Source organism: Podarcis bocagei (assembly GCF_964188305.1).
Source record: "Podarcis bocagei genome assembly, chromosome: 9".
Taxonomy (NCBI): Eukaryota; Metazoa; Chordata; class Lepidosauria; order Squamata; family Lacertidae; genus Podarcis; species Podarcis bocagei.
The window spans coordinates 57968458-58040546 of NC_138134.1; the positions used below are offsets into that span (position 1 = coordinate 57968458).

Consider the following 72089-nt stretch of genomic DNA (forward strand, 5'->3'; position numbering starts at 1 on the left):
ACGGAAATACTGTTTACCTTCCCGCTGGAGCGGTACCTATTTATCTACTTTCACTTTTTGGCGAGCTTTCAAACTGCTAGGTTGGCAAGAGCTGGGACCGAGGAACAGGAGCTCACCCCATCACGAGGATTTGAACCACCAACCTTCTGATCGGCAAACCCAAGAGGCTAAGTGGGGGTAATTCCCATTGAAGTCAATGGGGCACGTCTGAGGAGACATGTACAGTGGTACCTCGGGTTACATACGCTTCAGGTTACAGACTCCGCTCACCCAGAAATAGTACCTTGGGTTAAGAACTTTGCTTCAGGATAAGAACAGAAATCGTGCTCCGGCGGCGCAGCAGCAGCAGGAGGCCCCATTAGCTAAAGTGGTGCTTCAGGTTAAGAACAGTTTCAGGTTAACAATGGACCTCTGGAACGAATTAAGTATTTAACCTGAGGTACCACTGTATAGAATTCTTAGTGAGGATTAGGAGAACAAATTGAAGTGACTGGGGTATCTGTCAGGAACGTGAAGCAAAACAGGAAAAAGGTTTTGCAGATCTTGATTACAGACTTCTCAACCCTCCTCTTCCTAATTTCATTCTGCTCCCTAGTATCCTGTTTTACTCAGAGTAAATAACATGGAAAGATAAACATGTTGTTATGCCTTGTAAGTTATAGCACAGATGCGTTATTGACTGGTTTCTTCAAACACTAATTAAGTTGGGGGAAATTAAGTCATTTGTTTTTTGTCAAATGTATAGCCTGCTCTCTCAGGGAGACAAATAATATTTCTGTCTCATATTCCTTTCAACAGAACCACTGCAAAAGATGTCATCAAAAAGGAGGGGGCTTTACTCCTCGACTGACTGACTGACTGACTGACTGACTGACTGCCAGTCTGGGTAGGCCAACTCACTTACCCTCTGTTCCCTCTAACCTCAAATGGAAGGCGAGTTGTGTGGAGGCATAGATCCCATCTGCACTATTTAAAGTGGTGTCATGCCACTTTAAACAGTCCTTACTTCCCCAAAGAATCCTGGGAGATGTTTCTTAAGGGTGCTGAGAATTGTTAGGAGACCCCTATTCCCAGAATGATTTAACACTCAATCCCTCTTCCCAGGGAACTCTGGGAATTGTGGCTCTGTGGAAGAGATACGGATTGCCTAACAACTGTCAGCATCCTTAACGAAGTATAGTTTTTATTTTATTTTTAATTGTATTTTTATACAGATATGTTACTGCCCTGAGCTCTTTTGGGAGGAAGGGTGGGCTATAAATATAACAAATAAATAAAATATGTCATGCAGCTACAGACCTACAGATGGTATTTCTACATCAATAATGAGGTCTTGTAATTGATGAGGTGTGTGTGTGTGTGTGTGTGTGTGTGTGTGCGCGCACACACACACACACACACACACACACACACACAACATAAAATAAGACACTACAGACCTGGCTGGAAGAAGCAGGACATATATTAATAACAAGGTCTCCTGGCCCTCTTTTAAAACCATCCACAAGAGATCACAAGTGACCACTAAAGTTTCTGATGCATAAGTGATTAATTTCACCTAAATCTCACTGTCTTTTGTATGCATGTCCCTCCACCCACACATTGATATCCATCTTATTTATTATTTCAATATTTGAAACGGAACTTGTTCATTCTAATAGGGGTTCTGATTTTTCGATATGGTTTTGCAAGTATCTTTTAAACACCTTCCAGTCCCTATCTATCTTCTCTTTTGAGATCCTTCCAATTTCTCCCATTGTTTTGGATATATTGTAGTACTCCAATAATTTGGCAAGCCACTCTATTTTTGTCGGTACAATACCGCTTTTCCAATTTTTCGCAATCAATAAGCTTGCGGCTACTGTTGCGTATAAATATAAGGTCTTGTCTTCTTCCTTTAGGCTTCCTGGTACTATTCCCAATAGAAAACCTTCTGGTGTTTTCCTAAATGAATATCTAACATTTTTTTCATTTCGTTATAAATTGTTTCCCAAAATTGTTTGATGTTTAAACAATTCCACCATATATGTATCATAGTACCTTTTCCAGTGTTGCATCGCCAGCAGACATCGCTACAATTTTTATTCATTTCTGCTATTCTTTCAGGCGCTAAATACCATCTATGTTGTATTTTGAGGTAATTTTCTTTCAATATATAACACATAGTGAATTTAATATCTTCTTTCCACAATTTTTCTAAGCTACCAAGCTTCACTCTCACATGTCAGCAATTTCCACGACAGTGAAGTGTTACTATGGAAAGTACATTTTATACATACTGCCTAGCTTTCTGTGCTGTTTGTCAAATTGAGCAGAAGGTTCCTGGTTCAATCCTCAGCATCTCCAGGTATGGCTGGGAGAGAACCTTGCCTGAAATTCTGGAGAACCACTGCTGGTGTACACAGCACTGAGCTAGAGGAACCAATGATCTGAATCAGTTCAAGGCAGCTTCCTATCAGAACAAACATCCTCATAGATGGGCAACATAAGACACATGCAGCCATTTCAATGGGCCCAGATGAGCAGATAAAATACGCATCTATTCTGTATGTTCACTCTGAATAAGCTGCTCAGATCTCCTTGATTGGTCCTCGGTCCATGTGACTGACTTGATTGTGATTTGAGCTGTCAAACTACATTGGATTAAGTAAGCTTTAAAATAATTAGCAGTACCTTGCCAACAAAGGTCCGTATAGTAAAAGCTATGGTTTTCCCAGTAGTGATGTATGGAAGTGAAAGCTGGACCATAAAGAAGGCTGGTCGCCAAAGAATTGATGCTTTTGAATTATGGTGCTGGAGGAGACTCTTGAGAGTCCCAGGGACTGCAAGAAGATCAAACCGATCCATTCTGAAGGAAATCAGCCCTGAGTGCTCACTGGAAGGACAGATCCTGAAGCTGAGGCTCCAATACTTTGGCCACCTCATGAGAAGAGACGACTCCCTGGAAAAGACCCTGATGTTGGGAAAGATGGAGGGCACAAGGAGAAGGGGACGACAGAGGACGAGATGGTTGGATAGTGTTCTCGAAGCTACCAGCATGAGTTTGACCAAACTGCGGGAGGCAGTGGAAGACAGGAGTGCCTGGCGTGCTCTGGTCCATGGGGTCACGGAGAGTCGGACATGACTAAACGACTAAACAACAACAAAAGAGCAACTGATTGATGATGAAACAATGCATTGTGCTGAGACTGATGACTTGTCACCCTCTGCTAACTGAGAAAAATTATGCTGCGTAGTGATAGCCCAAGAATGTTAATGGCTCTACCATCTTTCAGATTTCTTACAATAAAACAAATCTCACATTTCATTGCTTAAAACCAGAGAAACCCTGTATTCTCAAAACGCCTAAAATGAATAGTGACAATAGTCTTTTCAGCATCAGTGGGCACTGATGCCTCAATACTTTTTTTACTTAATTTGCCAGAACCAAACTAATAAGATAGTTCTCCTCTCTACTTCTCCTGGAGCAACCATCATGAAATCAGAATGCTGGTATGTGGTGTATGGGAAATTAGATTTTAAAAAATAAATAAATATGAAGTCTTCATTTCATTTCAAAAAAAGGAAACACAATGTCAGGGAACTGCCATCGGAAGGACAGGTGGTGGAAGGGCTCACGGAGGTTGGGAGAGACTCGGCAGCTGAAGAGGGAACCAGCAGGGGGAGAGGAGGGTCTCTGAGGGAAAGTGAGCAGGAGGGATGGCTCAGAGACACTTCCAGCGAGAACAGTGGGGAGGTTTCTGGACCTCCCATAGGGACACCCACTCCTCGCCGGAAACTGTCATGCCGTGAGTCCAGAAGACGTGTTTCCGTTAAGGAGCTTTTATGTTGGAAGCGATTCCGAAAGCAACCACTGTCGGAATCTGCCAGTGACTGACGGAGCCATGTTTAAGGCGCTCCGTCACAGACAGAGGTTTGCGGACTTGAACAAACTCTGAGGGACTAGGATTTTACGCACAAGCAGCTCATCATCCCATCACACACGAGCAACAAATCCCAGATATAAAATATGATGGCCAAGGTGGTATGTATTACTCAGAAGTGCAGAAGAAGTTCACAATGTAATAATGGGTACAGAATTCAGATTCATCGAGAATCTCAACTTGTGTTTTTAAAAAGGTTGCTAGTCCCTGCTGATATAAAGATACACTTGAAGGTGTGTGAGCAATGTCTGTTGAAATCTTAAAAGTCACATGGGTGATTTAATAAGCTTACCAGTTATCAGAAATGAGGTTTCAATGCTGTACAGAAACCTTTTGCCCTTTCCTATAACTTACAGTGAAGAGAATAAATTATACAAAATAAGAAAACAATACGCAGGTTGACACAGTCTACAGTGTTTAGACAGATTGCAAAACCCACCTTTCTTGATGCAAAATTTGACTGCCTGGCATTGACACTGACCTGAATATTTTTCTCTACAGGCAGCAAAGTGCTCAGGGACAGACTCTCTTCCTTCCACTAAAACCTGCAAAGTGATTCATAGCAAATGCACTGAGAAACTGAACTTGGTTCAAGGAAGCTATTCCTGATGGGAAAAGATTATAATAACAGGATCCCTTCCTTTGAGAAAACAGCCTCATTTCTGAACAAAGCCGCATGAAGTAAGGACCCCTTGGTGAAAATAATTTAAAGGTGTTTTTTATACCTCCAGATTCTCTCTAGCAAGAATTTATAGCTGCATGAAGTGATTAAATGCATTCTCCTGGTTGTTGTTTTTTTCTTTAAAAAACCATAGGCTCAGCCATGTGAGAACAAGTTGGTCTGCCTCATCAGAGGCAGCTCTGGTCCTATTGTTAGACAAAGAGAGGCAGCTGCCTCAGGCGGCAGGTGCTGAGGGGTGGCTGCAGTCCTCCACACCATTCCCTCTGTGTACCCTAAGTTAACCTGTTCCTCACCTCCCAAGGTAGCTGCTGCCAGCAGGTATGGTGTGTGATGTTGTAGTGGTCTGGGGTCATAGGGGTGGGGTCAAAAAAAGACCCAATTCTCTTTCTGCAGTGGAGTTCCTGCAGGGCCCCTCTCTCATGTCCTAGAACAGACTGAAAACACAGATGCTTCAATTTCAAGAGAATGGTGTGCGAGTTCCGTTACATACAGTGGAACTTCAGGGAAAGCACCACTTAAGTCACTCTGAAAGAAGGTACTGGAGAACTCCAAATCATCTGGCCAAGTATGTGCACAGAAAAAGGTGGTCCTCTTTGAAAAGCAGCGCATGGAGTGCTACACCGATCATTGCAATGCATCCCTTATCATCATCATCATCATCATCATCATCATTATTATTATTATTATTATTATTATTATTATCATCATCATCATCATCATCATCATCTAATTATAAGATGGCTGCATAATCATATAAAGTTGTGTAATGTTAGAAGGGGCTGTGACTATCATGAAGGGAGCCTGTTCTTCTGAATTTGCCCCTATACTACTGATGATGTCCCATCTCCAGTGTTAAGCAAAGATTGATTTGCCAGTCTGTTCAAATTCTTGGCCCAGAATGGAGGAGAGTGCCGTCCTGCCCTGCAACACAGGGAGCAAAATGTCTTGGCTGGCCTGATCAGTGGCTAATTCAACTCCAGTAACTGATTGGTATGACCAGCGCTATTTTTCTAGAAAAAGAGGTGCTGGAACTCATCATGAACACCTCCCTTGTTCTCTTATGATGACAATGGTGCCCACCTGAGAGGTGCCAGAAATGAGTTCCAGTGAGTTCCAGCTGGGGGGCAAAATCCCGGAGTATGCCAATCAAAAAGTTTGGAACAGAGGCCTCTAACCAACAGCCTGTTGCAAGGAACAAACCTCCTACTGACTAAGTAGCTTTGGAGGAGACATGCAATGTGCTGAACGGCTCCGCTGAGAAATCCAATTGCCTTCTATAAGTAGTATTCAGTAAATGAAGACTAACTCATGGCAGGACAGAAAACGGATGCCTTGAACAGTACTAATGATTCCCCAAACACAACACAAGGATGATGCACAGATGCAATAAGATGGTTTTCCTGACTTCCTGCCTAAGGGATAATGTGCAACATTTCCCTCTCTGCATAGTCAAGAGGACTGAAAGCGGTAATATAGCCAAGGCAGACGAACATAGCCAAAAATATTGTTCTAATCCTCCTTTTTATTATTTCAGAAACCTCCTATTCCCTGTAATAAACCCGGTAGTTACAGCTGTAACCAAAAATCTTTTAATAACAGTTATTGCCGGATTTATATTTTGCCATGAAAGAGCTACACACGCACACACAAATGTGTGCAATTTGTAACCATTACTGCTCTGACAAAGAGAGATCCTCCTCCATCGCTACCCCTCTTGAATGTTAAAGGGCAACGGCTGCAGCATTTGGAAATCTTCATAATTGAAGACCAAGGCTTGCCAAGCTTCTTTCTGACTAGGACAAGCAGAAATTAAGTGGCGGGTTCTGTCGCTGGCGTGTAGATTCCATGATTAAGAATCAACACATGCGACCAGCCATTGCTGAGAAAATGACTCATAATTTAAAAGTGAATTAAAAAAGAGAAAAACTGAATTTTTAAGCAGGGTATGGTGGCCATTTAGTCAATGTACAAATTATACTGGTCTTAAACTCTCCAAGGCATTGTTGCAGATGTGGCTACTATGGACAGTACAATCTGTTCCACATTCTTTTCTGGGAATGCATGTCTGTGACAGATAAGATTTTGTGTGTGTGCTGTGTCCAGGACTTTATATGCTGGACTTTGGGATAATATGTACGGACTGATAAGAAGCCCTCGTGTTAAAGTATAACTTAATATTTGTTATGGTGGGGATACATTAAGGATGTTATGTTATTATACAAAAGCTAATAAACATCTTTTTTTTAAAGAATCACTGCATACTTAAGACTTCTCCTTACTGGAATAATGTTTCATTTCTTCATTTGTATATATAAGATATGTAGATAATCTTTTCTCCTGCCAAAATGTCCATCTAGTTGGTCTTACAGACCAAATATATCTTATTAAGGGATGTCTGGAAGTGACAGAAGAATCATAAGGCATTTTTATTTAGTCATGCCTTTCTACTTAGCGCATTCCTACACTACAAACATATCTGCCTTGCACCAGTTCAGTAATCATAGCTTTCTCCAAAGACACCTGGAAATTAGAGTCTTGTGTGGAGACTGGGGCTGTGAATCTTCAGTTTGCTGCTTCTAGTGCCCCTCTCAGAAATACTGTTCCCTGGGGAGGACATTAAACCAGCGGTGGGAAGGAGAAATTTGCAAAACCTCTGGGGCCAAAGGAACAGCAGCCATCTTGTGATGCAAACCAAAGGGGTTTTATGGTCTCTAGAGCAGCAGTGAGGACCTGTTGTTGGACTCCATCTCCCACCAACCCCATCCAGCAGAACCAATGGTCAGAGGTGATAGATGCTTCATCTGAAGGGACACCGGTCCTTCCCCTCCTCCATCTCACTCACTCATTCACTACAGCAACATCCAAGATTAAAAGAGAATTTGGCTGAGAATCCAAAGCTAACCTCCTCAGTCTCAGGCAAACAGGTCAGATTGTTCCCATTATTAGGCAAGATATTGGCCATATTTCTGATGTGCCCTAAGGAAATAATTCCCACCACTGAGTGGCAGTTCCTCTTCTCTCTCACACAGCTGTTTCAAAAACCCTTTAAATTTGAGACCCTTCCCAGTCTCACCTGTAATGGAATTGTTTTTAAGAAGTGCTTCTTGTTTTATCACTTGCTGTTTGCCACCCTGGACTTCATTGGGAGCCAAGGTGGAATAACAATGTAGTATATAATAGAAAACAATAAATAAATAACATACATCTCAGTTCCCCAGGCTTTATGATGAGGATATATATATATATATATATATATATATATATATATATATATATACATACTCTCACACACAAGAACAAGCAGGCAGAAGCTTCCGCTCTGTGGCTCCAACCAGTTTTGATGAGAACAGCTCCATAAATAAATACAATGAAAATTATCTCGACTCGGAAGCCAGGTAGGGCTGGCAAGCCCAGGAGAATAGCTTAGCACAAATAAGCTGTCACAGCAAACAAGGTATCACCGGGACATTTGTGAATGAAATAGATGAGCAAACTGTGAATCTGGAGCAGGCAGAAAGCACCCCTAGTGTGCAAGAATTTTTTCATCTGTCAAAACACCTGCCAAGAAAGACAGTCCTTCAAGTGCTCTAACCTGCGATTCAGCTGAAGGGTGGGGGTGGGTGGGGGGTGGCAAGGGAATTCAAAGTGCCTATGATAGAAAATTAAACCACAAAGAGCTGGTGCAGTGAGATAAAGCCTCGGGCGATCAAGCGAGGCAGAGCGAGCTCACATTGGCAAGTCAGACGAGGGATTTTAGTTTATGAATGGATCCCCGAAACCAAAGAAGGAATCATCTTGCCATTCACTTCCTGCCAAAGGAAAGGGAGCCCTGCATTAAATGAATGAGCAGCATGTGCGAAGGTCCTTATATCTCCAAACAATGTCTGGTGAAATATAATTCTTACCAGAACTAACGAAGGCCAGCAGTGGGTAGAATAATGGGTTAGCGTCAGAGCACACAGTATTGTTCGTTTGTTTTCTTATACAGCTTATTTTAGATAATCATCTCAGCCTTCGGCACAAAAGATCCCAGAATGGTTGGCATAAACATTTCTATAACAACACAAAATGCAAGTGCCCCCCCCAAAAGAACAAAACAATAATTCAAAGAAAGCAACTCTATTCATCAATATGCTGTCCAAAAGGGTTTTGACTAGGGTGGAATTGCTCATCTGCTAGTTCACCACTGCTGGCAATGATCAAGTGCTGAGAATCCTGGTATACCTGCTAAATCATAGATCTAGTCCCAGCTATTGTGCTGCTGGTGGTAGATCCCAAAATGGTCCTTGGGACTCTACCCAAGCCACAACCCTCACTGGTCCTGCTTTGCATCCTCTTTGAGTGTTTTTGCCTGGCTGGGATTTGACCTTGAACTCTGATAATGCCTCTTGCTTGTCTAGGACAGTGAGGAATGTGTGTAGAAACTAGCCTATTGTACAAAGGCAAAGTTTACATTTGCTGCTCCACCCTCACTGACTTTTGGCCCTGCCCACCACTGGCCCTGCCCCACAATTTAACCGAATGTTGTGAAGTACAACATGCACCCATCTCTTAAGGAACAGCCGTTGCCTTATACTGCACTTTGATCACTGAAAGATTCTGATGGAGCAGAATTCCCCAGGTTCAATTGGGCTTCACTAGAGACTGAGCCTTTGTTGTGGCAGGGCCTGCCCTGTGGAACTCCCAGCCAATAGAGGTTTGTCAGGATTCGTCCCTGCCTTCTTTCAGACATCTTCTGAAAACTATATGGCTTACACAGGCTTTCACAATATATGTTTTGTTTTGACCCACCAGTATCTACCAATGTTTTGATTATGTTTTATAGGTTATAATACAGGGTGAGTCTTTTAAAAGAGGCCCCATGGAACATGTGTACTCTGTATCCATGGGGCCTCTTTTAAAAGAGTCACCCTGTATAACCTTAATTTATTGCATTTTTATATTATAAGCTGCCTTGATAAATATATACTTGAAAATTGTGGATTATGAAGAGTTGAATGAATCAATAAATCCCAGTCACACATTCATATGCACACGATTCTGCGTTCCAGATGACAGGCTTTCTTTGTCAAATGTCTCTCCATTTAGTTACTGATTAGTTGGAAGGTCCTTCTGATTAATGTTCCTCTTCTAATTGATAAACGCCTCGTAAGCAAAAGACCTGATTGTGGCTCTTGTTTTAGCTTCAGATTGTGCTGTCTCTTTGAATTTCTTTAAACCTCTCAGATGCCAACGAAGTCAGCCAGTGTTTCAACCACTTTTAATAGCAGCATGCTATGCAGAGACATCAGCAGGTGTTGACTCAAAATTTTAAGCCGTTCTGCTTGACAACAGGCCTCCAAGGCAGCTGCTGACAAAAGAAAACTAAGACACAAAAAACCCTGTAAAATTTGTCTATTAAAAAATGAAGGCAGAGGTAACTGGTGCTAGATGTTACAGCTTCTACAGCTCCAACTGGTGCTCTTTAAAGGTCAGTGGTGCAGTGGAGTGGAAATGCAGGAAGCACAGCTCTATGGTAGTTGTTTTTTCATGGCAGAAATGATGACATCACCCACTAGAGTGTTGGAGTAGCTGGTGGCCCCTCTTTGCTCTGGTGACTGAGGTGATAAGGAGGCTTTCAAGTTTTTGTGACAGATTAGCCTAGACCAGGGGCAGGCAACCTAAGGCCCGCAGGCCAGATGCAGCCCAATTGCCTTCTCAATCTGGCCCGTGGATAATCCTGGAATCAGTGTGTTTTTACATGAGTTGAATGTGTGCTTTTATTTAAAATGCATCTCTGGGTTATTTGTGGGGCATAGGAATTCCTTCATTTTCCCCCCAAAATATAGTCTGGCCCACCACATGGTCTGAGGGACGGTGGACTGGCCCACAGCTGGAGAAGGTTGCTGACCCCTGGCCTAGAGGAAGCCTAAGAATGAAAAAAAAAAATCAAGCAATGGCTGTGTACTTCTATTCTTTCCTTTGATGCGATTGCTACGTCACACTAGCAGCTTAAACAGTAACCCTTCTTTGCAAGACTGTTTGCATTTCTAATTAAATGCTAAAGGTTGCCGTTCAGGTGGCTTTTGTTAAATCTCAGTATGTTTTCCAAGTTCATCCTATGCAATCAGAAGCAAGCCCCACTGAACTCAATGGGGTTTACCCCCAGGTAACCTGTATAGGATTGCATTCTTGCTTATCCTAATAAATGGGGAATTAGGCTATGTCGCCTTTGTGTGAGAAGGTGAGAGTGAGCTACAGAAAATTTGCTCTGAATCTTCAGAGGATGTGGTTAATGTGGTTTATTACAGTGAGTAACAAAACAGAGATGTTAAATTCTTATAGCAAAACGTTTCAGCTTCCCCATTCCTGAGCTACTCTTCTATGAATCAAAGGATGCTGAGACCCTTTGATTCACATCAGAGCAGCTGAAGAAGGCAAAAGCTGAAACGTTTTGCCATAAGAATTTAATATCTGCTTTGTTAGTTATATTAATATATTATCAACATAGCTCAGCTGCCTGAATTTTTGGATTGTCCTTGGGCTCGGCTCTGGGACCTGTTGTGATGACGTTGTACACTTCAAAATGAATCATGACATCATTGAGCTATTGATGGTAAGGGAAGAAACATCACTCCCCTAGACTGCTGCAGCCAAGTGGCACAAGGTGTTTTCATCCCTGGGGAGCAGATCTTTACTTAACCTGGGCAGGTCAAGGGTCTATGACTCTCTGATCTTCCATGTGACACTGGGGAGAAGGACCCTGATCTATGACATGGTGTCTCTCCTGCAGTCACTGCCCAGAGTGGTTGCCTTGAATTTTTTTGTTACTGCTTGTTGTGGCTGGTGGCATCCTCAGTCCTGGCCACTATGTTTCCTTATGATACTGGGATTGCACATGTGTAAAGCAGTTCAAAAAGACAGGTCATGGGTGTAACGGGGGGCAGGGGGCAGCTGCACCCCCCTAAATCAAGCAAATAAATAAAAATACTTAACTAAAAGTAGAAATTGTAGAAAGCTTTTGACAGATTTTTCTGAGCACTTAGGGTCAAAAGAAATTTAAAACAACCATTGATGAGACATTTCATTCTGAATCTGCTAGACAGAGGGTGATGATGGGAGGGGGGGTGTCCTGCCCTGCCCCCCAACATAAATCCTAGCTACACCCATGAGACAGGTTCTTGCAATCCTCATGCTATCTCCATGCTGTGAAATGCTTTACCTGCTGATTACCTTCACAACAAGCAGCTGCTAAATGCACAGGAGGCGGTCAGGCCAGAACAGAGGGTGGGGGCAGGTGGACCAATTGGCAAGGGCCTACAATTTTGAGGGGGTCAAGATTATTGAAATGGGACCTACATTTCCAGTCTGGCCTGGGCCTATTTACAAAGCCCTGATGCAGGTCATTGGTTAGTTAGCAACCATAGTGCCATCACCTGTCTACCAAAGGTAAGAGGTAAAGGACTCCTGGACAGTTAAGTCCAGTCAAAGGGGACTATGGGGTGCAGCGCTCATCTCGCTTTTCAGACTGAGGGAGCCAGTGTTTGTCCACAGACAGCTTTCTGACACAGTGGGGCACCTTGACAAGTGCCAGAGCACGTGGAAATGTTGTTCACCTTCCCACCACAGCGGTACCTATTTATGATGTGCTTTCGAACTGCTAGGTTGACAGGAACTGGGGCAGAACAACAGAAGCTCAGCCCATTGCGGGGATTCAAACTGCTGACCTTCTGATCGGAAAGCCCAAGAGGCTCAGTGGTTTATACCACAGTCCTACCCAGGTCTCTTTTACCTGTCTACTATGATATGTTCTAACATGCCATCTTTGGGGACAATACAAACCAGATAAAGTCCATGAGCCAAAACTTTACTGCTCTCCAGAATCATGATGTGCGACAAATGGCACACCTTTAAACTATGTGTTGACCGTGTTTGCTTTCTAATAAGGGAGAGCTCAGGTGCCAGACACCCACAACCCTTCTTTTTCTGGAATCATTTTAAAGAAATTAACCTTCCTTTCCAGGGAAGCTGTGGTGGTTGAGGTTGAGAGGCAGCAATGGGAAATGGCAATCTTATTTAATTTGTCTCAGAAGGATGTCACTGCTACCTTCAATTCCCATCCCTAATAACATCACAGTAGGGAGCAAATGAATCCTATTAAAAAAATCAATGGGATTTCCCCCATTGATTTTAGTGGGGTGTTTTTCATTGAGATATAGACTCAAGCAGTGTGGAAGGAGAGAAAAATCTTTAAATCAAGATGAGTAATTCTGTAAGTCTTGTGTCCAGCAAAAACAACCGAAACAAGTAGAGCTGTATGCCATAAACACATATACTTTGGTGTAAAGACCATTGAATTGGCTGCAGGGCTGCAGTCCTATGTACACTTACTTGGGAGTAAAGCACCACCGTACTAATTGGGAACTATACATGTTTACTAGAAACTCAGTAACGTCAGGGTTTTACATAACTTTTACGGTGCAAATTTAAGAACAGAGGGAGAACCCTATTGGAGCAGGCACACAGGGCATTTAGCCCAGCATCCTGTTCTCACAGTGGCCACCCAGATGCTGTGGGAAACCCTCAAGCAGCAGGGCTTGAACACAAGAGCAGTTTCTCCTCTGGCTTTAATCAGACTGAAGACCTTGTTACATGCCACCCCAGTCTCCAAGTGGGGTGAGATTCCAGGGTTCATGTTTCCTTTGGAAATGAGGCACAGTGGAGTCTGTGGTGTCTTTATGATATATGGTTTATTTACACACATATATACAATTTGAGCCTACGACGCAGGGACTTACAGCATTGACCCTCCAAGAGCTTCTTGCTTCTCCTATGGCCACAGCAGCCTTGGATTCAAAAAGACACCAGCCATGACTCGGCCTCTCTCCAATCTGCCATATTTTACAGACTGCAATTATTTCCCTCCAGCCCACACAGTCCCCAACGGCAACCTCAAATTCCCCACTCTGCTTTGTCCCTGCTAATTATCTCAGAGCTCAAGAGTCTTTCCTTTCCTGATGACCCATCTCACTGTCTTCTTTCTCTTTTCATGCCCCATCTCTCAGGCGATCTCTTGAACACAGGAAGCTGAGTCCAGCTCTTAAGAGTCTGGCTTCCAGTTTAACTTTCCAAGCATTGATCAAATTCTAACACTTAGTAAATCCAGAAATTATGAGTGCCTGGCGCCCACAAGCTCTGGTACCTACAAACCACAAACACAATATTGTTCACTATTTTCTGTTCTGTCTTGAGTTCTATTCTTCAGTTGTACTTGGATCAGTCACCTCAGGAAGGGGCAATCAGACTTCCTAGCTGATAAACCTTTGTATGTTATGCATTTCGTGGCTAAATTAAATGAGGAGGGGAAGAGCCATGTGTGCCATGCCACCTTGAGCTCTCTAGAGAAAAGGTGGGATATAAATGAAATAAATAAAATACAAATAATATTTTTGCACTGACAGTCAAAGGGCTGCATTCTAACTGTATCAAGAATTACAATGAATTATACATTTTAATCTAATGCTATGTTGCCCCTGGAGTATGGCTATTCACAGTGGCCCTGTGACTTTCCATAACAAATTTCTCCTTTAATTCATGTATTGCTTTGAAATTTTTATATTCTGTAAAGGCCTTTGGCTACATACAATAAAGTTGACTGTCTCCCACTTTGGGCAAAAGATTCCTGCATTGCAGGGGGTCAAACTAGATGGCCCTCGTGGTTCCTTCCAGCTCTGCAGTTCTATTCTATTCCCTCCTGTGATTTCAGGCAACTGGTATTCAGAGGGATTACTGCCTCTGACCATGGAAACAGAGCACAGCCATCATGTTCTTACAAGCATTTGATGAATTATGTGCTTCTCAGCATAATGAATGATGGCAGGGAATGGGAAATGGTTTAACTAATGGTTCCCCAAACTCAACACTATGATGATCAGCACAGAAGCAACTGGACCGCTTAATCTGATTTTCTACAATACAGTAGTATAGATCTCAGCTCAGAAATAAGTCCCACTGATATAATTGAAACTACACCTGTGTAAAGTGAGAATAGGATGCAGCCTCCAAGTATTATAGAGACTCCTTGATGAAACGCAGAAGGCATTTGTTTATTTGGCGTGTGTTTTTTAAAGGACCCCTGCTCTCATACAGGAGATTTATTTAAAGCATTCATGAAATCACAGCATGTTAGAAAAAGTCGGGGCCGTACAATGGACTTCAGTGGAAGCTGGGTGAATATTGGAGAATATCTGCTAATGCACAGTGGATATAGAACGAAAGAACTCAGCAGTGGTGCCGTCGACAGAAGACTAAGGCAGAAGCCAGAGGCTCCACGCAGCAGGAGAGCCCCTGGAGAAGGTCCCAGGACCCGGGCTCAATCCCTGGTTTCTCCGGGGAGAACTGGGAATGTCTTCCTGAAACCCTGGAGAGCCGCTGCCGGTCAGTGCAGACAAAACTGAGCCCAATGGACCCATGGTCTGACTTAGTATGAGGCAGCTTCCTATGTTTCCCAAACGCGGGCAGGGCTGGAAGTATCACGGTCTGAGGTCATGCACCTTCTCCTTCGTATAACTCCGGAGCCTCCCATTACCTAAGCGCAGACTCCGTTTCTGCCGCCGTTCAGTCCACAGATCTGGTCCGCGGCCACTTCATCGTCGACGACCGCTTGAAGCGCACGCCGTTGGCCAAAGCTCGCCAAGGGGAGGGATCGCGCGGCGGATGGAAAGGTGGGGAGGGGGAGTGAGAGAGCTCTCCCCAGCCTATGAAGCCGAGCAGCTTCGACGCCGGATTCACAGACGCCTATAAAAGTGGCGCCGGCAGCGGAGCGCTCCCCCTTTCCAAACAGCATTTCTGAGCAAACCAGAGAAGCGCGCGAGGAGCGCACTTGGAGACGTCGCGGATCCTCAAGCGGCTTTGTCCCCACCGCCGCGGGGCTGTTGCTTCCAGGCGCGCCCCCCCCCCTTTCCTTGCGCCTTCCTTCCCGGGCTCTCCAGGGTGGAGGGGCGCAAGGCGCGCCGTTTCTCTGCCGGGGAAGGCGCTGAGGAGTGAGATGACTTCTGTTCCCGCGGCCAACTGGAGCGGCGGCGGCGGCGCTGGCGCGGAGCTGGGCAGCTGGAACGACAGCGTATCCCCGACGGCCGGGAACTGGTCGGCGGCCTCGTTCCCGCTGGCGCCCGCCGCCAACTTCTCCAACCGCTTCGTGCAGCCGTCGTGGTGCATAGCGCTATGGTCCTTGGCTTACGGCGCCGTGGTGGCCGTGGCCGTGTTCGGCAACGTGGTGGTGATCTGGATCATCCTGGCGCACAAGCGCATGAGGACGGTCACCAACTACTTTCTGGTCAACTTGGCTTTCTCCGACGCCTCCGTGGCCGCTTTCAACACGCTGGTCAATTTCATCTACGCGCTCCATGGAGACTGGTACTTCGGAGAGGCCTATTGCCGCTTCCAGAACTTCTTCCCCATCACCGCCGTCTTCGCCAGCATCTACTCCATGACCGTCATTGCGGTGGACAGGTGAGGAAGGGGCGGGCGGGAGACGCGAGGAGAAGGCAGGCGGGAGAGGTGGGTGCGCCCCGTCGGAACCTCCGTCGCTCGCTCCGTTTGGGTGTCACTGCTCAGCTCGAGTCCCCACGAAAATCTGGTTGTCCCTCCCCCTTCCCCTCCCGCCTTTCCTCTCTTTTTCTGCGTGGTAAAGGGATTGTGGTGTATATCTTACTAGCATCTTTGAAAGTTATCACAGCAATTGCCCGAACTGGACCAAAAGTCCAGTTGTAAGCGCGCCTGGCCACGTGTTTCTAGGCTCTCCTAAGCGGGGAACTACTGGGTCCTTTTTTTTCCCCCTCCCAGGATCTGATATTCGGGGGTTTACTGCGCCGGTCCATGGAGGCTCCACTTTATCTCAGCTTTTAGTCATTGTTACCTACGTGCATCACTTACCCTTTTGGCCATTCCCGGCTCCTCTCAGCCGCAGTACACACTCCCTTATCAAGCTTGTGAGGTCAGCTATAATCCTGTAGTAAAAGTGTATTTATTTTCGCGTTTTCTTTCTTAATCCTGATTATCCCTTCCCTTTCCCGGCCCTTTTCATTAGCCTCGCTGCGTTGCTTGCCAGCCCTCCCTCGCTGCTAGAGGGTCCGCTCTGATCAGGCGATCCGATCTGCGCAAGCGGTTCAAATCTCCCTCTTCTCTGTATTCTTACGATTATGATTATTTTCGCAGCAGTCATAGGGGGAGAACCATCTCTTCAGAGACAGTGGGAGGAGTTGTTTTTGCCCTGCATTTTAGAAAGCTGCATTTTAGAAATTGTGTTTTCTGTTGCCTCCGTCATTGCAACTGTTGAGGTTAATTGATCCCTTCCTGCCATTTCTCTCTCTCTTTTTTTGTCAATGAGCTACTTGTGGCTCTGGGCGGTCTAGTGGGAGTGTCTAGGGCGGCTGTGGAACGTTCTAACAAGCGCGCGAGTCTCCTTTGGATACGTTCGGAGGGTTCCGCTCATGAATGAGATCGGCTCCATCACTTTGCTTGGGTGGATGCGAGCGTGCTTAAGAGAGCCACCACCGCTTGTCTTTCATTTTGTGCTGTTGTAGGTTCAGAGAGTTGCTGCCATTTACTGCGTAAAGGACACAAACTTCGGATTCTCGGAGAGTCCGAAGCAGCAGGTCACCGATCCCTTGTTTTATTGCTTGATTTCTTTTCTTTTTTTAATGAGAGTTTTAAAAAATCAAATGAGTTCTGGAGAGCTACTCTACTTCCAAAGATGGCGAAATGCTTGGGAAACGAGCCTGCTTGTTGGGCAATGAGGGGTGCGTTCTGTGCACGCTCAGAGGCAGGCTCCCCTGATTACTCCAAGAAAGCCCCACGGATGGGTGTTAGAATTAATTCATTATCTGATGCAAGCAAAAACAGGCTGTGATCATTCACTAATGAGGGCATACATTCTGTGTATGCATGCTCATAGGAAAGCTATTTTTATTGGTCAGTATCCCACTAAAATATTTTTTTAGCAGATCCTTGATATATTTTCAGTATTCAGTAAGTTTCTTTTTTCATTTATTTATTTATTTATTTATTTATTTATTTAGCTAGCTAGCTAGCTAGCTAGCTAGCTAGCTAGCTAGTGCTCCATAAAAGGCCAGTCACCTGTGTGCTATTCTTCTTTGGCCAATGAGTCATTGCTGAGCCTGCCGAGATCAGGCTAAGGTTTACCATGGTGAAAACTTTTCTCTCCTCCTGAAGGAGCCGTTATCTCCAGTCAAAACAAAAGCTCAGAAGAACCTCCTCTGCGTGGGATCAGCAATGGTACACTTGGACGAAGTGCAATAATAGCTCTTCAGATAATTGCTTGGCTGGCTTCCCGCAGGAGTTGCCCCGAGCAGCTGAACATAAAAGAGACCAAGCAGGAGACAAGCAGCTGGTGTGAAACCTCAGCAAGGCGGCTTTCAACTCCAGTGGGCCATGTGGCACATGGCATGGCAGTAAACTTTGGTTCACTATAGCATAGGGCAGCCTTCTTCAACACAGTGCCCTCAAGATATTCTGGACTACAACTTCCATCAGCCTCAACCAGCATGACTAACGGTGAGGGGTGTTGTAGTTCCAACATAAGAATCATAGAAGGGCACCAAGAGTCATCTAGTCCAATGTCTTGCAATGCAGAGCCCATCTAGTCCAACATCTTCTAATTGTGGCCAGCTACATAGATGCCTATGGGAAGCCCTGCAAGCTCATCAATGTAGCACCATGCTCACCATGTGATTCAACTGGTATTCAGAGGCATACATCCACAGTGGAGGAAGTGCATAGTCATCATGGCTAGTGGTCCTAATCATAATAACTTCCTCTTCTTTCTGAAGGACAGGGATGAGTGTGAATCCTTATTTAGCCAGAACAGTGCCATAGACATATCAGCAAGCTTGGGGAAGGACAAAATAAATTTAGGAGTGTGGGAAATACCCTAAGGAGAGAGAGAGTGTAAAAAATGTTCAGCCCAATGAGGACTGGGCATGCTCAATGGGCCCAGAAAAGTGGAGTAATGGAGTATCCGGGGAGAGGGCATGGGAAAATGGGACCATGAACAGGAACACTCCACACTGCAACCTTTCCTTGGAGGTACCAAATAACTTATTGTTTGTGATGCCCAGACAGAGACTTGCAAACACACAATAGGTAAAGGTAAAGGGACCCCTGACCGTTAGGTCCATTCGTGACCGACTCTGGGGTTGTGGCGCTCATCTCACTTTATTGGCCAAGGGAGCTGGTGTACAGCTTCCGGGTCATGTGGCCAGCTTGACTAAGCTGCTTCTGGCAAACGAGAGCAGTGCACGGAAACACCGTTTACCTTCCCGCCGGAGGCCTATTTATCTACTTGCACTTTGACGTGCTTTTGAACTGCTAGGTTGGCAGTAGCAGGGACCGAGCAACGGCAGCTCAACCCGTCACGGGGATTCAAACCACCAACCTTCTGATCGGCAAGTCCTAGGCTCTGTGGTTTAACCCACAGCGCCACCCGCGTCCCATAAACACACAATATATGAATATAAATGTCCATACTTTTTTTCCTCGCATTTTATGGCCTTTGAAGCTCACTGTTTACATGTTCCCTTCAGTATGTGTATGAACGTGTGTGTGTGTCTAAATATATGTGTGTACACATTCTGCTAACTAACTTAATGCATCTGATGAAACATTCTGTTGCCCATGAAAGCATCATAAAACCACAGGGCTCTTTGCTGATTTGACTGCAACTGGCTAGCATGGTTCCCACAGGCAATTTGGGTGGATTTTGTGGCACAGGTTAGGTTGCTATCAGTCCACATATTGTACACTGCTTACAGATGATTGTGACTACTCAGTTTATAAATGGTCAGAAATAAATAAATATTGTTCTAAAGGTGAGAAGGAGTTGTCCTGGGTTGATTCTCACATGTCTAGCAGATTGCTTCTTCCTTGAACTGCATATAGTAGTCACTCCTTGGTGCAGCAACCAAGGCATATGATCTAAAGGCACACCCACACTTTCGCTTGACCTCTGTTTTTATTGTATTGTGTACTGATTAACTCCCCCGGGTCCGATAGCTTTTCTTGGTGTTCTGCTGCTGTGCCTTGCAAAAGGTGGGTCTCACCTGCTGAATCAGATCTGATCAGATGCGCAGGAAATCTGAAGAGAGATTTTGCTTAACCGAGCTTCAGTTCAGCGAGTCAGATTGAGTCAGTGTGGTGTAGTGGTTAAGAGCGGTAGATTTCTAATCTGGGGAACCGGGTTCGCGTCTCAGCTCCTCCACATGCAGCTGCTGGGTGACCTTGGGCCAGTCACGCTTCTCTGAAGTCTCTCAGCCCCACTCACCTCACAGAGTGTTTATTGTGGGGGAGGAAGGGAAAGGAGAATGTTAGCCGCTTTGAGACTCCTTCGGGTATCAAATCCAAACTCTTCTTCTTCTTCTTCGTCTTCTTTTCTCAAGGCACAGAGACAGAACAAGAAAAACTCTCAGACCCAAGGGAATTAATTAGTAGACAATACAATCAAAATACAGATCAAGTGAAAGTAATTCATTTTGTAAATCTTAGCCACTAGCACAGATGGATTAGAATCCTGATAATCCCAGATTTCATTTTTAAAAATGATGGGGGGGATGGGTCTTCATGCCTGTTTAAAAGGAGTGAGGGATGGTGTTTGCCAGATCTCACATAGGACTGAATTCCACAACTGCAAGAGACTGAGAAAATCTGTGCTATATATCTCCCCTCTATGATTTGGCATCTATCAAGCTCATAAGTGATTTGCAAAGCATCTAAATGTGATGCTCTGTCTTTTGATGATTCATTTGCATTAGGAAACCAAAACAGCTGTAGCTTTCTTGTTTTTGGTCATAACTGCATGAAATTTGAAGAAGTGGTAGCCTCCCAAGAGGAGAGAAACCTTGCCAAGTTTCAGACAGGTAGCATAGCGCCAATGTTTTATTGTGGTAGCCACCGTTATTGTTTGATTCCCACCCCTCCTCAGGCACTGTGATTGCAGAGTGTTTGGTGAGATTCTAGCTGTGGATTGGAAGCTAGAGTTGTGGTGAGCAAAGTCCTCCTATTCTCCTCACACTGACATTCATGTTAAATGGTGTTGTAATTAATAATTAATTACAATTAATTAATTAATGATTACTAATTACAACACTTTGGAGACAGGCTACCAGGGCTTTCTTACAGAGCGTTTTTCAGCTCTGGAGCACTCTGGAGTGCTCCAAATCATTCTGGGTGGGCCTGACTTGCTCCAGAGCAATCCACAAGTGATTTGGTTGACTTGATTGCAAAGTCCTAGCATTTATTGAAACCCACAGAACAGATGGCTGTGTTTGCTTGTGACGTGTGTGTGTGTGTGTGTGGCTTCACAAAAGTTTCTCCCATTTGCAATGTGCCCCCAAAGGTTGGTGGCCTCAGCCTTAATGGTGTTCCAAAATACACTGCCTGCTTCTCCTGTCTAGGAGATTGAATCAGTCCCCCGCCCTGTCTCTTCCCACCACCTAACCTTGACTAGATGAAACCATAGGTTCAAACTAGCTTTTCAAATGCTATGTGTTGTTATGCAAGATCTTCTTTTCATTACAGTAGCAAATGAAGCAATCTTTCTGTTTTTCCTACTTCACAAAAAGCCTGAGAAGCTTAATTGAGTTGGAGTCAATAGCACACTGTGATCACTATGAAAAATGCTAAGTATTTTTTTTATTACTGCTGTTATTTTGCAAGCGGATCATTTCCCCATATCCCGGACATCCACGAAGCTTGGAGTATGGCATTAATATTTATCAGCAATAATTGCCACTTACTTTTCCCCCACAAAAGCCACTGAAAGGAGCAAAATGTTATGAAGGATTAAATTGACAGTTCGTTCATGTATTAATAGCAATTTGAGGACACGGTGCGCAGGGTATCAAAATTCTTCTGCAAATGAATCTGTTTTCCTTATGAGTGGGAGCTTAATGTTTCTGGCATTAAAGCAAAAATAACACGGCTAAAAGCCATATGAATCATCATGGCCAAAATGGATCAGGAAAAGGTCCTGAGCGAGATCCATTGAAATGGAAGATGGAGATATGTCACTTTGTGCAATGTCAGTTGCAGGTTTGAAGGGGTACCCTCCTACTAGACCCATTCCTGATTCTGTAGGACATCCTGGAGGTGGGGCTGGAGGGTCAAGACTCCATGCATCAGCATTGGTGACCACATGCTTGAGGTGGTAGACAATTTTGTCTACCTGGGTTCCACCATAACCAGCATCCCTTCCATCAACAGTGACTTGGACAAGTGTATTGGCAAGGCAGCTAAAGCAATGGCTCGCATCTCCAAAACAGTATGGGAGAATGTGATGCTAACATGCAATACAGTGGTACCTTGGGTTAAGAACTTAATTTGTTTTGGAGGTCCGTTCTTAACCTGAGGTACCACTTTAGCTAATGGGGCCTCCTGCTGCCACCGCACCACCACCACCATGCGATTTCTGTTCTCATCCTGAAGCAAAGTTCTTAACCCAAGGTACTATTTCTGGGTTAGCAGAGTCTGTAACCTGAAGCGTCTGTAATCTGAAGCGTCTGTAACCCGAGGTACCACTGTATCAAGGTGAAGATCTACCAGGCTTGCATGCTGAGCATGCTGCTTTATGGAAGTGGGTCATGGGGCAACTTATAACTGCCAGGAGCAACACCTCAACACTTTCCACATGTGCTGTGTCAGGAAGCTTTTGGGCATCACATGGCAGGCCAGAGTCTCAAATAAAGATGTCATCTCCCAAACAAACATTCCTAGCACGTTCACACTCCTGTCTCAGCAACATCTATTCTGGCTTGGTCATGTCCACAAAAATGGAAGACGGAAGGATCTCCAAGGACATGCTCTATGGGGAGCTGGCTTCAGGCACCGGGCTCATTGGCAGACCAACTCTGCACTGCAAAGAGGTCTGCAAACATGACATGATGGCTGGCAAGATCAACCCCACTGCTTGGGAATCCATTGCAGACGACTACAGCGCCTGGAGACAGACAGGTTGTGCATCAGTAACATTGACCAGAGGAGGAATAACTGCTGGGAGGAGCGGAGAGAGAAGAAACGCCATGGTGCATCTGCAGCAGGATGCCTTCATCTGCCCCAGCTGCAACAAAACATATCTCTCCCATATCAGTCTCTACAGCCACAGCAGGCACTGTAAGCTTTGGTGTGATTCAGCAGTAAAGCACAGGTTTTTCTATGGAGGCGTGGATGGACCATGAATCAGCCCTACAGCAGCAGCTCTCCAGGATAGTATGTAGAAGACCTTCCCAGTCCTATCCTAAGATGCCAAAGATTGAACCTGGGATATGTTGCATGCAGAACATGTGTTCTGCTACAGGCTATTTGCTGGGCAGAGGGGGTTGCCCATGCGTTTTTCTTCCAGATTTTTGTACTTCCTATATCTAAGTTAATGTTCATTTTTTTCTGAAATGACATCCAAGCCTCATACACTTGCACAGTTTTATGTCCTGTGGGTTTGCTGGGACTGAAACAATGTAATTTCACAGATGTTCTTGATGTTTATATTGCTAAAACTGATTATTTCTCCTGGGTTTCCATAGAAAGCCATTGTCTTACAGTGTTTTCTGCAAATAATATTTCCAAAGAGATGGGTACTAAAAGATTATCTTTCTCAAATATGACTTCTTAAAATCTTTTTTTCACAAGACACCATTTTATGGACTATTTGTTTTATTTCCCTCCAGCGTACACACTGCAACGCACAACAAAGTTCTCCCCTGCCACTCTTTACAGTAATGAGTCTGTGGAACTTTTGTTTTCTGCTACCTAATAAGAATAGGAATCTTAATTTGTGAGATTAGGTCGCTGACTGGTAGAGGCAAACAGAGATTGTGTGTGCTTGGGACATGTGTTTTCCCTACTCCTTAAATATACAGAACAACTTCCTTGAAGCATCAGCAACAGAATGTTGAAATAACCATCTATCCAATTAAAGCACATGTCCCAAATGTGTATCATCTCATCCAAATGAAATGCTTGTTCACCCATGTGTCTCAAATAACTCACTCATGAAGTAATCAGGGCTGAAATCTTTCTTTGTTACCTGTCTTATAGCACAATTTGCAATTCAAGGTTACTACACAAACAGGTACAGTGGTACCTCAGGTTACATACGCTTCAGGTTACAGACGCTTCAGGTTACAGACTCCACTAACCCAGAAATAGTGCTTCAGGTTAAGAACTTTGCTTCAGGATGAGAACAGAAATTGTGCTCCGGCAGCGCGGCATCAGCAGGAGGCCCCATTAGCTAAAGTGGTGCTTCAGGTTAAGAACAGTTTCAGGTTAAGTATAGACCTCCGGAACGAATTAAGTACTTAACCTGAGGTACCACTGTATGTACAAAAGTGATAATATTCCTTAGGGTAAGAAAACAGAGGGGTTGCATTGCAAAAAAATAATCATAATAGCTATTTGTCTAGTGCCCTGTGATGAGCTAGAGTTGCTAGAAGTCAGCACCCTCTCATTCATTGCTTCTTCCATCTCCTGGCCAGGGAAAGAGGGAATCAGCAACCCACACCAGGTTCTCTCTTATGAGGTGGGTGCATCGTGCCTAGCAATGGGGTGGGGTGGGGTAAGTGACAGTGGATGAGTAAGAGTGAGACACAAATGTAACAATAGAAACAAGACAGGAAAAGGTTTCCCATAGGATTTCAGGTATCGTCCTTACACCAGGTGAGAGACAATTGGTCTATCTAGCCCATCTTGTCCACCTGAGTGACAGCTGTTTTCCAGGGTCTTGGGATGAGGTGATGGAAACGGACCCATCACATGTACCCCTTTTAACTGGAGATGCTAGGAATTGAACTGGCAACCCTCCACCTGCAAAGCATGGGCTACATTCCCTCCTCTGGAGAAACACAGACCCCACTGGAAGCTATTCAACATCTTTTCCAGGACTGATACTTTGGACCAATTGGACAAATTTCCAATGAATGGGCAAGACTTGGTCCAAGTTCCAACTGTACCAGCATTGCAAACTGGTAAAAAGGTCATGGTAAAGGGACCCCTGACCATTAGGTCCAGTCGTGGCCGACTCTGGAGTTGCGGTGCTCATCTCACTTTATTGGCCGAGGGAGCCGGCGTACAGTTTCTGGGTCATGTGGCCAGCATGACTAAGCCGCTTCTGGCAAACCAGAGCAGCGCACAGAAATGCCGTTTACCTTCCTGCTGGAGCGGTACCTATCTATCTACTTACACTTTGACTTGCTTTTGAATTGCTAGGTTAGCAGGAGCAGGGATCGAGCTAAAGGAGCTCACCCCGTCTCTGGGATTCGAACTGACGAACTTCTGATTGGCAAGTCCTAGGCTCTGTGGTTTAACCCAGCATAGGTTTCCCTTAATTTAACTGTATAAAATCTGAAATTTCGCTCACCTCATCTTTTTTTTTAAAAAATGTCCCAGTAGATTCTAGAATGGACATTGAATAGACATTCAGCTCTGTTAGAGTTTGATCAGGGTAATGGCTGTTTATTATACAATCCTGCAACAGGCGGTTCTATGTGCTCTGCCATGTCTAGCCAGATAGGCGGGCACTTGTGATTACAAACACAGAACCAATTACCATCCTTTGAACTATCATGATCTACCCCATATATATTTACAAGGTAGTATGGAGAATAATACAGCTTGTTCCATCGCTTAGATTTAGTGCCCCACCAACACCAGTTCTGCTGTCAACAACAATGTAGACGAGCGAATGCACAAAAGGGCCTTGATGCTTTATGAACATCATAAAAAATGATACATAAAAACACTAAAACGAACTGGAATAAAAATCTGCCTGTTGCGCAAATGTTCAGAGGTAATGAAAAAAAAGGAAGAAAGACATCTTGATCTTGAAATAGCAAACGAGGAAGTTACCGTGTGAAGCCAAAAGAAAAGAATGTTAAGAAAAGAAGTTTCCTCTTCCCAGGGAGCTCTAGTAATTGTATGAGCATTGGTACACCCACTGTACATTGGTGGGTGTGATTTGAGCCATCTTCTGCCCCCATTACTTTTTTTGTGAGAGAGGGGTGATTACATGAGTAAAGCATATACACATACATTCCAATGAATGGAGCACCTGTGTGACACATGACCCCATGGACATGTCTGTAGGAAGCATGCTGAGGTTTCTGCTGAGTCAATACGATCCAGTCCCAGGCAATGTCAAGGCAAGACATAATCACTCTTCTGCAGGGGAAACAGAAAGATGAAAGGCCTGAACAATGAATCAAATGGGTGACTTACTGGGCAGTTCCTCTGTGTGTTATTACTTTGGGATCATGGGAGCCTTCAGTTATTTATCTTCTGCCTTGCGGCACTGTAGCCATCCTACTGCCCAACCACTGAGGAGTGGTGAGAGAGTCATTTTCATTTCCTGCATTGTATTGTATGAAAAAGAAAGCAGTCACACCATTCCTGAATTTGTAATGTTTTCTACCAATTTTGTTTCCACAGATATATGGCTATTATTGACCCCTTAAAACCTAGACTGTCTGCCACAGCTACAAAAGTGGTAATTGCAAGCATATGGATTCTGGCCTTCCTGCTTGCCTTGCCACAGTGCCTCTTTTCCAAGACGAATGTGATGCCCGCAAGGACTTTGTGCTACGTTTCGTGGCCAGGCGGCATGAAACAGCGATTTACGTAAGTCGCACTTTAAATGGCAATGCGCTTTTGCATGCTTTACTGTTGTTGTGTGGGCCCCCTAAGTGCATAGCCTATTGTGCTGGACCAAAGCAAAGATTGTGTAGCTCGTAGCTTGAATTAATAGCGAAAGACCTTAGTGGAGAGGTGGGGGTAAAGGAGGGAAACGAGTGGCCTTTCTTCATCATTTATGTTGCCATGGATGCAATGTCAGCTAGGAAGTTGGCTCCAGCAACCGCAGGCCTTCATCAGAAGACCTCGGGTGTCAAGAAGGAGCTCCTGTAGGATCAAACATATCCTTAGATCATAGGTGGGCAAACACTTGCCCTAGGGCCATACACAACCCTGGGCAGCCCTTAGCCACATTTCAACAGCTCTGGAAGCTCAGACGTCTGACAAGAGTAATCTGTCCCTGGCAACCTTATGGGAAGGTGAGGAGAAAGTGCTTCAGGTGTGCTTTAAAGGTATAGCCTCTGACTAAGGAAAAGGAAACTAACAGCCTCCCTGGGAAGGCAGGTGAGTAGGTATGGCTGAGGGCAGACCAAGGTTGGTGGTGCAGTGCCCCATTCACCCAAATGGACCAACCTCCCCTATCTTGGATGGAAGTTCTTTTCCCTTTCTTGTTCCCTTCAAACATGATGAAGAGATGTTGTGTGTGAAAAAGAAATTAGTGTACTATTCCTAATGCTGAATGGGCACACTGCCCATGTTTCCCTATCCTTCAATTGAAGCCTGGTTGTTTTTACCAAGACAACCAGATGTTTAACTTCTGAAGGGTCCTTCTCCAAGAATGCATCAGTTCAGTGCTGCTCTCTTGCAGGTACCACGTCATTGTGATCGCACTTGTCTATTGTTTCCCACTGCTTGTCATGGGTATCACTTACACAATCGTTGGAATTACCCTTTGGGGCGGAGAGATCCCTGGCGATACATCTGACAAATATCACGAGCAGCTGAAAGCCAAGAGGAAGGTAATGTACCACTAATTCTTGCTTGGTTAGTACAGGATTGATTCCTGTAGCTTTATGGTTGTGATTGCCTGTTTTGTAATGCTGTTTTGTAATGGTGCAGACAGCACAGTAGGCGTGAGGTCATGGGGAGTAGGAGAACCATCCATCTTCAGGCCAGAGGGCTGAAACTCTCCTTCTCCCCAAAGGAAGTGGGAGCATAGAAGAGGTGGTCAGGACACTGAGGCCCAGAAACTCTCAGCTCTCCTTGGTGTGACCACTGATGTGCATCACTGCCTTGCTGCTCCACGGACCAGCACAGGACAGTGATAGAGAATACATGGCTTTTGCACTGCCTCATCCTTTGGATATTTAATAATGCAAAGCATGTGATGGGATGGCTCCATGCTGTGGGTTTCCTATTTCCTTCGTTCTGCTCCTCTGTGTTGGCTGCAGCTTGGAGGAATGGGAAACATAGAGAGGAAGGCTGTGTACGTGCCATGCATTTAAAAGCATGTTTTAAAGCCCAACAGCTGTGCCACAGCATTCTGCACTAGCCACAGTTTCTGGACCAACCTCCAAGGCAGCCCTACATAAAATCAAACTGCAGTAGTCCGCCCTTGATATTATCAGTGCATGGATCATTGTAGATAAATGGTCTCTGTCCAGTAACTGCTGCAGTTGGTGTGTCACATTTATAGGCACCTTAAGCCCTATGCTGGTAAGTGAGAAAGTAGGAGATGATAGATAGATATATCGATAGATGATAGATAGATAGATAGATAGATAGATAGATAGATAGATAGATAGATAGATAGATATAGATAGATAGATATAGATAGATGATAGATAGATGATAGATAGATAGATAGATAGATAGATAGATAGATAGATAGATGATAGAGAGAGAGAGAGAGAGAGAGAGAGAGAGAGAGAGAGAGAGAGAGATGATAGATAGATAGATAGATATATCGATAGATATATCGATAGATGATAGATAGATAGATAGATAGATAGATAGATAGATAGATAGATAGATGATAGATAGATGATAGATAGATAGATAGATAGATAGATAGATAGATAGATAGATAGATGATAGATAGATAGATGATAGATAGATATAGATAGATGATAGATAGATAGATATAGGCAGATAGATAGGCAGATAGATAGATGATGGATAGATGATAGATAGATAGATAGATAGATAGATAGATAGATAGATAGATGATAGATAGATAGATGATAGATAGATAGATAGATAGATAGATAGATAGATAGATAGATGATAGATAGACAGATAGACAGATAGACAGATAGACAGATAGATAGACAGATAGATATATAGATAGATGATACATTTGTTTGTTTGTGTGTGTGTGTTTAGACTTGTAGCTAAACTGAACAGCGAGGCTCTAATAAATGGCTCTAATAAATCCACTATGATAACAGGATGTCAGTATCTCATCTTCTCTCCTGTTGATTCTGACTTTGCTATGGCTTAAAAAAAAATATTCTAAGCACTAATGAAAGAGCTCCCAATGGCCTTGGTTAAAATGATGATGCCATTTATCAACCTGACTTTCATCCATGACATTAATGAAGTCCTGCTTCTCCCTGATTGAGCGGGTGCTGCCTTTTGCATAATGTATGGCTTGAAATGTTTGGCTGATGGGCTTCCCACCTCCTTTTTATTTTTTCGGTTACACTGGAAAGAACCATGGCACTTTCAATTTCAGGTGTGACTGTTAGCATCTTTTCTGATTGCACAGGCATTTGAGGACCGGCTAGAGGACAGTGTGTGCCTGTTCTCAGGGGGGAAGCTGTTAAAACATACAGTATCTGCCTCTCCATCTTGTTGTTTTAATAAAAATATTCTTACCAGCTGTCAACATCTGAGATGAGGGAGAATACAATCTAAAATAAATAAGAGACGTGTGGCCTGCATTGGCTGTATCTGAGTTACTGGCATCTTTATAGAAGGTTCTGGAGTGAGTGATCACAGACCAGATCCAGGTGCTCTTGAAGAAGCTGATTTTCTGGATCCATTTCAATCGGGGTTTAGGCCTGGTTTTGGCACAGAAACTGCCTTGGTCGCCCTGTATGATGACCTCTGTCAAGAGAGAGACACAGGAAACATGTCCCTGTTAATTCTTTTCGACCTCTCAGTGGCTTTTGATACCATCAACCATGGTATCCTTCTGGAGCAACTCTCCGAACTAGGAGTGGGTGGCACTGCTTTGCAGTGGTTCCAGTCCTACTTGTATGGTCACTCCCAGAGGGTGTTACTTGGGGAGTGCTTTTCAGCCCCATGGAACCTTCAATGTGGGGTTCCACAGGGCTCAATTCTACCCCCTACATTATTTAACATCTACATGAAACTGCTGGGTGGGGTTATACGGAGGTTTGAGTATGTTGTCAGCAGTATGCTGATGACGCTCAGCTCTATTTCTCCTTTACATCTGCAGACGAGGCAGTGGAAGTGCTGGACCAGTGTCTTGCCTCAGTAATTGACTGGATGAGAGCCAACAAACTGAAACTCAATCCAGATAAGACTGAGGGTGGGTTAGTGGGTGGTTTCCTAAACCAGATGGGTGGGAGATCGCCTGCTTTTGATGGGGTTACACTTTCTCTGAAGGAGCAGGCCTGTAGCTTGGGGGTACTCCTGGATCCTTTGATATTACTTGAGGCTCAGGTGGCCTCAGTGGCCTGGAGTGCCTTCCAGCAGCTTCGACTAGTGGCCTAGCTATACCCCTGTTTGGACAGGGATAGCCTAACTACTGTTGTCTATGCTTACCAGATGCAATGTGTTATACATAGGACTGCCTTTGAAGTCGGTTCGGAAACTTCAGCTGTTGCAGAATTCAGTGGCCAGGTTGCTCACCAGAGCAAGACGGTTTGAGCATATTACACCGATCCTGGTCCAACAGCACTGGCTACCAATTAGTTTCCGGGCCCAATTCAAAGTGCTGGTTTTGACCTATAAAGCCTTAAACGGCTCAGGACCAGAATACCTCAAGGACTGCCTCTTCCCATATGAACCCACCCAGACCCTGAGATCATCTTCTGAGGCCCTTCTTCGTGTGCCTCCTTCTCAGGAGGTCCAAAGGGTGGCAAAACAAGAACAGGCCTTCTCTGCAGTTGCTCCCCATCTGTGGAAGTTCACCTGGTGCCTTCATTATACACCTTTACGCACCACGCAAAAACGTTCCTTTTTAACCAGGCCTTTGCCTGACTTGATCTACAGTACTTCCTATACCCTTTCTAAAATGCTGGCTCTCTGGGGGGGGGTGGCGTGTTATTGGGTTGTTGTTTTTGTTTTGATTTTATGTATTTGATATTTATGTGAATCGCCTTGAGACCTTCAGGTATAGTGTGGTATAGAAATAACAACAACAACAACAACACAGGGTGTGCAAAGAGGAATTGGGTCACACCAGTATTCCTGTGCCTAGCACAAGAGGGAACTGGATGAGCCATTTTACTACCTCCTTTTCATTTTGTCAGTGAAACTAATGTTACGATATAGAAGCAATGCAGCCGCGAGCTGCTAGCTTGAAAACAGCACATGATGGAATGTTAGGACTGTTCCGTGGGAAACAGAGGGACAGTCAATTCACAGTGCAGAGGGCACCGGAATTAGCTCAGAGTGTAATATGAGCTGGACAGGAAGTGTTTGTTGTCTCTCGACTGCTGGAGTTTGAAGAGAGCAGTCATGTTTTTTGTAATGCTGCAAAGACAGAAATAAAAGCATGTAAATACGTTTCTGTCTAGCTCTTTCCCCCTGCCAGGGGGGGGGGCGTTCTTCTCACGCTGAGAAGGATCGCCTATCGTGACCTCTGCCTGGATCTTGCCGGGAATGCAGACAGGGAGGTCAACAGGAGATCAAGCCGGGTGCCTGGAGAGTTGGCAGTTTCTCCTGATAAAGGCTTGATTTTCGACAACTAAGAGGGTTGAAAAAGCAGAGTATAGGATTAACTACAAGACAAGACATGGGAGAACCTGTAAATTCCAGCTTCTCCAGTCTTAAGTCCAGTTCTTAAACTCTTGTGATAATTCAGTAGTACTTTAGAGTGATATTGACATATTCACCCATTCCCTACTTCAGAATCCCAGTCAGAAGGATTACTTACTGTTTTTCTGATTGCATTTTTATCCTGCCTTTCCTCCATGGAGTCCAAGGTAGTACACATAATTTTCATCCTCCTCATTTTTTCCTCACAACAATCCTGTGAGGTAGGTTAGGCTGAGAGAATTGGACTGACCCAAGGTCACCCCATGGGCTTTATGGCCAAGTGGGAATTTGAACCCTGGTCTCCCAGGTCCTAGGGTTTATCTACACTTACCTTTTCTCTGTGCTTCCCAGGCATGGCCCACGCCTCAGATCTCTGTGTCTGAGGACTCTTTCTTTTGCTCCAGAGCTTTCCCCATGAAGAGCTACTCTTTAAAGCTGAATTGGAACCAAGAGCAATCCACAGAAAACCCAAATTACCAGTTTTGCACTTCAGCTTTAAAGAGCAGGCTTATTTTTGCAGGAAATGCTCTGGGGGCAGAGAGGGGGAAAGCACTTGGATATGGAGCTTCAGAGCTCAGACCTGTGCCTGGAAAACAGCAGGCAAGATGTATGTGTGGATAAGCCCTCTAACTACTACATCACACTGTCTCCTGGCTTCTGAGCACAACAAGCACATTTCTCCAGGTCAGGCGCCACCTCTTCCAACAGCTGTGGTAGTTTGAACGAAGGCCTCTCAAGGAGAGAGGTGAGCAAAGTGCTGTCCTGCTCCCCTCCCCAAGCACCCCTCAGTCTGTGAGTTTAGCTGCCACTATAGAAATTCAAGCCATGAGTGACAGCTTACCTAGAATTTAAATCTCTACTCCTCCCATTGCAGTGGTGGCTGCAGTGCTGATAAAGGGTTGCCGGTGGGCAGTGTTTGACGGACTCATTTTTATGTGCCAAGTTAATTTCTGCTCTAGTAACTGAGATTGCTGGAGCATTGAGCACCTTGTTCAAAACAAATGCTCTCTCCTTCACCCTAGAACTATTTCGGCAGCAGTTTTTCTGAAGCTTGGTGCCAGCTTAATTGTGTGCAAGATTTAGTTGCAACCTTCTGCTGTTTAAGAGCGGTCAAATGTCATATCTGAGAGGCAGAAACCTACTTTGGTAACTGAATGTCAAGGCTATCCATACTGCATTGATGCAAAAACATTTGGAGCACATCTTCAAAAGTTTAAGCTTGACCTAAAAGCTCAAATTCAGATATACAATTTGAAAACCATTTTAATACCCTAATAATAATAATAATAATAATAATAATAATAATAATAATAATAATTTATTATTTATACCCCGCCCATCTGGCTGAGTTTCCCCAGCCACTATGGGTGGCTCCCAATCAAGTGTTAAAAACAGTACAGCGTTACATATTAAAAACTTCCCTGAACAGGGCTGCCTTAAGATGTCTTCTGAATGTCAGGTAGTTGTTTATCTCTTTGACATCTGATGGGAGGGCGTTCCACAGGGCGCGCGCCACTACAGAGAAGGCCCTCTGTCTGGTTCCCTGTAGCCTCACTTCTCGCAATGAGGGAACCGCCAGAAGGCTCTCGGCGCTGGATCTCAGTGTCCGGGCTGAATGATGGGGGTGGAGACGCTCCTTCAGGTATACAGGACCGAGGCTGTTTCTCTTGTAGTTATCCACATACAAGTTATAATTTTTCAATGAGTGAAATTACACATTTCTCCAGATTACTGATGTGGGATCCCCAACACATTGCCCACAGACATTGTGCCTGCTAAAATAAAATGTGACTTTTGCTGTCACTTTTTGTTTTGGGGGTAGGGGTTGGAGCAATAAGGACATAAAAAGTTGCCTTATACCAAACATTGGTTCATCTAGCTCAATATAGTCCACACTGACTGGCAGTGGGTCTCTAAGTTTTCAGACAAGGAGATTTTCCCAGTCCTATCTGGAGGTATCAGAGATTAAACCAAGGACCTTCTGTACACAAAGCAGGTGCTCTACCATTCAATTATGGTCCTCCTCCCCCAGTAAGACTTGTTTGCTCTGTTCGTGTTTTTGGTCTTTTATTTGTTTGGGGGGGGGTATTTATAATGTGTTGCTTGTTTTGCAGTGGATGGGTGGGTTTTAAGCATCATAAGTGTCTCTCTTGTGATGCCAAGAGGTTGCCCCCGGACTCAGAATGGTTGTTGACCTATGCAGTAAATCAACACGCATTTGTCCCAAAGAGCAGATCTCTATGCTTAATATTGAAGCACAAGGAGAGAGAGAGAGAGAGAGAGAGAGAGAGAGAGAGAGAGAGAGAGAGAGAGAGAGAGAGAAATCAAAACTGGCTAAATATATGCTGAAAGTACCATTCTGGAATGCTACGTTTAGGTCATTAGCATGGTTTGTAAAGAGTGAGAATGGGAACACCATGTACCATGTCATCCATTAAAAAGCTTCCCATTATCTTCAGCTTATAGGCTAAATGCTATAATGAAACAACAGCCAAATCCTTTACAAGGCAATTTTCTAGGTTGGTGCCACCATCTCCTTTTCTGTTAGCAAAAGTCCTTCTGCTGCTAAGGATCTGTCAAAGGTCTGGTGGTGGTGATAAAGTGAGAAATCACTCGCTGTGCCAGACACTATAAAGAAGAAGTGCAGAAGAAAATTTATTTGAAAGCAATGCTCAGAACAAAGAAATCTCTAAGGATATAATCCTGCATATGCTGGATGTATGCCCCATTGAACACATTGTAATGCACTGTGCTAAGCCCAACCCTGATATGTGACCCAAAAGAATAACACGGTGGATGGTTTCAAAAGCTTCTGTAAGGTGTGGGAGAATGATCAGGGCAGCACTTCCATTGCCCAAATCACTCACCAAGACTATTGCCATTCCATAGCTGCACCTAAAGCCCTTCACGGCCTAGGACCCTCGTACCTACGGGACCGCCTCTCCCGGTGTGCCCCACGGAGAGCCTCAAGGTCAATAAATAGCAACACCCTAGTGGTCCCGGGCCCTAAGGAAGTTAGATTGGCTTCAACCAGAGCCAGGGCCTTTTCAACACTGGCTCTGACCTGGTGGAACGCTCTGCCTCATGAGATCAGGGCCCTGCAGGATCTGATTTCTTTCCGCAGGGCCTGTAAGACAGAGTTGTTCCACCTGGCCTTTGGCTTGGAGCCAATTTGGTTCCCTCCCCCTCTTTCTTCTTTCTTTTTTCTTTTTTCTTTTTCCTTTCTTCTCCTGTGATGAGGCTGCATTTTAATATTTTAATGTTTCAGTATTTTAATGTTGTATTTTAATCTTGTTTTTAAGTTGTATTCATTCAACTTGTTTTTATTATTGCTTGTTAGCCGCCCAGAGCCTGGCCTTGGATGGGGAGGGAGGGGTATAAATAAATATTATTATTATTATTATTATTATTATTATTATTATTATTATTATTATTATTCAGCCTGACTGAGATGGATTTAAGAACAAACTGGAGCACCACCTTAAGGCTTTTAAGAATCACTCCTTCCTTCAAGGAGGCATGAATCACCTCCAAGGTCCAAACACCCTACCCTGATCTCACTGATTTAGCCAGCCAGGGCAGGGAAGCAAACATGTGGAGGGCTTCATTGCTTGCTCCCTTGCTGCAGAAGTTCCACCGGAAAACAAGGAAGCTGGCACAAGTCATGTGATGACAGAAACAAGCTAAAAGTGCAGACCAAGAGTGCTTTTCTACTCTAGTTGCCCCTTCATAGTTGTAATGCCTGAAGAAGACTTATAAAGTTCACTGGCTTGCCTTGAGCAAAGCACTGGTTCAGATCATAGAGCCAAACCATGGTTTATCACAAGCCGGTGGGTTCCCAGAGAGGATATTGTGGCTGCTTTGTTCCCCCTCTGGTGCTGCTGCTGTGCTACTCTGAAGAGAAGCCATTGTTTCGCTTAGTATGTCATCCAAATTCGGGCTCACAGTTTGTCTCCTCCAGAAAAACCACAAGCTGTAAATCCATGAACAAAGCTTTGGTTACCACTCATGGTTTGTGTGGAGCGAGACAAACCATAAACCCATATTTACCTCAGGCAGCAAAATCTCTTTTGGCTGGCTCCAGTGATCAGCAGTGCTGCCAACAATCTTCACATATGCTTGGGAGTAGTTTCTGTACCTCTAGCTGAGCAGATTCTAGAATTCTGGATGCAATGGGTTTTTCCTCCTTTCAGTAGCCTAACACTGGCGAAAGAGGAGAACCCAACGCAGGACTTGCTTTTGCTCACAGATCTTTCTGTCCAGATCAGAGCTAGGATTTATAATAACCACCTCCCTCTCCATTTCTTGTTCCAAACATCCGGAAAGAAAGAGCATTTTTTCAGAAATCTCATCTATATTCTCACAGGCATCTCTAATTTGAATTAAGCCTGTTAACGTCAACTTTCCTGCCACTGCATACTATTTACTTAACCATCCCACTACTAAAGGCAATGAAACACATTTCCTTATACTCTGCTAACGGAATAGCAATTAATTCAATTTCCAGCTCTTAATTTAACACTAAAATTGGGAGGGCAAAAGGTCTGTTGATATCAAACTTGGTAATAAATGGATTTAATGCATAGCAATGCAGATATGCTCCCACACCTTGACTTTCCCTGTGATTCATTCAAACCAAATGACTTCTCCCAAAGAACAGAGGCCTCTTCCAAATAAATGGTGTTTTATGTGTCAAACAAGTTCTGTCTTTTCACTCTTATTTTTTTTTAATGGGGTTCTCTTATCAATATTGACAATTGCTTCATGCAGCTCAGAACCAAACTAGAGGTGGCATCATTCATGCAATTAGCAATTGCATGGATTGATAGTGGGCAGAATATTAATTAGGCCGAGGGAGCTGAGTCTCAAGTATCCCTGCATCTATGTTATTTTCAAATAGAAAAAGATAGGTGCTTCTCTGCCATTAGCCTTTGCAAGCATCCAGTATTTCATTTTGGGCCATCAATTCCAGTTACTGTGCAAAGTTTACTGCGGTTGTTAAAAGGCAACTACAAAGGACAAAGAAATAGTTTATTGCTGAGGTGCTTGGAAAACTTGATAGCATTGCAATTTTGTTGTAATCCTCTTGAGACCAGTGCTGGATTTACATATAAGCTAAACAAACTGTAGCTTAGGGCCCCACTCTCTTAGGGGCCCCCAAAAAATGTAAAGAAAAAACAACTGGATATATGTTTCCAAAATATAAGATAAAAAAACAAATAAAATAAAACCTACATATAGCACCAGTGTTTTGTGTTGTGTAGGCTCCTATGATGTCAGTAATGGGCCCCGCCTGCTAGCCTGCTCCCTAAAATTTCACTGGTTTGCTCATTTCTATATATAGGAGGCATACATTCTGCATTTGCAAATGGCTTTAGATACCTGTTAGGTCCATAAATTACCATATAGCCTATGTTCAACACAAAAAAAAGCGACAATTTGTTGTTGACAAAGGACAGCTGGACATATAAAGGGCCCCATTACCTTCAGTAACTTAGGGCCTCATCAAACCTCAATCTGGCCCTACTTGAGACCAAGACACCTTTGACAAGAATAGCTCAATCAGTGTTGCGAGAGGGTTTGTGGTGGTTGCTCTTAGCTTTGCCCGTGATTATGCTAAGAACAGAGAATTCTGTTCTGTGACATAAGAACATAAAAAGAGCCTGCTGGATCAAACCAATGGCCTATTTAGTCCAGCATCCTGTTCTCACAGTGACCAACCAGTTGCTTGTGGGAACCCTGCAAGTGGGACATGAGGGCAACATCAGTATCCCCACCTGTGATTCCCAGTAACTGCTATTCAGGTGCATATACTGCCTCTGACAGTGAAGGCAGGACATAGCTGCCATGGCTAATAACCACTGAAATACATTTCCCCATCTGTGCTCCTGTTTTATTCTTCCACAAGAATGCCATGTCAGGGGTGTCAAACAATGTTCCCTAATGCAAACCATGCATCCCATCTATATTCCAGGCAAATGAAGAAGCCTCAGGTCCTCTTCAGGGATCTATGTAGCACAATGCCCTTACATACTAGGGCAAAGGGAACTGCTTGCCAATCACTGGCTTTGTGTGTCAGCTCCTCTTCCCCCACCACCTCATTCTCCTCAAATTAGAAACTGGATGTCATAGAGCTGGAAGGTGGGTGACATGGGGGCCTTGGCCTAATTTCATCTGAGGAGGAAGGGTGTCAGAGAGGAAGGGAGTGGCAGAAAGAGAGAGAAAGGGGGCGTCCTTCTGGATCTGCCCTTTCTTGCCATGGGAACGACCTCCAAGGGAATGTGACAGTCGATAGAAAAGAAGGTTCCTCACCTCTGCCATGGTGCATGTTGAGTCTAGGGCCCCATCTGCACTAAGCATTTTAAACAATATCATGGCACTTTAAATGATCGTGGCTTCACCCAAAGCACCTTTGTTAATGGGGCTGAGTTTATAGAGGACTCCCTGGGCTACAGTTCCCAGACGTCTCTGGGGGGAAGAAGAAGAAGAAGAAGAAGAAGAAGAAGAAGAAGAAGAAGAAGAAGAAGAAGAAGAAGAAGAAGAAGAATAGTAGTAGTAGTAGTAGTAGTAGTAGTAGTAGTAGTAGTAGTTTGGATTTGATATCCCGCTTTATCGCTACCCGAAGGAGTCTCAAAGCGGCTAACAATCTCCTTTTTCCTTCCTCCCCCACAACAAACACTCTGTGAGGAGAGTGGGGCTGAGAGACTTCAGAGAAGTGTGACTAGCCCAAGGTCACCCAGCAGCTGCATGTGGAGGAGCGGAGACGCAAACCCGGTTCACCAGATTACGAGTCTACCGCTCTTATCCACTACACCACACTGGCTTGAGTGTTAAGAGGACTTGAGTGTTGAACCACTCCAGGAATTTTAGCTCCTTGCAATTCTTGGCACCTTTAACAAACTACAGTTTCCAGGAAGGGTAAATATTGATGGAAAGGTGCACTCATTTATACACTTTTATAGATTTTCAAAGTGACACGTCAGGTTGCTGGATAAAAATAAATAAATTATCTCCTGATTCTTTAGGATAAAGCAGAACTTGGGAGAAGCTGGTGAGAAACAGCCAGACTGATCACCAAGTGCTTAATCATACTGATTGATTGAAGTCATATGCCTGCCAGCTCAATGCAAGGAACAACCTAACCCACTGGGAACGGAAGAAATGGAGTGGAGAAATGCAATTTGCCGTGAAAATTGCTGGATGATTTATGACAATATAATAATAATTTTGCCTGTGGTACTGGGTACTGTTTTTCAGTCCACTAATGATGCCATACTATAGACAAGTCAGCATTTTTGGAACGTAAGACAGATAAAAGGTTGAAAATGGGACAGTGGCATCAGAGCCGAGTTTAGAACAAAGTTTGTAGTGGCTGTTTGTTACCTGGTGTGGTTGTGTGTCATACTCTGCAGAAGGCAGACTTTTCTTTGAAGAGCTGTCCAGGTCTAATTTAAAGATAAAGAACCCAAAACCAGCAGCTAGACTGCAGACTGAACAGGCACATAGTCCACCTGATCCAAGTCTTCCCCACTTTGGAGTAACGATGGAGTGGAGTCTTTAGCAGAGGAGTCACCACTTCCTAAGCCCTGCTAGGCTTGTCGAAGTCAAGGTGCAGCGTGGGTAAAATCACCTAACAATCTATTAGGAAGACCCCAGAGCCTGTGCTACTGAATGTATTTACAGATGATAATACAGACTTGATAAATCCCTGCTTGGCTAATTTTGTAGCTGCACATATGACTATTGCCAGCTTTTGGAAGGACCTTAATGGAGCTGATTTAACAGCATTGTGTAAAAGGATTTGGCAGGTAGCCCTATCAGAGAAACTTACATGTACACTAAGAATAGCTAGAGGAAGTAAATGCAGAGAAATGTTTGCAGGAGACTGGTAGAATTTTATTGCTTATGCAAATATTTCAGACAACTAAAGGAGAGTCCCTAGGGTATGTGCCAGTATATGGATTTGTTAAAAGTTTGTCTTTTTCTTCTTGTTGTTTTTGTTACCCTTTGCATTTATTCAAAAGTTTTCTTCACAAAGAAACATCTTATTTTTGTTTCTGAATTTGTTCAATTGGGTAGGGTCCAGATTTTGTAATGTTCTTTTCTCTCTTTAATTTATTTTTATTGGTTACATTTGTTATACAAATTAAAAATAATTAATAGTGTTTTTTAAAAATGAAAATGGGTGGCTTTTCCATTTTTTATCCTCGTTTGATTTTCTTTTTCTTTTTCAAAATTTCTCCATCATTGATTCAGAAAATAGTTGTGCAGTGTCAGGGCTTGCATATCTTTTTTTCCCCAGGGTGAGAAGGCATCTGGGAATGAGGGGCTTTGGATCCAGAGGTTACAACCTTCCCCTGTTGCAATCCTGAAATGTCCCACTTTTGCAATTACCACCTGCAGAGCAGCCAGGACAGTGCAACTGTCATGATCCCTGAATCCAGCAGCTATCTAGACACAGAGTCAGAGTTGACTGCTGGAAATCAGGAAACCACTGCACTCAAAGCTGTCAAACAGGAGCCCCCAGAATAAATTCCCAAGCCACCAGGGCCTCTGTGATGAGAGCCTGGACCCTTTTGAGAGCCAGTGTGGTGTAGTGGTTAAGAGCGGTAGTCACGTAATCTGGGTAACCGGGTTCGCGTCTCCGCTCCTCCACATGCAGCTGCTGGGTGACCTTGGGCCAGTCACACTTCTTTGAAGTCTCTCAGCCCCACTCACCTCACAGAGTGTTTGTTGTGGGGGAGGAAGGGAAAGGAGATTGTTAGCCGCTTTGAGACTCCTGAAAGGGAGTTAAAGGCGGGATATCAAATCCAAACTCTTCTACTCTTCTTCTTCTTCTTCTTCTTCTTCTTTTGGGCACTTTCCCCTAAGCCTGAGGAACCAGATGCCTCCCACCAGCAGAAGGCTATGGATAGACATAGCATTCCTGTCTTCAGTACAGTGGGTTGGCGCTTTAAAGCTCTGATGTTCTCCATTAGCAGATAGAGTCTGGAGGAGATATTCAGGAAACAGTGACTTAAAGGCTCCCAGTCTGCTCTGGACAAAAGTTGGAGCAAGTTGCTCACTTGGAGCTATCCATGGTCCTGAGCAGCCTTGCTGCTTTCCCTGTGCATTGGACAACAACAGACCTCTCTCACACACTTTGGAGGTCCATAGGATTTCACCCTTAATTCAACATTTCCATATGTTTTTATGTATAACAGAAAGCTCGTTCACGTGTTACTTTGAACATAAGCGCAATCTATCTCTATAGATGCACACAGATGCTGATTTGTAGAGCTCAACTAACAGACACATAGGTACGCAAATTATACCCTCATAGAACACCCCCAGCGTTGCATAGCCACGCACTTTCTTCCTTCTTTCATCCCAACCTCTTCTATGTTGCTGTCACCACACAAAGTTGGCTCTTGGAGATATTGCCATAGACATCTTTGCCTTCCCTTCTTTTTGTTGTTGTTTAGTCATTTAGTCGTGTTCGACTCTTCGTGACCCCATGGACCAGAGCACGCCAGGCACTCCTGTCTTCCACTGCCTCCCGCAGTTTGGTCAAACTCATTCTGGTAGCTTCGAGAACACTATCCAACCATCTCGTCCTCTGCCGTCCCCTTCTCCTTGTGCCCTCCATCTTTCCCAACATCAGGGTCTTTTCCAGGGAGTCTTCTCTTTTCATGAGGTGGCCAAAGTATTGGAGCCTCAGCTTCACGATCTGTCCTTCCAGTGAGCACTCAGGGCTGATTTCCTTAAGAATGGATAGGTTTGATCTTCTTGCAGTCCATGGGACTCTCAAGAGTCTCCTCCAGCACCATAATTCAAAAGCATAAATTCTTTGGCGATCAGCCTTCTTTATGGTCCAGCTTTCACTTCCATACATTACCTGCATCATATTTCCTTTTGGTTACAATCCACCAACTACTGCAGCAATTGCATTTAGGTGCTATCCAATACGCACTGACCTGGAAGTAAGTCCCATAGATAGAATTGCACTCCTAGTAGTGCAAAAAAAAAAGGTGATGTGACATCATCATGTTGGAAGACCCCACTTTCCCCAAGGGGCAGGAAGGATGGGAAAACTCATAATGCAATCCCATAATGTTTAATAATGTAAAACATGTGACCAAAGCAGAGAAGAGGAGCAAAGTGTGAGTGCTCAGTACTGAGGTCGTGTTTCCTTCTTCTCTTTTATGACTAACAGCCGGAATGGGGAAGCTATGTCTCTCTAGATTTTGTTAGATTCCAGTCCCTTCAGATCCAGCCAACATGGTCAGGGATGATGAAAGAGGGAGTCTTGACAACATCTAGAGAGGTACATGTTTCCTATTCCATTTTAGCAGCTTCAATCTGAAATGGACTTCAATGATAGGGAAAGAAGCAGTCCATGAACAAAAGCAAAATATTTTCTCTTTAAGTATATGCTGCCTACCCTTTACAAGGAAATGTTCTTGTGTTGGGAGAAAATGCAATAAATAAATGCACACTGTTAAAATGTAAGTGGTAGTTATTGCAGTAGGAGGAGAGCTGGACTACAATTTTCTATATTTATAGGGCTAAAGTAGCACTGAGGAAAAGTACTAGTTTTATTCCTCCCAGAGTGCAGTAATAAAGCAGCTAGCATATTTGCAAAGCTTAAGCAGGGTTTGGCTTGTTTTAAAATTGGATGGGGGACTGTGTGTTGAGATTCCTGCCTTACTTAGACAAGTTGATCCTTGGGGTCCCTTCTAACTCTACAGTTCTATGATTCTATCATTCTAAGACGCAGTTTTCCAAATCCTCCAAATTCATAGCGGTGAAGCAATGATTTAGCATGTCTTCAAACTTCTTGTGCAGAAATAGATTAATCATTGCAATTGCAGGAGCAATCAAAACAATAGAAACTCTTTTCAGTGGTTCCACCCCTGACTGGAGTCCTTTCAACACTTTTATTTATTTTACCATGTCTTGTAACCATAGAATCATTTAAAATGTTAAAATCTAGAAGTACTATTTTCATCTTTGTACTGATGTTGTTTGACGTTGCTGCTTTTAGTCTGTTTCATGCTGTTGCTGATTTTGTTTTGTTCTAATTTCATGGAGGTGCTTAAATTGCTTTAAATGATTTGTTGTTGTTACTGCTGCTGCTGCTGCTGCTGTTATTGTTGTTGTTGTTATTATTTACTGCAAACTACCCGGAGAGCATGTGCTACTGAGCAGCATGTAAATATTACTGCCTAAGACGTGCAACTGCACTTCCAGATAAATATTTAAGGATGAATGTTGGCTGACACATAGTAAGCCCTCAAAACCAAACCTTTCCACTATAACTAATTTTTCATGTCTTCATTGATGGGAACAACTATTTTTTACCCTCCAGCCACCTTGGAGGTTGCTGAGCCAAAGCTCCCTGTTGCCCCACCCCCAAAATTGCCTACTGCCAATTTATTTTGACATAAATAATACTCATCCGTATCTCTCTTTCCCTGCTGCTGTTGAAAATTGGGTGGAGTATGTGTTGATGGCAACACAGAGGGTGGACAGATTTGGCCCAGTGGCCTTCAGACTACAATTCCCATCAATCTGACCACTGGTCTTGCTAGCTAGGGATGGTGGGAGTTGTAGTCCAAAAACAGCTGGAGACCCAAGGTTGGGAAACACTGCTTTAGATGGTCAAAAAGAATGTGAAAATTAATGAATGCATGGAGTTATCTAAATAAATGCAGTATTAATTCTTGGATCACTAGAACTACCAATTCAATGGTGGGAGCGGGGAGTATCTTTGTTTTGTCAGTTCTGCATGTAACAGAAGCAGATCTGTGAGTTTGCAGTGACACAGGATGGGCAGGTCACAACACTGGGGAAAGCATTCAGTTAACAGTTATAAGAAGGCTTCCATCATCCACAAGCTGCCAGAAAACATGACCCACGGGAACAACATGACATGAACAAACCCACTTTTGATGTTGTATGTCATGGCATTGTGGCTTTTTTGCTTTCAGGCATCATCCAAGCATACACAGAGAGAAAATGGGGCAGCAAAAAAATTAACACTGAAATAGGAAGCTGCCTTATACCAAATCAAAAGGTTGGTCTATTTAACTCAGTATTGTTTGCACTGACTGGCAGCACCTTTCTGGGGTTCCACATAAAGCACAACCCCAGTCTTACCTGGATGTGATGTGGATTGAGCCTGGAACCTTCCGCCACAAGGCAGATCCTCTTACCATGGAGCTACAGTCATAACTATGCCAAAGGCAAAAAGGATGCCCATTGCTAAATCTCTGCATTCACTTCCTCTACACCTCTCTAAGCTTGCAGGGGAGGTGGGTGTCCTTGAAGTCATCTCAGCACATCTTATTTTAGTGTCCTTTCTGACAACCATCTTTTTAAAAAAGAGTCTTGTGGGTTTATCCTCATTTAAAGAGTATTTAATCTTTCCTTCTTGTTTATTGCATAACCTAGACTTTTTCTTTCTGTTCTATCCTTTGTTCTCCACTGGGCAAGGAATTCCATATTCTGTTTATGGTTATTACTTTTGAAGTACAGTGGTACCTCGGGTTACAGGCACTTCAGGTTACAGACTTCACTGACCCAGAAATAGTACCTCAGGTTAAGAACTTTGCTTCAAGATGAGAACAGAAATTGCATGATGGTGGTGCAGTGGCAGTGGGAGGCCCCATTAGCTAAAGTAGTACCTCAGGTTAAGAACAGTTTCAGGTTAAGAACGGACCTCCAGAACTAATTAAGTTCTTAACCCAAGGTACCACTGTTGAGGGAAATGAATGAAGTTAAGTGTTCCTTATCTGACCATTCTCAAAAGGTTCCACTTCATCACTTCATGTGTCAAGTCTTCTGTTTTATCCGTTCATACAGTCGCTGGCTTTTTGACCTGCTGACCCCCAAAGTGGCTAGATAACACACTTAAAACTAAAAACTAAAACTAAACCACACACAACAGCACAATAAAGATCAAGTAATGGAGAAGTGGGAGGTGGTATTCAGTGGTCTGTGAATCATAAAAGAGATCTAGCTAGCCATTCAGCAAGCCCAAATGCAGATAGTTGCTTTTTCTTAAATCACAGAGGTCACTAAATCAAGCGCCTTGAGATTCAGATGTCAATTCTGTGTGGGCAATTCCCTTCTCAAAAAACAATGTTTGCCACACCAGGGAGAAAGTGCCCTGCAGAAAAACAGCTGCTCACATTAAGCCTTGCAGGGACAGTAACTTGATGAAAACTAATTCAGTCTCTATCCTTTGGCCTGGTTCCCTGCTGGAATGCTTTGTGCTGCCTGGGGGGGGGGGATATTGGCACATGTTTGTCCCTGCTTAATACTCTGCTTTGCCTCTTCCCATTACCATCCATATGTCCAGAATGTTGATAGATTTATCTCAGATTCTAACAGCTGCAAATGGGCAACATTAATAATATGGTGTTGCATAGAATAAAAGACGTTCAGGAACTATTATGTCAAAGAGATTATTACACTGTGGTTTCTGCCTATTTCCTATATGGAAGCTTCTGATCAAATTCCAGTTTAGTACAGGTGCCTATCTTTCTACCTATCTATCTCTGAATATGATGCACATGTCATATAATAAGACATATATGCTATCATTTGTGTGCTTGTTACCCCACAAACATGATATACTATGGGCAACCCAGTCAGATGGGCAGGATTATTATTATTATTGGTGAGTTTCCTTATTTGTTTCAGTCTTCTTGTATCATGTGTGTGTGTTCCCTGTATTTTAGTTCTATTCAAAAAATAAAATTCCATGATTAAAAGACATTTATGTCCACACATTTCCCCAAAACTCCTCTCTTTTTCTGCAGGTGGTTAAAATGATGATTGTTGTCGTCCTGACATTTGCAGTCTGCTGGTTGCCGTACCACATTTATTTTATAGCTACTGGCATCTATGAGAACTTGGGCCGCTGGAAATACATTCAGCAAGTCTACTTAGCCACCTTCTGGCTTGCTATGAGCTCCACCATGTACAACCCGATCATCTACTGCTGCCTCAATAAAAGGTAAAATTGCCTCAGAATTCCTTGAGCCATTTGTGGCTGTAGTTTAGGAATAACCTGTTGGACGACTGTGGGCATTTTCGTTTTGCTTATTCACATTTTCAAATCAAGATATCCTCCTACTTTCCCTTGAATCTTGCGGTACTTTATATTTCAAGCAGAAGATTCCTTCAAACAGAGGGCAGGCCTCTGCAAAGCAGAACACATGACCACCTTCTTTCTGCCTGATACAGTACATTCTAGGGAAGAGATGCCATTGGAGCCCACTGAATGATAAAGTGGCTTTGAATTTGCTAGACAGAATCCGATTCATGCTGTTTCACAGTATCACCACTTCCCTTCTATCTACATAATGAGTAGGAACTGCATGCCTATTTCATTGAACTCAGTTGGAATCTAGACACATATAAAAACTTCTGAAAATGCCTTCTTAAAGCATTTTTTAAAATACATTGAATTTTCCATAAGGCTCACCATTGCCATCTAGCGTCACATTGCATATTGCACTTAAAGCACACTTAAAATATTTTATTTGCAGCTGTATAGCTGAATCCTCAGACACGGAGTGGCATTGCCATCTTTTTGGGGGGAACCTGCTCATTTGACACTTGGAAATTCAGCAGATGAAGGTTTGCTCAATATGACACCTGAAACGCTATCTATCCACTGCAGTGCAGCAGGGAGTGATGGGTATTAACTTGGGGAATCAAAATTCAAATTCGTCTTCTGCTGTGAAATGTATCTTCTACTCTGATCTACTTCATAGGCTTACAAAGCTGAAATGCTCCTCTGAGAAAGAATATAGAAATGTTACAAACAAATGCTAGGAAACAGTTCACCATGAGTTTTTAATGGCACGGGAGCACATTTTGCTTTAGTGATACTGTTAAATGCCAACCAGGAACGGATTGGATTATTTTTTAATTAGCAACCCTTCATGACTGAGCCTGATTACACCTTCAAGACTAACAGATTTACAAGCATATGCCACAATAATCTGTTCATCAATATGGTGCTACAAGACTCCGCCTTGTGTTTACTGTAGCAGACTAACACGGCTTCCCTCACCCATGCCATATTATGCAAGATGCAATGGATTGCAAGATGTGTAGATGTTGGACTTGGAACACAAAATGAAGTAGCAGAAAACATTGTTTACTTTCTGCTCCCTTCAGGCTGAAATGTGAACTATGCTTTTCAATTCATCTGTTAGGCCCTGGTCTGCTTTTTAATTCTCATCTGACTTTGATTCACCTGCTTTAACTCAAACAAAGCATTTTGCCTCTGGTGGCTATAGGAACACTCTTGCTAAATAATAATAATAATAATAATAATAATAATAATAATAATAATAATAATAATAATAACAACAACAACAACAACAACAACAACAATAACAATAATAATAATAATTTATTATTTGTACCCCACCCACTCTGGGCGGCTTCCACAGAAACCAAAAATACACTAAAATATCACACATTAAAAACTTCCCTGAACAGAGCTGCCTTAAGATGTCTTCTGAATGTCAGGTAGCTAAACTACATTTCTCACCTTGTTTCAGTCTCAAAACATGTGAACGGCATTATTAATACAGAAAACAATGCATCTGTCCCTGTCCAGAGCTTCTGTTATTGCCTGTCAGGGGCTGCCTCAGGTCTCAGCTCACAAAAGACCAACGCCAAGCTCTTCTTATATACAAGGATGTTTATTGCAGTTCATTATTGGTTCCACAACCGAGGCGTGCAGCCCCGCGTCTCTTAGCCTAAGACATTAGAAGTCCCCTCTGAATCGGTCCCGCCTCTACACCAGTTTAAGAGGCTTGTGCTAGACCACCTCTTCCTGTCCTTTCTTTTCCGCAGGGTCTTTCTGCCCCCCTGGGTTCCTTCCCTCCTGCTTTCCCCTGACGCGGATCCCTCAGATGCCTGCTCCCCCCTCCTTCGTGCTTTGGGGCCAGGCTCCTCCTCCGGGCTCTCTGCATTTCCGCGCGCCTCCACATTTGAACTTGGCGCGCGTTCGCTACCCCTGACCTTCCTTTTGACAGTTACACTACTCCCTGTACTACTCTCCGCCCCTTCCGGCAGGACATCCTGCCCCGATCTCCTTCCCCTGTCTCCTTCCTGCTCTTCTCCGTGTGTCACACTGGGAACTCCACCCTCTTCACTCCGTTCCTCCTGGGAAGCCGACCCCGATCTCCCACTCCCACTCGGGGTTTCCCTGCTGCTTCCCTGCTCCTGGCAAGTCCCCCCTGTGACCCCCCTTGGCTTGACCAGGGGCGCCCCCTTCTGGGAATCCTCCGATTCACTTGAGAGACTCATGGAAGACCTCAAGTCATTGTCATCCTCTTCCTCACTGTCCTGGGATTCTTCCTCATCGCTCTCCGTCTCCCCCCTTACCTGTGCCTCTGTCCCTGAACCCCTGACATTGCCTAAATCTGTAAACATAGAATCAAACATACACAGTCCTTTGGCTTTTATCAGTACGTCTTTACAAATCCAGATAACTAACCTAAGCCTTTATTGCAGGGGAGAAGCTAACTGATTGTAGCTGGACTTCATGCAAAAACCACAGGGTGGTTTACTATATAAAAACACCAAAATGCATACCATAATAACAAACAAAAACAATACCTCCATTTAAAAGGCTATAGATTGTTTAATTAGCCAAAGGCCTGGAAGGAAAAGAATGTTTTTGCCTGGCACTTAAAGATATGTAATGAAGACACCAGGCGAAGAAGGGTCTCAGATGATGATCACAGGGTCCAGGCCACATACTAGGCAGACAGACACCTGGAGCCCTGGCATGCATCCAAAACAAATCAAATTTATTAAAGCTTTTTGCAAGTTTATACCAGGAAACAGGCAATTTAGAAGTAAATTGAATAATCAAGTTAAAAGCTTAAAGCTAAGAAACTCAATTGGTTAGCTTCACAGAATTGTTTCTTGAAGACTTTTCTGTGGTGACAGACTAATCAAAAACAGTTGACCAGTGGAGGTGACCTGCCCGCCAGGAATCCCATGCTCTCCTGTCAGCACAAGGGCAGGAAACCAAGTCCAAGAGATCACACGTACCTCATATTTATACAGTTCTTAAGAAACTGGGGTTCCTTAAAAGCTAATGATAGACACTTCAGTATCTAATTGGTTCACCTAATTTGCCTCTTTTCCCTTCGTGTTTCCCTCTGGCACTCTAGATGTCTTGCACAAGTACACCCCAGATGTCCTCCACATGTCCTGTTCATTTCTCAAACATGCTAACAGGTCCCTAGATGTTTAACTCCCATTGATGAGTGTGCACACATCCACGTGAAGAGTGCCTTCTCAGTTAAACACTTCCTTGTTCCCTGATATGTCCCTTTGTGCTGCTTGTTCCCCTTTCTCCATTCCCTCTTCGTCCCACAAGCCTGATTACATTTTCTGCCATAGTAACTGTACTACATGTTGAAACACTGCCACCTCTCCCCACCATTTTAGGTGCCTAAGCTTGCAACATTATGCTGTTTGATATCTCCTGCAGTACAAATACATTGCGAGTGACTGGGTTTCTTTGCTTTCAGGTTCAGAGCTGGTTTCAAGAGAGCTTTCCAGTGGTGTCCTTTCATTGAAGTATCTAGTTACGATGAACTGGAACTCAAGACAACCAGGTTCCACCCTACCAGGCAAAGTAGCCTTTACACAGTTTCCAGAATGGAATCCAGCATGTCGGTGGTATTTGACCCCAACGATGGAGAAACCACCAAGTCTAGCCGCAAGAAAAGAGCTCCTTCACAGGAACCCAGCTTCAATGGTTGCTCACACAGGAGCTCCAAAGCCATGTCAACAGCGTCAAGTTACATCAACTCCCCATATACATCGGTGGACGAGTACTCCTAAAGTCTTAGGTGGATGTGGGAGAAAGGAGTATTGCTCATAGGACAATGCTTAGAACAGGCATGGGCAAACTTGGCCCTCCAGATGTTTTGGGACTACAACTCCCATCATCCCTAGCTAACAGGACCAGTGATCAGGGATGATGGTAATTGTAGTCCCAAAACATCTGGAGGGCCAAGTTTGCCCATGCCTGCCTTAGAACTAAACATCCAAACTTCTGGAAGGCAACTAAGCTACAGATCCCGAGCAATGATTGCATGTTTGTGTGCATAAATATGTTGTCATCATAAGCCTTCTTGAGCTCAACCTGTCTCTATGCTATGGAAAATACAATACTGACATGATACCTGTTTACATCAGTCTAATGGCACGGTGCCATATTGTAAAATGGAATGTTTGTTTTTTTTATTAAAAAAAACGGGCTGAATCCGGAGCAAATTGGATTCCACTGAAATCCATGTGAGAAGTTAGTCATAGCTAACTTAAGTCCCATTGATTTCAATGAGAGCTAAAAGTGCAACTACCTTGTTCTGATTCCAATCCAGTGCATCTTGTTCCAATCCGTGTGACGTGCAGAAATTTTATTGGCAATTAAGGCAACAGGTGGCTCTTCTCTAACTTGCTGACTTGTAAATGCTACCATTTACAATGGCACAAAACCTCTACCAGCATTTGGTTCAGTTTTACTATTTAATTTGGTGGACAAGAACTTTAAAAAAGAAATGGTTAAAATTATTCGAGAAGCAGATTTTGCTAATCTTCCACCTAGCATTGTTGGATGGATCTAGACTTCACTATGTAGCTGGGAGACAGCTAACCTTTCAAGAGAAGGGCTTCTGTATAGGGCTAGCAGGTTCCTACCTCATCACCTACTCCCTACTTCAGAGAATGACGTTGATGCCAATGCTGTTTAATTTTATTTCTATGCCACCATTCCTCTTGACAGAGTGGGGAACAGCGTAAGAAGTCCAGCAACTATACGATGTAATTTAAAACAAAAAGCACAACTAAAATAATGATATCCTACATCAGTCCCATTTGCTACATCGGAAGGGAGAAAGGGTGGAAGGACGGACCAACATCATTTCATACAGAAGTCAGAGGCTTCTACGTGCACATTTACATATGCATATCTCTCTAACCAGACAAGCAAGATAACTTATCACAGTTCAGGGACACATTCCAGCTGGGCAAAAGCTTTATTTATTTATTTATTTATTTATTTATTTATGGGATGGGACGTCCCTATTTTCATCAGAGAAATGTTGGAGGGTATGCTGTATTACTTAATCTTACCCATTATATACATTAAGTGAGGGGTGCACTCTTAATTGCCTGCATAGGCCCGGTGGAACAGAAGAGTATTCAGCAGGTGTTTAAAAGTTGGCACAGAAGTCACCTGCCAAAGGAGGGTACAGGGCAGGGCTGCTTAGGGGCATGGCCTAAAAGGGGTGTGTGGCTAGGGGAACTTTCATGGCCTAGTGAGTCCTGAAGGCCAAGCAGAGATGGATCTAGGGGCACATTAACTCCTGGGTTTTCCCACCTCTGAATTACATTGGCTGGCAGTAGCTCTCCAGAACTTTCTTGGAGTTATTGTAAATTGAAGAGGCAATGTTCTGTATGCAAATAATGTGTTGTATGACAGCTAAGAATGGCTGGGAAAACCCAGCCAGATGGGTGGGCTATAAGTAAATTATTATTATTATTATTATTATTATTATTATTATTATTATTATTAAGCTATGACCCTTGCTGAAAAAATCCAGGATTTATCAGTCGGTAACTTCATAGCCCCATCCAAGCCAGGATGATGCAAGAAAATGAATAATTTACCTCAATTCCATACCTCATAATTTAATGTCACAGAAACCTTCTTCCAAGAGTTTTCGTACCGGAGATAAATGATTACCCAAATGCGCAGGGTGATTTTCAGATTGTATAACATGTGACATGTAAGTGGACAATTGCTAAGGAAATGAAACGCAGTCATAGTTGACCTCAAAGGAGGAACCTTCTCAAAATGAGGGGACTGGTGAAATGGAAGTTGAATATTGAGTCATGCTGCCTTGCCTGCAGATGCTATTGTTCCACCTGGTCTATACAATTTCTGGTTGATGGAGGAAGCTTGTCTCCAGAGTTCAATGCAGGGGTTTTTAGATGGAAAAAAATAATATTCATCTGGTATCCTTTTGTTTAACAATTATTTCACCTTTCTACTGTTATTGCAACCTAGCTCCCTGGAGCTAGCTAATCAATAGGTTTTCTGGATCCTCATGTCCTCAAGACCTGGCAAGAAGGCCAAGCATAGAGAATCAACCACAGGACTGTACAAAATCAAGAAAGAGTCCTTCATTTCAGCCCAGCTCATCTTTGGTTCACTCCTGAACAGAACATGGAGGTTGACAGAAAAGGTCCCATAACAGTGCTCAGTGTCCAAGGAACACTACATTAGAAGGAACTGTGAAGATTGTACAAAAAATGGAATGTACAGTACATTGCAAGGACATTTTTTTCTCCACTCAGTTCAAATCAGTTTTGTCTGTACAGGTTTAATATTGTAATATTTTGTAAAGTATATGTCTTTACAAGTGTGCAATGGCACGTGATCAAATGTCAAAAAAAGTAGAGAGAGAAAACGAAACCTGTGTTTGGAAATATTTTCTTGCTGCTGAAATATTATAGAATCAACACCTTGTGTTTCTGCTGCATGCTGAAATTTATTAGAAAAATGTCCCGGCTTTGCTTTGGAGAGATCTGTAATGCCAGATGTCATGGTAACCATGAAAGTCACTTACCAAGTTACCAGTGTTTTCCTGTCCAGGCGCTAATTGTTACAGAGATGCACAGTTAAGATGGGGAGGACCTTGGGACACCATTCAGCCAATGTTAAGGACATGTTAGGTCCCACTGGCATGTTCAAGACTCTGCTCTAGAAATCATTGGGAAGTTAAATGGCATTACTTTACCTGGATTCATTGCCATGATTAATTGAAGTGCCTACAATATATTAAACGCTGTGTGGGAATGAAATGAATTCATCCCTGCTCATAAGCTCACACTCTTAAAAAAAAAGGTGAAATAAAAGTGGAAAAGGAAAAGATTGTTACTAGGTATGCAAGGGCAAAGTGTGAAGCTTGGAGTCCCCAGGTAGAAGCACTGATTTCTACCAATGCTGCCCTTCTCTGAAGCCTCCTGGCGTCAAATCCCATGTGATTCTGAAAGGCCCCCTGACCAGAACAGGGAAGCAGGGGCAGATAGATAGATGTTGTTGTTTAGTCGTTTAGTCATGTCCGACTCTTCGTGACCCCATGGACCAGAGCAAGCCAGGCACTCCTGTCTTCCACTGACTCCCACAGTTTGGGCAAACTCATTCTGGTAGCTTCAAGAACACTATCCAACCATCTCGTCCTCTGTCATCCCCTTTGCCTTGTGCCCTCCATCTTTCCCAACATCAGGGTCTTTTCCACGGAGTCTTCTCTTCTCATGAGGTGGCCAAAGCATTGGAGCCTCAGCTTCAGGATCTATCCTTCCAGTGAGCACTCGGGGCTGATTTCCTTAAGAATGGATAGGTTTGATCTTCTTGCAGTCCATGGGACTCTCAAGAGTCTCCTCCAGCACCATAATTGAAAAGCATCAATTCTTCGGCGATCAGCCTTCTTTATGATCCAGTTCTCACTTCCATAGATAGATAGATAAACTTTATTCGCATTAGCCAACAGCCATAGCAACATAAAACAAGCAATATATACAAATAAAATACATACAAATAAAAAAGACAGCAATGGGTAAAAAGGGCAATCAAATGACCAAGGCAGGGGCAGATAACAGACACCTTTTGTGACTTCAGCTTACAGAAATGGAAATGGAAAAGTTAAAAACCAGAACATAATCATCACACAAATGGTAATAGTATCAAGTTAGTCAACAATGAATATAAAGAAGAACTCACAAGGGGTGGGGATTGAATGTTTAAACATTCCTTAAGAGAAGGTCATATGGAGGCAGTTCCATGTATAAGGGCCCATGAAGGAGCGTGAAGACAAGCAGGAGCTGCTGGTGGGGCAGTAGGTTGGCTATGCCAATGTGCCCGCTCTCTGCCCCACCCACTCCAGACCATCCTGGTAAGAGGCACAGATGCTGCTGTCATGAGGCCAGTTCTACAGCACCAACCAACCCCATCAGCCCCTCGCCTCTGACATCCACTAATAGTATACAGCAGTGGAAGTCTAGTAGAGTGAAAGCAGAGAAAATAGATAAGAAGAGGCAAGGTTGTGAGTAGTCTTAAAAGTGAGAAAAGAGGTTAAACTCAATTTGGATTGTGCCCAGGTTTTCCAAATGTGTAGCTCTTCATGCCTGGTGCTAATACTGTAGTCACTGAGAAGCAAACTATGCTTTTTGCAACACAAGAATATTGGGTTGGATCCAGGACAAGTAGTCACAAGGATGTTCCTTTGATTTCAAGGGCCTCTGTTAGTCATTTCACATTGGTCTTAATGGGATACAAGTGTGACTAATTTGTTCTGGATCCAGCCCATTATTTATACCACTTGCCTAAGAACAGCTAGAACAGCCCATTTGCCCAAAAATATGAAAGGGTGGTTTGTCCCAGTACATTTCATTCAAACACTATGAATATGTAGCACAGATTTCCTCCAATCTTGTACCCTCCCAGAGTTTTGGACTCCAATTCCCATCATCCCAAGATAGCATGGCCAATGGTCAGGGATGATGGTAGCTGAGGTCCTGCAACATGTAGAAAATGTCAGGTTATGAAAGACTGGGCAATGCCCTTTGCACTGCGGTCCCCAAGACCCTGACAGTCAGCAGGCTATCAGGCACTTGGGAACCCCATGCATGGGATGGGGGCCAGATAAAGATTTGGCCCCCAGAGCCCAAAAGATTCCACACTCCTGCTCCTAGGCCACCATCCTTAGGTAGTTAATGGCCAAAGCTTGCGTCCTTTTATGACCCTGGAGGATCCATTTAGCACAGAGAAACAAACAGTAAAGCAGCTTGAATGTACCTGAAGAGTAGAGTATCCATAGGTCAATTAATAATAATAATAATTTTTTATTTATACCCCACCCTCCCCAGCCAAGACCGGGCTCAGGGCGGATGACTATTAACTTACTTACAATTAACAATTAACTTACTCATAACACAGGTTTGGAAAAGTTACAGGGGGAACTCAAATCAGCCCTGCCTTTTCCTTCAAAGGTCACTCTCTGCTGCTTTGTTCAACAAATCAAAGATTGGAGGTTATTTTCCTCCACCCCCATGGCAATTGTCAGCTTGTTTTTACACTTCATTAGGAGTAATTTCCATAATTACTGACTCAATGAAATGTCACAATACTGTAGAATCATCAAGCTGCACACTAGGAAATGAAGTTCTTGCCACTGTGAAGCCCATGTAGGGATAGTCTGGTTTTTAAAAGCCAGGTTTGCAACATGAGAAAGGAGGGAGATCAATTTCCATTTTAAGCTTTCCGGAAAATATTTTTACAGTAAGAATGAAACAGTGTCTCCGGGGTCACATATGGGTTCACACAGCAAAGGATGCTCTGATGGAGGTGGCCTGGAGAGAACACACCACTGAGCAGGAATTGCTTTTTGCACATCCCCAGGCAGGATCCACACTTCTGAGGAGGTGAGAACCACAGGAAAGTCCACAGAAAAGGCAAAGATGCAGTGATGTGCTCCCAAATGGATCAAAACATTCTGTGTGTCTGTGTGTCTGGTCTGTTTCTGTGTGTTCACAGGACAGGACAGTATGAAAGAGTTTAAAACTACCAAGCAACCCAAACAAATACTGCAGCTTGTTATAATATTAAAAGACAAGAGCATTTAACATCTTGGCTGTGTACACATCATACATTTAAAGCGCACTGAAGCCACACGACTGAGAACTGTAGTTTGTTAAGAGAGCTAGGAATTGTAGCTCTGTCAGGAGATAAACTACAGCTCCCAGCATTCTTTGTACGGTGTGTATGAACTCCTATCTAACTACAGATCCAGCTACTTCATTCCAAATCCTTTCTGAATGGGAAAGTCTAATACAGTGGTACCTCAGGTTACAGACTACAGTGGTTAGCTTCAGGTTACAGACTCCACTAACCCAGAAATATTACCTCGGGTTAAGAACTTTGCTTCAGGATGAGAACAGAAATTGTGCTCCAGCAGCGCGGCAGCAGCAGGTGGCCCTGTTAGCTAAAGTGGTGCTTCAGGTTAAGAACAGTTTCAAGTTAAGAATGGACCTCCGGAGCAAATGAAGTACTTAACCCGAGATACCACTGTATTATGGGAAAGTCTAATATTATCTTCTAAAGAACTGGCAGTCTCTGGTTGACATGGGTTTCTTTGAGACATATACACCATAACATAGAAGCCAGTACAGTACTGTAATGCCCTGCTCTATCCCACTAATGATGCTACTTGTGTAGCAGGTGGAACTGATTATGTTAAAGGGCAGGAGGGATCCTGAAGTGTTTACTGGGACTGCACAAGGCTACACGAGTAAACATCAACATGTTGAAACAAGCCCAGAAATCAACTACAGGAAACGTTGGTTATATAGTATTTGCCCAAGTACAGATTAAAGACAACAAACTATAAGAAAGGAGAAGAGCAGAGGCTTGAAGACTCCTGTCCACCTTTAGCACCTGAAGAGCAGGCTGAGCTGGTACACTTTACTCTTCCAGAGGGTTTGGGTAAAAGTCAGATGCAATAAATTGAAAGGGATCTTCTTGAATCTGCATGATTTTACGCAGTGCTATTTTTCTAGAAAAAGAGGTGCCAGAATTCATCATGAACGCCTCTCTCGTTCTATTAGAATGGCAATGGTGCCCACCTGAAAGGTGCTGGAACTCACACAAAAGGTTCCAGAACTGAGTTCTGGTTAGTTCCTGCCCCCAAAGCTCTGATTTTACGTGGAGTCTCTCTGGGAGGAAATATCATCAAATTAAAGCTTACAATGGTAGACCACACAATGAAAATCATAGCTTCAGTACTTGTGAGCACCACCAAAAACATTGATTCAAGGCATGGATCCTTCATGAATTTTGCACAGGATGACAACAAACTCCCCCAAAAACCATAGAATACATCTGTGGATGCAGAGGTCACCTATGATCTGATGATCCCAGGGGGCAGGTTAATGACTCCTCCAGATGATCAATGCTTTGCCAAGGAGTTCCTTCTTTCTTAGAGGCAGAACATTTCTGTGTCCTGAGAGTTATCTGTGTACTGAAAGTACATTATTCTGTATCTGGAAAATATCATTCTTGTCCCCATAGCATGTTCACATTCAGCAAATTTTATGCTGCAAGAAAATTTACCCAATGTGCACTTTCTGCAGTTAGATTGTAAACTTGGGCTTCATCTTGATTATTTGGGCTTGCCTAAGCGTCAAACCTCAGCAGGTAACCTCTGCTTCCTTGACAAAAATCTGTCACATCCTGGACTTTTGATAAAAATACATCATAGCGCCCTTTGGTACCCTTCGCAGCGTAACGATACAGCAAGCTGTGCGTCGAATATATCTGGATGGTGTTATTTTTTACAGGAGAGGTGGCTGAAGAAGCTGAAATTGCCTGAAGACTGTGTGCAGCTGGCTGGCTAAAATCAGGCTGGCTCGATTGTTGAGGCCTCCTAAATATAACTTCTTGTGGTCTGGGGTGTTCCGCAAGGTAGAGCAGCTAAGCTCTTTGGACAATATGGAGTGAGCTACATCAGTGGGCAAACAGGATTTGCTCTTTCAAATATGATAGAGGCACAGAGCATCCCTCTATGAGAAAGCGAATACTAAGAGACATTGGAGCTTGAATATTGCTACAAAGCAGAATACCATTTTCTGAAGGAACATATTATATGAATTGACTCTGTGAGACCACACACAGGAGAACGCCCTTGGACTATACGCCACCAAAGAAGACTTTATAAGTGACAACACATCTGGCATGTTTTCTGAAATACATCTGTAAATAGCCTTCATGTTCTGGATTTCAAGGTTTGGAGCAATCATACTTTTGTATTCCACTGCTGTGGTGCAGTTAGTATTTGAAAGTCAACACACTGCGCCTGCTTTGGGAAGTTGTGAAGCCACATAAGATTATTTGGTTATTATCAGGCATTCTGTTGGCTACCAGCTGTAGATCTGGGGGGTGGGGGGTGCACACTTTTTAAAATTATTGCATAGCTAGGTGATAGAAATATATTACAGTGGTACCTTGGGTTACACATGCTTCAGGTTACAGACTCCACTAACCCAGAAATAGTACCTCGGTTTAAGAACTTTGCTTCAGGATGAGGACAGAAATTGTGCTCCAGCAGTGCGGAGGCAGCGGGAGGCTCCATTAGCCAAAGTGGTGCTTCAGGTTAAGCACAGTTTCAGGTTAAGAACGGACCTCCGGAACGAATTAAGTACTAAACCCGAGGTACCACTGTATATTTATACATTTATTTAGACCGTGAATTATTCATCTGCATCCAGGGATTGCCTCCTCTAGTTCTGCTTTTCTAAATATGAAAAGCAGCTTGAGAAACACCCTTTAAAAATCAAAACGGATATAAAGGATATGGGCAGACTTTGCTCTCACAACCTCTCGCCTCCTAGCATACAAAACCATATCCATTTTGCGATATTCATTAGGCACAGAACCAAGAATATCTTCATCTGGAAATCTTCCCCACTGGGGACCTAGGCTACTTCACTTGCACTCTGATTTTGGGGTAATTCCATGGACATTTCCATGCTGACTTGGGTATTGCTGAGTGTTTATTGTTTAACATACAGCACTGGCCTGTGACTGATCATGGAATATTAAGTTCAGTGAAGCTTAGTAAGAGGCATAGATTTGCAGGCATGGATGGAGGAGAAGTTTCATTCACTTCACATTTAAAGGTAAACTTGCCTGATTTGCAATTTCTTTTCAAAAACACACACACCATGAAAACGAAAATGCAGCTATCCTTCAAATTTCGTGAATTTCCTTAAAAAAAGCTCAACAACTTTTGTGTTCGAATTTTCACTTTTTGAAATATGGCAACCCTAGCATAAAAATGCATGTTTGGGTGAAAATGGCATTAAAATATATTATATTAGGGCAAATGTGCTTTGCAGAAATGTGTGTTTCAAGCAAAATCCCATACAAGTATATCTTATGGTTTTAATTATCTGTACGGTACTTTAATAGATCTGTTTTTCATATTGTTTTAATTAAAGTCTGGTTATTTTTAAATGATTCTTTTATATACTTTTAGCTTTCTGTATTTTATCCATCTTTTTAAAAATTTGTGCAAGCTGACTTGAGTCTGGGGAAAAGGTTGTTGCTGGTATCCATCTGTCTCGAGAGAGAATGGAGTGCACCTGGGCGAGTGAAGTCAATGAAGTGACTTCCCCAGGGCACAAGAGTGGGCATTGTGTTTGGAGGTCCTGGGCTGCCCACATGATAAGACCCCCCTCTTGGTCTCGCTGATGTGGTCCAAAGGAAAGGAAAGCAATCCATTTGGCACCAGCTTGGCTGCAGGAGGCATACAAGGTGCCATCCAACCATCTTAGGGACTTCAGATTTGTGTAGGGTTTACTCCTTAGCCTTTTCTTCTCCTGAAGATATCCCACAAGGCAGCTGAGGCTTTGGGTCAGAGTTTTCCTTCTCCTAGATGAGCTACCTTCCCTGGTTGATGAACTTCATCTGCCCCTCATTTTACCTCTACAGGACATGCGGAAACTGCTTTCTTGAACACTGGACCTGTTGTTGGTCTCATAAAGTCAATGAAGTGACTTCCCCAGGGCACAAGGGCTGGAGGCTGTCTTCACATGCAAGGAAAGTCCCTAATTCACCAAGGGTTTGAGAGCCATCGGCTACCCTTACCTGGTTTAGCCATCCAGTTAAATCCATTCCTAGTGTGTGGCCATATCGCATGCTGACAGCTTCTAGGAGCCACAGGTGAGAGCTGAGGGGGGGGGGACCAAAGGTGGACAACTTACGCCAGAAGGAGCATGATGTGTCCCACACCAGAGATGCTACCTGCTAAATGTTCAGAAAAAGTCAGAAGCCCAAGGCAGTCTAAGTTCCTCAACTAAGTTTATCCAACATTTGTCAGTGACAACAGCTCACTCATAGGAACACAAGAACCAAACTGACTGGACAACACAATAATAATCCCAAGCATGAACTGACCGTTGACAGTTGAAAGAGCATGCACTTACTTGTCATTAGAACGTTTGTCTACCAACGCTTCTACAATTGGTTAGAATGCGCCTTTTAACATAAAATGTGTTAAACCCAATACATAACACTACCCTTCCCCTAACACGGGTTGGCAACCTGAGGCCCATGGGCCACAAGCAGCCCACACAGGCAGTTTAACTGGCCCATGAGCTGCCCCCGAACCAAGCCGCCCACTCAGGGAGTCCCTGCACGCTGTGTTAAACCAGAGTGGGAACTCTCTTCCATGGCGCCAGATATTGCATCTGCGCACACACAGGCACTGGAATTCGCGCATGCACTCACGATCCGGCCCATAGCTGTCAACGTTTCCCTTTATTTTAAAGGAAAATTGCCTTATTCTGAATAGGATTCCTCGCAAGAAAAGGGAAAAGTTGACAGCTATGATCCGGGCCACAGAGAGATCTGCGCGGGACTTGAGCGACCCAGGCAGGTAAAACCTTGCCGATCCCTCCCCTAACACAAGAAAGAAAGAAAGAAAGAAAGAAAGAAAGAAGGAAGGAAGGAAGGAAGGAAGGAAGGAAGGAAGGAAGGAAGGAAGGAAGGAAGGAAGGAAGGAAGGAAGGAAGGAAGGAAGAAAGAAAGAAAGAAAGAAAGAAAGAAAGAAAGAAAGAAAGAAAGAAAGAAAGAAAGAAAGAAAGAAAGAAAGAAAGAAAGAAAGAAAGAAAATCTACACAAACAATACTGGTGAATTTCCATGAGGGCTTTCTTTAAAAAAAGGGAGAAAAACCTCATGTGTATGTGTGGAGAATGAGCACTCACACTTTACATTGCGGGTGCCCTTTGTGGGATTGCATGTGGTGCTACAGTTCCCAGGGAGCTTGCTGGCAAACAGGGGCTGGCTTGCCTCTCAGTGTTCATTTTTGGAGGTTCACGCCCAGCCTCAGCAATCAAGTTTCTTGCTGGGAGGTGGGGCCAGCCCCATTTATAAATAGGGGGTGGAGCGGACAATAGCCAGGCAGTCGGCTCTGGAGAGTCACCCTCCCTACCCTCTCTTTGTTTCATTTTTCTTGTTTGCAGGTTAACTTTTTCTTACTCTTTAGCAGGCGCTGCTACGGTCTTTGACAGGTTGCTGTTGAAGGACCAGGAAGAAATTTTCCTGCATTGGCAGGTTTTTGTCTTCCCCATAGCAATTCGTCACAACTTTGGCGGTTATGGCCTTGGGTAGAATCCTTTAGTCTTTTCTTCCCTATATTGGGGGGGGGGGTGAAGTGGTGACTTACCCCCCTGGGGCAGCAATTCCAGGGTGTGTGTGTGTGTATATGTATACACACACACATATACATGTATACATGTATAGAAATGTATACACACACACATATACATGTATACATGTATACATGTATAAGAAAAGGCACATTAACCTAGGAACTTCCTCTCTGCCCAGAACGTTGGAGGCTATACACCACACCCCCTCAACAGTATTTATAGGAACTCAAACACTGAGATCCTGCTCTGTTCTAGTAACAAGAAGCCGAAAGCACCAGCCTGAAGATGACGAGTGAGACCTCGTCGAAACGTCGCCTAGACACCCCAACTCTTACACGGGAAGACACCCGAAGACACCAAAACCTACATTCCTGTACCCGTGAAAATCTACGAAAGCAAATATACATATATACATATATACATATATACATATATACATATATACATATATATGGGTGTTACTGGCCATACACTGAAAGGTCATAAGTGAACTACCCTAAGTGTGGGGATATGGGCTTGGCTGCCTGCTACACTTACGTCTCGCAGAGCACCCTCATATCCCATTTACCCTGATGAGCCCCAGTTCCCCCCGGCTGGGGGGCTGGGAGGGATACACGCCCAAGGCTTAAGCCAAGGTCTTCCTACATTCGGAAGTTTAATAAAGTTGTGGCCTAATTTTAATTCCATATAATGTTGTCAGAGTCTTTATTCCTTCCTTTTGATCCTGGGGGCTGGGGCCATCACCACCTGGTCACGCAATTGAACTGTTGGTACAATTTGCTTCAGCTGTTCAGTGGATTTTAGAGTAAGCAGTCTGCAACAAGCCTCTCTATACCCCCCCGCCCCGCCCCACTGCCTGGTACCCTAGACAATTGTCTCAGTTCCCCGCTCCTAAATCCAGCCATGGAGTTAGGAAGCACAGGTTAAAATCCCAATTTTGTCAGAAGGCGTATTGTGTACCTTCAGCTAAGTCACCATTTCTCAGAGGTAATTCTGTTCTGCTTTCCTTGACAGATGCCAATTACAAATGTAACCGCCTTTGACTAAATTCCCTCTTGTACACAGAACAACAAAGAATCTTGTGGCATCTTAAAGACCAGCACACTTATTATGGCATAAGTTTTTTGTAGACTGCAAGCAGATGCATGAAGTCTTATGCTGGGTTGTAGAGGTGGGTATACACATAAGTGCAGGGATGGTGAACAGCCGCCTCATAATGAATTCTAATTCAGTAGTTTAACATTGCCATCTTCCCAATAAGCTCCTTTGTCCAAGAATGACTGCTTTCAGATAAGTTACAGAGTATCCTGGGTGGTTGTAATATTCCTCCACTGAGTTTTGAATGTTGCCATTTCTGATGTCACGTTCATGTACTGGGCCTCGGTCCAGTATACCTGAAGAAGAGTCTCCACCACCATTGTTCAGCCCAGACACTGAGGTCCACCTCCGAGGGCCTTCTGGCAGTTCCCTCACTGTGAGAAGTGAAGCTACAGGGAACCAGGCAGAGGGCCTTCTCAGTAGTGGCACCCGCCTTGCGGAACACCCTCCTACCAGAAGTCAGCTATCTGACTTTTAGAAGACATCTGAAGGCAGCCCTGTTTTGAATGCTTAATGTTTTATTGCTTTTGAGTGGCTGGGGAAACCCAGCCAGATGGGCAGGTTATGTATGTATGTATGTATGTATGTATGTATGTATGTATGTATAAATAACCAGTAGCACATACAGAAAAGGTTTCAGTAAATATCCCCTCAGTGATTCACAATGCACAAAGATAGACTGTTATGAGTTGGGGGAGAGTAGACTGTATGCTGAGCCCCTTCTAACGCCTGGATCCAGTAAGCGTCAAAATATAAGCCAAGCTGGTGAACAGATCGCCTAGGTGATAGGCCATTAAAGGAAACAAAGGAAGGGTGCAAGATGCCAAATGGGCAAGGCCCTTCCCTCACTTCATGGGTAATTAGAAAGACAAAGCCAGAGTGGAGACTGGAAAGTTGCCATGATGTGAGCTGGAGGGAAAGCCACAAGCTTAAGAACGTAATAATAATAATAATAATAATAATAATAATAATAATTTATTTATACCCTGCCCTCCCTGACCAAGACCTGGCTCAGGGCGGCTAACACCAAATATATAAAATACATTAAAAACACAAAATTAAATGGTCAGTTTAAAATATAATTCAAATCACATTTAAAATCAAAATAAAATTAAGTGGGAACCCATGAATCATAACCGTAGGGGTTAGGAATTAAAATTTCACCAGGCCCAGCCACTCATGCTGGTCCCATATGGGCCGATAAAGGTAAAGGTACCCCTGCCCGTACGGGCCAGTCGTGTCCGACTCTGGGGTTGCACGCCCATCTCGCCTAAGAGGCCGGGGGCCAGCGCTGTCCGAAGACACTTCCGGGTCACGTGGCCAGCGTGACAAGCTGCATCTGGCGAGCCAGCGCAGCACACGGAAACGCCGTTTACCTTCAAGCTAGTAAGCAGTCCCTATTTATCTTTTTTTTAAAAAAGAAGAAGATATTTATTGAGAATTTTAAAGTTACAAAGAAAAAAGAAAGAAAAAATAAGGAGAGAAAAAGAAATAAAAAATAGATAAAAATAACAATTAAACAATACAAATCAATGCAAACCAAAAGAAAAAACAAAACACTCAATGCAACACAATCAAAAAACAAAAATATGCAACAAATTTAAAAACAAATCCAATATTCCCAAATCCTTAACTTTCATTAACTTATTTCATCGGCCTCCTCACACCTCCCTTTTTTGTATTCTAGTTGTTAATTATCTCAGCAAATCCTTTCCATCTTTCACAATATTCTGTCATTAAATTACCTTGATCTATTTTAACCTTATCTTACCATAAAAAACCTTAAAACTTAAATCTTATTTATACCGAATTCTTTTAACCATAACATATTCTTACATAATTCTTTTTAACATTTCTGCTAAAGCCAATTAATTTCATTCCAACATTTTTCTGATACTCATTAATTTTGCGATACTTTTCTAAATAAATTTTTAAAACTTTCTTCCAATCTTCATCCATCGTCTCTTCTCCTGGTCTCGGGTTTTGTCAGTCCTTTCTATCCCATCCATCTAGTCCATCAACCTGGTGACCTTATATCCGAGGCTCTTAAGTATTTTCCATGTCCCTTCCGCAGGTCTTCTTCATGTTTATACCTGTACTTTACTTTGTCTTCTGCTCCTTTCACTCGGGGAGACTCCAACTTGACAATATTTTTGTCCCTTCTCGACAAGTCAGCCCCTTTTCCATAGTCAACACTGAAATCCATGTGGTATTTAAAAGCATGTTTCAAGGCCCCTCCAAAATTAGGGGCCCCCACAACTCCGAGCTCCCCCCGGCCTAAAGCCAGACTTGAAAAATCAAAACATCTCTGCATAGGGGGGTCCATCCAGCCCCCCATCTCCAAACCAAGCAGATCTCCGTCTCTCCAAATCTGACTTTTTCCAGGTTCATTCATCAAATCCAACGACTCATGTTCCTGCTGGGCCACAGCTCCCTCCATCTCTGCCACCCGAGGTCCAGCAATAGCCTCCTCCCTCATCTCATCTGTCAAAGCACATTCCTGGGTTAATTCCTGAGTGGGTTCTATATAGGTACCCACTGCCTGTCCAAAATTTCCTATCGCAACTGTCATTAAATCCATTTTCTCATGTAACTGTTCCAATACAGCACTTGTCTTGCAAAAGGCAAGCACCAGAGCCTCTGAGCACATTCTTGTTCAAGGTCGAAGTCTGGTCCCACGATCTTAATCTTTTACAGCTGCAAAAACTCCCCAGTTCGACTTTAATAACAGTTTCACAAGCTCCCTCTAGGGGAAACAATTTCTATTGTATCCATCTCCCCCCCCCCCTTTTTTTAAAGGCAGATTTAGCAACAAAGTTTTCCTTTTTCGGATATTTTGTCAATATTTTGTTCCTTTTAAAAGTGAAAGGGAACAATGGAATCAATATGTTTCTGTTCTTTTAACTATCTGTCAAAGACGTTTGTCCATAGTCAATGGGCTTCTCCAAAACGTCTGTCTTGACAACCCGCTCCCAAGTTCAAGACGGTGGAAAATTACCTTTCTTTACTCTCTCTTCTGCAGGTTTAAACAGTCTAAAAAAGATTCCCCCCTCTTCTCCTGCTTCCAAGGGGGGTTCAGTAGTTTTAAATGATGAAAATTTAGTCCTTTACAAACGACTTTCTGAACTCTAGCTTGCCGTGTCTTTGCTTCAATCTATCTACAAAAAGCGGAAGGCAGACTTCCTGTTTAGACCTTCCCGCTTTCGGTGCCTAATTAAGAAATTTCACAGTCCAATTTTTCGTTCTACTCACGGGCAGTTGTTTGAAATCCAATTGTCCACAGGAAAAAGTCAGCGCTCTCCGGCAACAGCAATGCGGCTTCACTCCGTGAAAGAAGCAGTCGATTCAAAGCACCGGGCCACTCACCCCACGTCGCTCCGGATCCCCAAAACCGGGTTTCCCCGCGAGTGGAGGGGGTGCAAAGGTGCCAGCCGAATCCCACGTCCACAGGCTTCTCCCGCCTGTGGTTTTTGGTGGGTCTCCGCCTCGCTGTGGCGGTTCAGACTCTGTTTTCCACGGAGCGGGTTCCTCCCGATCGAAGGAAATCCGCCATTGCCAGAGGCGCCAACCCGGAAGTCAGTGGTCCCTATTTATCTACTTGCACCCAGGGGTGCTTTTGAACTGCTAGGTTGGCAGGCGCTGGGACCGAGCAACGGGAGCGCACCCCACCGCGGGGATTCGAACTGCCGACCTGACGATCGGCAAGTCCTAGGCGCTGAGGTTTTACCCACAGCGCCACCCGCGTCCTATATGGGCCAATAGAAATAGCCAAAAAGGCCACTTACATACAGTGTCCCATAGACAGAAGGGGGTCAAACTGGGCCCAGACCAAAGGCCTGGCGGAACAGCTCCCTCTTGCAGGCCCTGTGGAAAGATGTCAAATCCTGCAGGGCCCTGGTCTCTTGTGGAAGAGCGTTCCACCAGACTGGGGCTGAGAAGGCTCTAGCCCTGGTCGAGGCCAGTCTAACATTCTTGAGGCATAAGTACAAGGGTCCTAGGCTGTATACAATTACAGTAATGTTGGATTTCTGTTTGAATCCAAGGCTGCAGCAATGACAGAACCAAGACCCTTCTTGGGTGTTAATGCTGTGAACCCCTCCATCGTAGCCTCAGGCTGTAGATGTGTGTAAATAAACAATATATCATAAAGACACCACAGTTTCCACTGTGCCTCATTTCCAAAGGAAACATAAACCCTGAGAAAGCAAATGGAAACCTCAAACCACTGAGAGATTGGAACTGTGTGCAACAATGCTCTTGGGTCTTCCTGCTCAGTGTCTCAGCCTCTGCTATACTGAGCACATCCTCTTTAATGGGTTCACATTTTCTTGGATGCCAGGACTGGACAACCCCTTCACATCTGTTCTGAACAGTGGTTAGGTACAAGGAGCTTCTCTGTATGAGCAACCATGGCAGTGCTTGAAGGGTCAGCCAATGGAAAGGCATGCCCATGCTATGTTAGGGTCCTCTCTCTTTCTGCTCTTTTCTATAAGGCATCCATTTTGTGGTATGCCACACTCACATAGCAGCCATTTTGTGACTGGCATCCATGCGCACTTTCTCAAAATTCCAGATGTGCCTAAAAAGTTTGGTGACTGATGCCTGGCCAGTTTGTCCTGTTAGAGTGCAGGTCATTTTTTAAAAGTTGTTTTCATTAATGGATTTTCATAGCTAACAAGGGTACATACAATGTCTCCATTTTCAATTCATAAGGTCCTTTCTACAGGTCAGCTACAGTGCAAGCTATTGTTGACAGATGAGGCTTATACATCATGTTGAAAGATGTGTGAGTGAATGAATGAATGGATGTGTGCTATATTTTCACATTTAGAGACAAGGACACTTTAACAGTTCTGTGCAAATTTCTGTAAAGAAAACAAAGGAATGAGATGCATTATCTTCCCTGGCTAAAAGAACAAGATACTTCAGAAACACTGGACTATTTCTAAATCGCTTCATATTGTCATTCACTCATAAACTAAAGAATCAATTTTGCTTTCCATATCTAAAAGGACTGCATTAGACAACAATAAACGCCTTGTAGTTTTTCTCAGAAATGAAGAGCTTCTTTCTTAAACCCTTGGAGTTGTTCAGAGCCTCATAAGCCTGTGGCCACAATTATGTTCTCTAAGAGCCAGTGCGATGCATACATCCATCATATAACAATTTGTGTGTATGCCTCCTTTGCATAGTTAAAACCATGCCCAAGGCCAGGGGTCAGCAAACTTTTTTGGGAGGGGGCTAGTTCACCATCTCCCAGAGCTAGTGACGCGCCGGACTGTGCATGCAGAAGCGTGTGTGCACGCGATGAATGAGGCTTCTCTCTCTCCCTCTCCCTCCCCTCCCCTCGCCCTGCCTACCTCCTCCTCTGCTCTGCCTGCGGTTAGGAGCCAGTGGTACCTCTCCTTTTCGGGCCAGCTTTCCCAGGCACCAGGCGTGGGGCCAGCAGGCATGCCAAGCTCCAGCACACAGCGCAGCCATGGGGAGAAGCTGGCGGGCGGGCAGCGAGGGACCAAGCTCCAGCACACAGCGCAGCCATGGGGAGAGGCCAGCGGGCGGCGAGGCTTCCTATCAAAGCCCAGCCCCCTTCCTCCGCAGGGCGGGGAGAAGCCAGGAAGCGGGGGGGGGAGGAGATGCTGCTGCGGTGAGGGGAGGGAATTGCAAAAAATGGTGCCCCCCAAAAATTGGGGGGAAATGGTGATTGCGCCGATCCAAGCGGTGATTGCAGAACAGTTCGCGGGCTGAATCCAGAGGGTGATTGGGCCGGATCCGGCCCGCAGACCTTAGTTTGCCAACCCCTGCCCAAGGCAGCTTACAAAAAAAACAAACATAATTACGAACATAAAAATTAGTCATGAGCAATAAATAAAACATCAAAAAGTACATGAAAAAGTTAAACAATTTTCAAGAAATCATAATAAGCACCAAAAGTAAAGATACCAAAAAATAATATCAATAACAGCACACATTAAAAAAAGCCCAATAAAATCCCCTAAACTATACCCCAGCCCAAGTGTCTTAGCTTTTGTAGCTGGAGTCAGTCGGGGCGCCAGCCTCCCAGGGCAGGTGGGAAATGTCTGCAAAAGCAGATCTTCCAGGACTTACAGCCAAGATGGTATAGCGGTTTGCGTGTCAGACAAAGACCTGAATGAAACTCACTGCAAGATCTTGGACCAGTCACTGCCTCTCAGCTTAACCTACCCCACAGGGTTGTTGTGGGGAGGGAGAGAGCTGTTTATGCCACTTTGAGCACCTTGGAGAAAAAGGATGGATATAACTGCAACAATAAATAAAAATAAAAATGTTCTGTTGTGCAAAAGGAATCTATCCACATTTCCGTTGCTGCTCAAGGGGAATGTAAACCTCTTTCTATTTCTTTCACACCGTTTTTGGAGAAGCGGGATTTGTCATTTCCACACCGATGGTTCACTGAGCTTTTAACAGGGACTGCTCACACTAAAATGAATACATATGCTAAACTTAGCCTTTAAACAGAACGTTTCTTAATGTGCTGCTGCTAGATGACACCAAGTCAACATGGTTCCCCTTCTAGTTGACATTAGAGATTGACGAATTCGTCAACTTCGGCTTCTCTCAGTTTCTCATATTTCCGGTCTTAAGTTCAGTTCTACAAATTACCGTACTCCATCAGTCAGGGAATTTGTTTTAAGTCCTCATGAAAAATCATCAGCATTTTACTGCACATTCCTCCAAATATACACAACTGTGCATTCAATGTTGCCTAATATACACATTTTGCAAGCAATTTTACTTAACAATTTCTCCTAGTATGTGCATTTTGGCATGTTATTTTCATGAATAGATGCTTTTTAATGCACACATTTCCCCAATATTTACACTTCTGTACACATGGGGGACATTGCAACTTTCAGAGAAGTGTGAATTTTAAAGGATAGCCAAGGTTCAAGCCACATATTGTTTCAGGGAGTGAGAATTAGGTGGGTTCCCATTAAAATGTGAACCAAACTGAATATCTCCCCCATGCCTAGCAGCAACAGTTTTTCAAATAGCTAATGTTAATAAAAGTTGAGGATTTTTATTTAAAAAGCCAACAACAGAACAGCAAATAAAGGAGGGGGGCAGTAGAAAGTGGGTCTTCCACCCCCAGTAAAACAGAATATGGCTAAATGTTCAGTACAGTGCATACCCTCAAACATTTCTCTGATGAAAAAGGGACATCCTATTCCATAATTAATTAATTTTTTATTTTTGTTTTATTTATACCCCACCCATCTGGCTGGGTTGCCCCAGCCACTCCACGTGACTTATCTAAAAGCATAATAAAACATTTTTTAAAACTTTGCTATATGGAGTTACCTTCAGATGTCTTCTAAAGGCTGTATAGTTATTTATTTCCTTGGCTTGGGAGTCGCATAGTTCCATACCTTCTGATGAAAATAGGGATGTCCTACCATACCCTCCCAAATTTATCCAATGAAAATAGGGTCATCCTAAGAAAAAGCAGGACATTCAGCCAATCAGAATGTCGGCAGCTCGAATCCCCACGACGGAGTGAGCTCCCGTTGCTCGGTCCCTGCTCATGCCAACAAAGCAGTTCGAAAGTACGTCAAAGTGCAAGTAGATAAATAGGTACCACTCCAGCGGGAAGGTAAACGGCATTTCCATGCACTGCTCTGGTTCGCCAGAAGCGGCTTAGTCATGCTGGCCACATGACCCGGAAGCTGTACTCTCTCGGCCAATAAAGCGAGATGAGCACCGCAAACCCACAATTGGCCATGACTGGACCTAATGGTCAGGAGTCCCTTTACCAAGAAAAAGCAGGACATTCAGAGATCAAATCAGAAACTGGGATGGCTTCTGTAAATTTGGGACTGTCCCTGGAAAATAGGGACACTTGGAGGGTCTGGCACCAGTTCTTAACCTTTTTCAGGTCATGGAACCCTTTGATAATCTGTTGAATGCTATGAACCCCCTCCCCAGAAAAACACACAAATGTAAAATTGTCAAAGGAACAGAAAGGAAGTCAAAGGAAAAAATACTTTTAGTGCCCAGTTCACAGACCCTCTGAAGCCCATTCATGGAGCCATTGGGGGTCCATGGACCCCCAATTAAGAAATCCCTGGTCTAGCAGAATCAACATTTAATTAAGATAATTAACATTCCCAACTTCACTATGTATAAATCATCTCTACTCCAGTCAGTCCCTCCAGGCTCCCAATTCCCTTCCCCCATTTCTTCATATACCATCTATTTATACAGAATAATCAAAAGTTTATAGACTTTAAAATGGCCAATAAGTAATCTCACTAGATGCCACTGTTTTTAGCTAAATTATACAGACACAAATTAATATTGACAGCAATGTGAAGAATACATTAAATAAAACAGGTTATATTTTGTTATCAATGATGAAGAACATTATTATCCTTGGAGGTTATTACATTAGATTCCTCCCTAGCAAATGCTATCTCTAGGGGAAGTGAGAAAAAGGAGAGTGGGAGAGAGAATGTGAAATCGCAGGGCATCAGACAGGATAATTCCCACATCCTGATCTTTCAAAGTGCTTGCACCAGCACATTAAGTCATTGCGAGTGAGGGAAATCAGCTAGAAAGCAATAGCACTGCATCCTGAGACTTGCCGACTTGATTTATGAGAGAGTTCTGTAGCTAAAGTATAAATAGAAAAAAGGGACCCATCCATTCTTTGCATGTTTATTACTTATCTGCTTCAATCTAGTGTTAAAAAAAGCAAGGAACCCATTCCAAATGATTTAAATACACATCAATATTCCGAAATATTAGTGCAAAGCACACTACCATATTCCATAGATGCAAATGCCCTGTTCAGTAGTTATCATAATGTGGGAATTCCACATGGGAGGGGTTGAGCCTGAAAACTGCCCCATCACTGGCGTTGGTGGTGTGTGTTGTTGTTATTTTAAGGGACATTTGGTATCGGAAACTCTAACATAGATGAACGGTTTCTCCATTTCACCAAACATGACTGCAGCTGGCTTCTTAACAGAGAAACAGCCAGGAAAGGACTGAAAGGAGGCTGGGAAAATAAATAAATCCTTAATATGTGCTCTCAATCCCTCTCTTATCAAACAGCTTGATTGCTTGACATTTCAGCTGACCTGTAAACCATAAAAACAAGATCCGGTGGGCAGAATAGATGATTTGGGCACCTTTCAAAACAAAAGCAGCAGCTCACCAAGGCTCAAAGAACAACAATGGAGATTGATTTTAAAATTGGCTCTGTTTTGTTCTTTTTCAGGGAATTGTGTGATTTGTCACAACAGAAGCAGCCACAAGCAAATTTACCTCACAACTTACAGCCACAGACCCTGGTCTGCAGTGATCCAGGAAAGCTGGCCATTAAATAGGCTAAATTAAAAATTTTAAAAAATGTCCAGGAGCACCTTATAGACAAACTCATCAAGAAGGCATTTCATCCTTTGCCCATATCCTGCGTCTCTCCTCCAAATCACCTACACCCACCCCATCAACTCACCGAATAGGGTTCAAAATGCCTCTTATCTGCCACATAGTGTTGTTGTGAGGATAAACAGAGGGGAGAGGAAGTGTTTACACCACACTGAGCTCCTTGGGTGGAGTACGAATGTAAAAATAAATAAAACGACTATTTCCAAAGAACAAGAACATGTCTGTACTTCATGAACATCTATGGTATTTGCACAAGAGCACAACATCTTGCAAAGAATATACCACCCTTTATGTTGTCTCAGTAGCATTGTGTCTATTTTTAGCTTACATTTAGAACTTGGACATTTCAAGGTTTGCTGAAGTATGTTCAGGTGGGAAATGAATCATGCCCTCCTAATAATAAGCTTTGCATTTGTGGCTATTGTTGACTAGTATTTTTCCCCCTTCCCCTTCAGTAATCTCAGAGACAGCTGAATCAATCAATGAGCCATTGTTAGTATGCAAAATATCATGCAGATACTAAGTCATTTGGTATCTGTTTATGCATAAAGTATAGCAGGTCTGAGGAAGGACCTTCGCTTAGCAGTAGAGCACAAGATTTGCAATGCAAAAGAGGCAGGTTTCAGTCCCTGGCATCTGTAGTTAAAAGCTAAGTCCGGTCACATTCAGAGATAAGTGGTGTTGTGGCCAGACAAGAGGCATAACCATGTGATCTGGCAGCTGGCTTGGTCAGGGTGGGGCTGCTTGCAGATGATTGGCCAGCACTAGCAGGTAACGCAGGAGCATTAGCTAGGGGGTGGACCTAGCTGGCCAATGAGCACCAGCCAAGCCCACTCCCAGGGGAATAAATTGTGGCCCCACATGGCTCTCCCCCTCAACCACCCATTTTTTTCATCAGATCTCCCTCCCTCCCCCAAATTAATTGGCTTTACTTATGCTACGACTATGGACATTGTTGGCTGCTGTATTCAGGGCTGGGCAGGAATTTTTCCACTTGGCAAACTGACACTGGCCATTTGGTTTTCTC

The 72089-nt window shown here is 43.7% G+C and overlaps 1 protein-coding gene across 1 annotated transcript; it reads left to right on the plus strand.

The window, feature by feature from the left end:
• Positions 1–15134: 15134 nt before the first annotated feature.
• TACR3 (tachykinin receptor 3) lies at positions 15135–49503 on the plus strand. The gene is made up of 5 exons (XM_081209376.1): positions 15135–16095; positions 26074–26262; positions 27083–27233; positions 45036–45232; positions 48786–49503. The coding sequence occupies exons 1-5, from the start codon at positions 15632–15634 to the stop codon at positions 49099–49101; spliced, it is 1317 nt and encodes a 438-aa protein (XP_081065502.1). The 5' UTR covers positions 15135–15631; the 3' UTR covers positions 49102–49503.
• Positions 49504–72089: the final 22586 nt, after the last annotated feature.

Excerpts from the sequence above, each read along its gene's own strand:
- TACR3 (XM_081209376.1), top strand. The coding sequence starts at position 15,632 with ATGACTTCTGTTCCCGCGGCCAACTGGAGCGGCGGCGGCGGCGCTGGC. Across the intron at positions 16,096-26,073 it reads ACCGTCATTGCGGTGGACAG|ATATATGGCTATTATTGACC; the intron begins GTGAGGAAGGGG and ends TTGTTTCCACAG. Across the intron at positions 45,233-48,785 it reads TACTGCTGCCTCAATAAAAG|GTTCAGAGCTGGTTTCAAGA; the intron begins GTAAAATTGCCT and ends CTTTGCTTTCAG.